The sequence below is a fragment of the Lathyrus oleraceus genome, chromosome 3 (assembly GCF_024323335.1).
Source record: "Lathyrus oleraceus cultivar Zhongwan6 chromosome 3, CAAS_Psat_ZW6_1.0, whole genome shotgun sequence".
NCBI classification, from domain to species: domain Eukaryota; kingdom Viridiplantae; phylum Streptophyta; class Magnoliopsida; order Fabales; family Fabaceae; genus Lathyrus; species Lathyrus oleraceus.
This window is the reverse complement of record NC_066581.1, coordinates 297,603,687-297,675,775: the sequence shown is the minus strand read 5'-3', so window position 1 is coordinate 297,675,775 and position 72,089 is coordinate 297,603,687. Positions and strand designations below refer to the sequence as shown.

The window sequence follows — 72,089 nt, the reverse complement described above, 5'->3', positions numbered from 1 at the left end:
CTTTTGTTGACCTTAGTCAACCCATTGGTTGAAGTTGGTTATTTCATGTTTTGTTGATATGAAACAACTTATTGGTTGAGGATAATCTTTTGTTTTTGTCAACTTTCGTCAACCCAATGGTTGGAGTCAGTCATTTACCTTTTGGTAACCTGAATCAACCCATTGGTTGAGGACAACTATTTTGTTGTTGACCTTCGTCAACCCATTGGTTGAAGTTGGTTGTTTCCTGCATGTCAGCCTTCGTCAACCCACTGGTTGAGGAGAGTTACTCAAGTCCATTAACCTATCGATATAAGAGGTTGTTTATCCAATGTGATTTCTGAATGTTTTTTGTTCTGATGTGATTGCCATGACTTATTTCTTTTTTATCCGATGTGATTTCTATTTGGTTTTCGTTCTGATGTGATTTATAAAACTTGTTTCCTTTTCTATCAAATGTGATTTCCGAATGTGTCTTTTTATTCTGATGTGATTTCTAGAACATACCTTTTTTTCCTAGTGGACCCGATCACCTTATCTCATTTTAATCCCTAATGAATTCACCTGCATTTTTTGTCCCCATTAAAAGCACTTCATCTAGACTTATTGCATTCCATTTCATATCTTAAACATCACATTTACATTAAAATGACAAAGTTTGGATCCTTCGTATCTAATTATCTTTCACCATAATTATATAAAGACTGCTGTCATTCATACTCTATAATAAAGGTAATTAAGTATGGGCATCTGTCGTACCCTAATTTTGTCCAAATGTTTTTAAAAAATTTCTTGCATTTAGAATTTTTTAAACAAATAGTTGTCAATTTTATTTCATTAGTCATTTGGTTAATTTAATTTCTTCTCTTTTGTTCATTAAACATAAAAAATGTGTTATAATTTAATTTTCAAATCTCTCTCTCTCTCTCTCTCTCTAATAACACAAATTTATTTCTTAATGGTAAATTTCGACCCCTAATTTTTTCGGTCATTAAGCTACTTTTATTTCACTTAATACGTCGCTTAATTACTATTTTTTTCTTTCCAATGCACCAATTACACTGTTATTTGTCTCTCTATCTTCAAAAAAATTGGAAATCTCAATAGTTGATCTTCCATAACTCATTCATATTGTATCTTATTGCAAGTATTCTTAACCTTTTCATTTTTCATATACGTTTATCCCTCTTCAACAAAACTATCTTATGGTCATTCCTCTCCCTTCTTTCATTCTCTGTTCGTTCTCTTTTTATTTTATCCTTCTCCATTCTAACTTCTATACCATTGGAGACAAACCATTTAAAAAGTCACATCATTCAAATTATTGTTATTGGTTTTTCCTGTGACCTGAGACAATAGACAATGTTTGACTACATATCTACCTTTTTTTCTTCAAAATATATCAATTTTTACAAATGTATGGTATGCTTTCCTCTCTTTTTTCTATTTGTAGCCATTTCATTTTTTTTCATCTTAGATTAAAAAAAATCCCTTTATTCATTCTTATTTTGATGTTTCATTGACGGTGTTCGTGCCCTTGATCTTACACTGCATCGATTATGTCACTGTCATCACTTTTTTGAGTTTGTAATTTTTATTGAGTTTTAATTACTGTGTAAAATTCTTAATTTGATTGATGTCTAATATGAATTCGCCGTGATTGGTAATTTTACAAGGAGATTTTGATGTTCTAACCATTTCTCCAGTATATATTTAGAGAAGGGAGAGTATCTTGAACTGATCTGACTTGGCAGAGTCGTCTTCGAGTGATGGGAAGCAAAGATGGTGACCGCAATGACATGAAATGACACCGGCCTTGCTACTAATGAGGTAGTATTTTTTACATTTTACATTTTTTTCTCGCCTCTTCTTTTTCTTAGGATTTTGAGTGTTTTATCAAAGGTGTTTCAGTGAAGTGTTTTAGTAAGGATGAACAATAGTAGTATATTTCTTATTTCCACTCAGTTTGTATGGATTATTTTTACAACAATAGAAAAATTGCTGACAATTGTGAGATTTTATAGCAACATTTGCAATGAAAAATAACTAATTTTGGAATTGTGGTTTTATGCTGCAACTTAAAATTACTTTGAGCTCTTTCCTTTATCAAACAATTTCAAAATTAAGGCTCTTTTCTAATTCATTCTAGAATTGAAACACATGTCATTTTTCTCCAAACAAGAAGTGGAAGGTTTCATGTATATTATGAAATTGATGAGAAATACTTAATTTTAGATAGTGGAGATTATATGTTACGCTCCGAACCTTGAATATTTTAGCTTCTATAAGTCTATCACATTTGTAATTCACCAACATGAATTCAATGAAGAACCTATTTTTGTTAATTAGATATATTTTTTTAGCTATATGAATTTGTAATATTTAATATTTTTTCTCTCATGTCTTCTTCTATGAGCTGAAAATATTAAGATAAGTCTAAGAAATGAGATTAAAGATTAATTTTTCTGTCTTTTTTATTATATTGTTGTGATATTTAAAGTCTTCTCTAAAATCCTATATTTGTGGATCAAGAGTCAAACCATTTGAGCTTAAAAATCAGATGTACAATTAAAATTGAATGGAGAATTTCAAAAAATTGATTTCTATTGTTGTACTCTCTCAATAATATCTAACAACTACTCATAAATTTCTTATAATAAAGAGAAATGATTCCTCGCATAATTTATTTTAACATAATATTTGCATTTTATATAATTTTTCATACGAAGTATTACATAAAATTTTCTTTAGTGATATCATATTTGATTAAAATAACATATTGTATTGCCCTTTTATCTATTTATTCGGTCTAAATTCTTATTTTTGCATCATATTGTCAAAATAAATGCAAAATAATATACATAAAAAATATGTTTGATTTTTTCAAAATATAAATATTATGAACTTAATGTTTTTATTATAGATCTTATGAACGTAATTTAATTTTTTAAGTCTATATCTTTAAATATAAGTAAATACGGTATCTTATTTTTAGTTGATAATTTATATGGGTGATCATTTTTTATTTTATAATTTATACGAGGGTCTATATATGTTTCGTTTGAAGGCCAATGTTGTTGTGCATATTTTATGAGTATAAATTCTTAAAATATTTTTTCTTTTTGTAACTTTTATGTAATTCTACTTTAATTAATATATTAATACAAATTTTATTTATATTTTTGTTACCTACAAATCTATCATTATTAAAAATTATTATATATTATTGAGGAATCAAAATACTATTAAGAGTTGTTAAGAATTCTTATTTTTATAATCAAAATTTTGTAATCTTTTAATAATACCTTGTAATTATTATATAATTTTTTTTAATACATTTTAATAGTAAAAGAAATCCTAATTAATTATAATTTATAGAAATATTCATTCAAAAATCACAATTTTTTTTGTATTCAAATACAGTAATATCCATTTATATTTATAAATTATTTAGATGGACTTCAAAACTCATAAATCTTTTATGTATGAATGGAAATGGAAGCCGCCATTGTTATATATCTTATTATATGTGTTGTTAAATAGGAAATTATTATTTAAAAAATTTGTAGACTCAATCTATATCACAATCCGCAAAGAGTGTTATTGCAAGTGAAAAAAATATTAATCTATTGGTTGTGACTCAACAAATTTACGTAAACTCAATTGTTTAGTATCAAAAGATATCAAATATATGTTTTGTATGATATTAATATTAATTAAAGATTGGTTCATTGCTTGATAAAAAGTATAATATATGATATTAATATCCCTAGTCTTTCCCTCACTTAAATTGAACGATATTAGGTATCTCATATTTAATGAATTATCAAATACTATAAAAATTTAACAAACATTATATAATTAATCCATCAATTCTAATCATATTTTTACCAATTTTTTTAAATCAGATTTTTTTACCTCCTAACTAAGTAACTCTATTTCTTTTTAACTAAGTGATCTTATTTTTTATGGAAAAAATTCTATTTTTGATACAAATATTTTTATAAATGAAAGCTAAAACAAAATTAATTTTATATAGGTAAAAGAATTTATTGTTTAATATAAATATTTTTATAAAAATGAAAGAAAGTATATTATTAATAAACGATGTTATTTTTATAAACGAAAAAAGTGTATTATTGATAAATGATGTTATTTTTATAAACGAAAAAAAGTGTATTGTTGATACAAATATTTTTATAATAACGAAAGAAAGTATATTATTAATACAAATATTTTTATAAATGAAAAAAAGTGTATTATTAATACTAATATTTTTATAAATAAAAAAAAAAGACTACTGTTGATAAAGAAAATATAAATGGAAAGAAGTGTATGGTTGATAAATAATATTATGGTCAAAATCACAAATTCATAAAACTATATTTAACTATCTAAATATGTATCTTTATATATTTTTTATTTTTTTTATGTACTACTATTAATCTTCTTATTACTCGACTCGAGAGAATTTACATGTCTTTTAAGATTAATAAAAATATCGTCTTAAGAGTCTCATCAACTTTTTCACATATCTTTTACATAAAATAAATGATTATTTTTTCACCAAATTTTTATAACTTATTATAATATAATAAGTTACTCATTAATTATTTTAAACAAATAAATAATTAGATGTGGTACAGATGTATGCCATATTAAAAATACAATTTTTTTAAAATTATAATTACAATTTAAAATTTATATTATCTACTAAATAAATACCAAAAATTATGAAAAAATATTAAATATAAAATAAATCATCTTAAAATAAGGTAAGTGAAATTAGGTATACCGTTGTCATTCTGCTGTGTGGATTGATATAAATATCATTTATTGGATTTCTAAAATATGGGGTGTTTTGTTGATTTGGGATACAAAGAGGACTTCCATCATTTTGCATAAAATTAGAGCATGTGTTATGTTGATTGAGGTTCATTTTCAAATGAAATGTGTACACAAAAAAATTAAAATTAAATAAAATAAATTGGTCAAATTTAGACTAGATGTGAGTGAAAAATGTGATAAAATAAATTACCTATTTATACTACTAAAAAATATTACCGTTATAAGATTACTAAAATAAATTACCAAATTTGAATAATATAATATTAATTTTTTTGAAATCTAACAAATTTATTTCATTCCCCTATAAGATTACTAAAATACAATTTTAAATTAATTCCAGGTACAATATTCTGTTTGGATTCATATATATTTTTTTTAAAAAAATCATTATGTAATTGCAATTTTTATAAATTCATTCTGTATATTGACAATATTTTTTCTTAATACTGTTTTTTTCTTACATTGACAATATTTTTTCTTACCTATTTATACTACTAAAAAATATTACCGTTATTTTATTGTTGTTGCAATCTTATCATTCCAAAACGAAATCAATATCCTGAAATCAAATTAATTATTATTGTAGTTTTTTTTGCCAAATATTATCGTTGCTTGATTTTCTTTAAATGACAAAATGAATTTTTTTAATAATAAATATTACCGTTATTTTATTGTTGTTGCAATCTTATCATTCCAAAATGAAATCAATATCTTGAAATCAAATTAATTATTATTGTATTTTTTTTGCCAAATATTATCATTGTTTGATTTTCTTTAAATGACAAATTGAATTTTTTTAATAATAAATATGAACCACTTAAATTGTAGGAGCGTGTGTTTCTTTATGGACATTGCAAATGAGAGAACGTTGGAAAATCTCAAATATCCAAATGCTTCTGACACAGCAACATCGGTAAATGTGTAGGAACTTGGAAAAACTATAGATAAACATGCTCTAATGAAATCCCTTTAGGTTTTACGGCTATATTAATACATAGGCTGATGAAAAACTTTTCATTTCCCTATATTATACATATCCACATGTTACGTAATTGCCAATTTTTTTGGAGGGAACAGACGAATTTTCGTATCAAATATATATATATATATATATATATATATATATATATATATATATATATATATATATATATATATATATATATATATATATATATATATATAAAATGGAAATGATACATTCTTAACATGTACCTTATATATTATATATTAGCATTTCAAGTATTATTCCAAATTCAAGAAATGAACTTATCATGTTGAATGAGCAAAAGCTGTAAGAAAACTTTATTCAAATAAAGCCATGGCAATGTAAGTTATGTTTTTTATCAGGTGAACATTTGATATTTTTATTCACTATAAAATTATATATCTTTTGTTTTATTTATAATGATGAAGATATATAATATCTGTTATATATGTGTAATTTTTTCAGATGTATGATCAAGTATGATCATTTTGAATTATAGAGCCTGAGTGAGTACTATAATAGAAAATATTCAAAATGGTAGATGAAGAATTACATTTTAAAACTGTTTTGAGGAGGAAGAATGCTGCAAATGAAGAGTTGTATAATTTGGTTAAAACTCACATGATTCATGGCCCGTGTAGATTTGCAAATCGATCTTCGCCGTGCATGAAAGATGGAAAATGTTCTAAATATTTTCCAAAACAGTTTCAGCCCGAAACAATTGTTGATCAAGATGGGTTTCCGGTATATAGAAGAAGGGACAATGGACATACAGTTCTTAAGAATGGAATTCAAGTCGATAACCGGAATGTTGTTCCATACAATGCAAAGTTGTTGACAAAGTACCAAGCTCACATAAACATGGAATGGTGCAATCAAAGGACATCGATTAAGTACTTATTCAAGTACATCAACAAAGGTTACGACAGAATTACCGCTGCCATTGTACCGAATGATGATGGAACTTCCAACCAGCCGCAGAATATTGATGAGATCAAACAGTATATTGATTGTAGGTACGTTTCTAATATATCACTTGAAATATGATGTCATGCAATTTATCTATTTCAACTAAAAGTGTGCAATTTTTCTTTACATGCATGGTGTAGAAAATTTTATATGTACACTATTTTGACTATATGTGTTATAATAAAATTTATATATTCTGTCTACAATAATCATTCTATTAATTTTAAATCCATTGTCTTTCATTATATTATTTGTAGGTACGTTTCTCCGAGTGAAGCATTTTGGAGGATATTCTCCTTTCCATGACAAGGATCAAAAGCAAAAAAGGGCTTAAGATATTAATCCATGACAAGGATAACCATCCATTGAATTCCACAACAAACGTCGTGTTCAAAGAAGTTTTTGAAAACTTATAGAACGTAAGTTTTTCATTAGTTATATTATATCAACAAATATCGTTATTTATTATTAGAATTTTATTGAATGAGTTGTATAAAATATACATTATGTTTTAACATTTGTTTATATGGATGTAATTGTTTTTTATAGGATAATGAATCATCACTTCCTAAAAGGTTGCGGGCAGGTTTTGTATAAACCTAGTTTTTTAAGGACCAAAGAATTGTACGAAGTTAAATCATTTTTGTTGCTGGACTTATTTCTCACAATTTTAACTAAAATTGTGAACCTTTTGTTTCAATATCTTTTGTTGCATTAAACCTTACTGTATCAATTGCAATTAATTTCAACATTTGGTAGTATTCATTACTATATTTTAAAACAAACGAGGTTCTGGTATTTCTTTTACATGGTTTATGTATTTTGGTTAAATAATCATTTATTATGAAGGTTAATATTTGCGCTTTTATACCTCAAATTAGTAACAGATTGGAAAATTTCATCCATTACTAAATAAATATATTTTTATTTCTTATGTCCAAAATCACAATGATAAATGGAATGTTTATTCATAACATTAACAATGGAATGTTTATTATATATCAATATACCAATAAATTATAAAAATATTTTTGTATTATATTTTTTGATTATTTCCTTAATATAGTATACAAAAAAATTAAGCAAATTATATTACTATAAATTAATAATGTTTTACTTTATTATGTCCCAAACTGGAAAAAGTTATTTTTGGAAATTTTTTGAACCCATTTATTGATCATTTAACATCCATTACATTAAAAAAAACTCTTATGCAATAAATTTGTGTACGTTGATCCAACCATATATATATATATATATATATATATATATATATATATATATTATATATATATATATATATTATATATATATATATATATATTATATATATATATAAACAAAAAATATATTATATTTTAATTTTTTTAAAATAAATTATTCCACTTGCGCGACCCGTGCGAACGCACGGGTCCTTTACTAGTTTAGTATCAAAAGATATCAAATATATGTTTTGTATGATATTAATATTAATTAAAGAATGGTTCATTGCTTGATAAAAAGTATAATATATGATATTAATATCCCTAGTCTTTCCCTCACTTAAATTGAACGATATTAGGTATCACATATTTAATGAATTATGAAATACTATAAAAATTTAACAAACATTATATAATTATTCCATCAATTCTAATCATATTTTTACCAATTTTTTTAAATCAGATTTTTTTACCTCCTAACTAAGTAACTCTATTTCTTTTTAACTAAGTGATCTTATTTTTTATGGAAAAAATTCTATTTTTGATACAAATATTTTTATAAATGAAAGCTAAAACAAAATTAATTTTATATAGGTAAAAGAATTTATTGTTTAATATAAATATTTTTATAAAAACGAAAGAAAGTATATTATTAATAAACGATGTTATTTTTATAAACGAAAAAAGTGTATTGTTGATAAATGATGTTATTTTTATAAACGAAAAAAGTGTATTGTTGATACAAATATTTTTATAATAACGAAAGAAAGTATATTATTAATACAAATATTTTTATAAATGAAAAAAAAATGTATTATTAATACTAATATTTTTATAAATAAAAAAAAAGACTACTGTTGATAAAGAAAATATAAATGGAAAGAAGTGTATGGTTGATAAATAATATTATGGTCAAAATCACAAATTCATAAAACTATATTTAACTATCTAAATATGTATCTTTATATATTTTTTTATTTTTTTTAATGTACTACTATTAATCTTCATATTACTCGACTCGAGAGAATTTACATGTCTTTTAAGATTAATAAAAATATCGTCTTAAGAGTCTCATCAACTTTTTCACATATCTTTTACATAAAATAAATGATTATTTTTTCACCAAATTTTTATAACTTATTATAATATAATAAGTTACTCATTAATTATTTTAAACAAATAAATAATTAGATGTGGTACAGATGTATGCCATATTAAAAATACAATTTTTTTTAAATTATAATTACAATTTAAAATTATTTATTCCATTTTTAATATTATGGTTATCTTTATAATTAATGCATACTAAAATATATATATCTAATTACCATATTTCATGTTACATATCGATCTAATTTTTTAAGGACATGTTTATTTGAATTAACATATTTTTTTTGTAAAACTTAATAAAACAATTTTACATTATACAATATGAATTAGGGGTCGAAATTCTTAAGGTCACATTATGGCGCATCGGTTAATCAGGGGCATACTGCTCCAATGTTCAAGCCATCTTAAGGTCACATTATGGCGCAATTGCTTTCTAACTCCTTTTGAGGCAAAATTCTTCAAATACCCAACAAACTAGGTGTCATACCCTAAATATTACCCTGAGTCTTTTTCATTTGCATTAGCATGACATGATCATTCCATTTGATCATACATTTCATCATTCATTTCATTACATTATTATGAGACCCAAATGGATGAAGAGTCGAGAGTACTTAATTTCCTTTGTGTCTTCTAAAAGCATCATTGTCATTTATGATTGAGAATTAGAGGTAAATAGTCAAATAGTTTACTATTTGCAGTTGGTTCTCCATTCATGAATTCCTCTGCATCATCTGTCATTCATGCATAAGAATTAAAAGAAGGGGTCAAAAGGTTGGTTTTTTTCCTGGTCTTTCATTCACTATTTCATCACTTTTGAAAGTTTGCATACTTAGCTTCAGTGTTAACTCCCTCTAGTACAAAGTTTCCATTTGCATGTCTTTCCCCATAAAAATCACACCTTAGTGTCCGAACCTGACTCATATTTGTTTGACCAAGTGCAGATGCAACTAACTATTTTGAAATTACCTCAAGTTGAGCTAACACTGATATATATTTGAATCAACTTCAAGAACACCCTTAGGTTTCACTGTTTGTTCACTTGAGCGATACTCATTTTGTTTGTTCACTTGAGATATATATATATATATATATATATATATATATATATATATATATATATATATATATATATATATATATATATATATATATATATATATATATATATATATATATATATATATATATATATATATATATATATATATATATATATATATATATATATATATATATATATATATATATATATATATATATTAATAATTATGGATCTTGCAAACAAAATGAGTATCGCTCAAGTGAACAAACAGTGAAACCTAAGGGTGTTCTTGAAGTTGATTCAAATATATATCAGTGTTAGCTCAACTTGAGGTAATTTCAAAATAGTTAGTTGCATTTGCACTTGGTCAAGCAAATATGAGTCAGGTTCGGACACTAAGGTGTGATTTTTATGGGGAAAGACATGCAAATGGAAACTTTGTACTAGAGGGAGTTAACACTGAAGCTAAGTATGCAAACTTTCAAAAGTGATGAAATAGTGAATGAAAGACCAGGAAAAAAAACCAACCTTTTGACCCCTTCTTTTAATTCTTATGCATGAATGACAGATGATGCAGAGGAATTCATGAATGGAGAACCAACTGCAAATAGTAAACTATTTGACTATTTACCTCTAATTCTCAATCATAAATGACAATGATGCTTTTCGAAGACACAAAGGAAATTAAGTACTCTCGACTCTTCATCCATTTGAGTCTCATAATAATGTAATGAAATGAATGATGAAATGTATGATCAAATGGAATGATCATGTCATGCTAATGCAAATGAAAAAGACTCAGGGTAATATTTAGGGTATGACACCTAGTTTGTTGGGTATTTGAAGAATTTTGCCTCAAAAGGAGTTAGAAAGCAGTTGCGCCATAATGTGACCTTAAGATGGCTTGAACATTGGAGCAGTATGCCCCTGATTAACCGATGTGCCATAATGTGACCTTAAGAATTTCGACCCCTAATTCATATTGTATCTCACTGCAACTATTCTTAACCTTTTCATTTTCCATTTACGTTTATCCCTCTTCAGAAAATCTCTCTTATGGTCATTCCTCTCCCTTCTTTCCTTCTCTGTTGTTCTCTTTTTATTTTATCCTTCTCCATTCTAACTTCTATACCATTGGAGACATACCATTTAAAAAGTCACACCATTCAAATTGTTGTTATTGGCTTTTCCTGATCTGAGGCAATAGACAATGTTTGACTACATGTCTACTTTTTCTTTTCCAAAATATATCAATTTTTACAAATATATGGTATATTTTCCTCTTTTTTTTATTTGTAGCCATTTCCTTTATTTTCATCTTAGATTAAAAAAAATCCCTTTATTCATTCTTATTTTGATGTTTCATTGACGGTGTTCGTGAGCTTGATCTTACACTACATCAATTATGTCACTGTCATCGCTTTTTTGAGTTTGTAATTTTTATTGAGTTTCAATTACTGTGTAAAATTCTTAATTTGTTTGATGTCTGATATGAATTTTTCGTGGTTGGTAATTTCTCAGGGAGATTTTGAGGTTCTGGCAGTTTCTCCGGTATAGATTTAGAGAAGGGATAGTATCTTGAATTGATCCGGCTTGGCAGAGTCTTCTTCGAGTGATGGGAAGCAAAGATGGTGACCACAATGACTTGGAAATTTACTGCAAAAAAATGACACTGGCCTTGCTACTAATGAGGTAGTATTTTTTACATTTTCCATTTTTTTCTTGCCTGTTCTTTTTCTTAGGATTTTGAGTTGGTATTTTTACTAAAGGTGTTTTAGTGAAGTGTTTTAGTAAGGATGAACAATAGTAGTATGCTTCTTATTTCCGGTCAGTTTGTATGGAATATTTATACAACAATAGAAAAATTGCTGACAATTGTGAGATTTTATAGCAACATTTGCAATGAAAAATAACTAATTTCGGAATTGTGGTTTTATGCTGCAACTTAAAATTACTTTGAGCTCTTTCCTTTACCAAACAATTTCAAAATTAAGGCTCTTTTCTGATTCATTCTAGAATTGAAACACGTGTCATTTTTCTTCAAACAAGAAGTGGAAGGTTTCACCTATATTATGAAATTGATGAGAAATACTTAATTTTAGATAGTGGAGATTATATGTTATGCTACAAACCTTGAATATTTTAGCTTCTATAGGCCTGTCATATTTGTAATTCACTAACATGAATTCTATGAAGAACCTATTTTTGTTAATTAATTAGTTTTTTTTGTTAGCTATATGAATTTGTAATATTTAATAATTTTTTCTCTCATATCTTCTTCTATGAGATGAAAATATCAAGATAAGTTTAAGAAATGAGATTAAAGATTAATTTTTCTGTCTTTTTTATTATATTGTTGTGATATTTAAAGTCTTCTCTAGAATCATATACTTGTGGATCAAGAGTCAAACCATATGGGCTTAAAAATCAGATGTACAATTAAAATTGAATGGAGAATTTCAAAAAATTGATTTCTATTGTTGTACTCTCTCAATAATGTCTAACAACTACTAATAAATTTCTTATAATCAAGAGATATGATTCCTCGCATAATTTATTTTAACATAATATTTGTAATTTATACAATTTTTCATACGAAGTATTACATAAAATTTTCTTTAGTGACATCATATTTGATTAAAATAATATATTGTATTGCCCTTTTATATATTTATTCGGTCTAAATTCTTATTTTTGCATCATATTGTCAAAATAAACACAAAATAATATACATAAAAAATATGTTTGGTTTTTTCAAAATATAAATATTATGAACTTAATGTTTTTATTATAGATCTTATGAACGTAATTTAACTCTTTAAGTCTATATCTTTAAGTATAAGTAAATACGATATCTTATTTTTAGTTGATAATTTATATGGGTGACCATTTTTTATGATTTTTTTTTGAAAATAACCATTTTTTTCAATTTTTTTTTAAAATAACCAATTATTCAAAAAAATACCAAAATAATCAAGTTTGGTAGAGGATGCGCCAGATGAATTGGCGCATCCCCGATGATTAAAGAGGAGGCGCCAATAGCATTAGCGCATGCATTAGGCTCCTCATGAGGAGGCGCTAATACTAGTGGCGCCTGCATTGGGCCTCACGAGGAGACGCCAATGATAGTGGCGCCTTAGTCTGTTTTGGTTGGTGGGCACCAATTCATCTGGCGCCTGCATGTGATGGTCATGTGGGCGCCAATCCCTCAGGCGCCCACAAGTTTTGTACAATAGATGTTCCGTCTCTATAAATACCACGCCTTGGATACAATATTTTTCACTCAAACTCATCTCCTAATACCATAATTTGTCTACTTCAACCATCAATTTCAATTCTTTCTGTTTCAACAATGTCTGCATACATTCAGAAATGAAACGCTGATGTAATACTTTCTGTCGTTGCGGCTCTGATACAGGTTTGACTTTCGAACACAGATACGTTTGAACGTCTTAATCGGACGTTGTACAGTTGGTTAGAGGGAGAAATTGGAGAGGGTGAACGGATTAGAAGAATACAATGGCTTGTGTCCATGTTCAACCAACATAGAGAAGTGCGCGAATCAGTGGATATTAAGACCGACCAAGACGCTCGTAGGATGATGCATTACATGTTCAAAATTGTTTTGATGGTTATAATTGCATAGTTTTTGTATTGTATTTGTTACAATTATCTGTGTTACTGTTTATGTAATGGTACTTTCGTCACAGACGTCTAATATGAAATAAATTTAGTTTTTCATATATTGCAATAGAGGTACATGTAAATTTATCTGGTTGCGCTCGTTCCAACACTATGACATTTATTACGATTGTGACATGGTTGACGGCATGAACTACATAGTCTAACCATTTTGTTCGCCGTATCCATTTTGGTTCGAATCCGGGTGCTGTTAGGGCGGCCCTTTTTCTTCCTTCGCATAACTTCGTTGTGCCAGACGATGTCCCCTTGATATTCTGGCCAATAATCCTCTTTTTTCACTAATTTTATAAACATTTGAAAGGCTGACGACTTTGTAAACTTCAGATAGCAAGTAGGATGGATCCCTTCGAACCTCTGAGCATGCCGCAATGACATGGGAGCAGGGGGTACGAAAGGCTTGGAACTTTCCGCAGTCGCACCAACCTCTATCTAGTTCGACTCTGTATTGTTCCATCGGCATGCCCTAATTGTGATCCATGGACTCAGAAACACTAAACCAACCTTTAGTTCGGTCAAATACCGTAACCACGTGTGTGTTTGCTTTGGCAGCTTCATGTCTGATGAATTTCATTGAAGCATCACTGAACAATTGTCTAGATTGCAACACTGAACTCCATTTTAAGCGTTTTGTTTCACACAACACCCCTAGCCTGAAATATGTAGCTTGCAGCAAAGCGGTTATTGGTAGGTTACAAATGCCTTTGAAGACAGAGTTCATTGATTCCACAAGATTTGTGTCATGTGGCCCCAACACTGACCGTTGTCGTATGCCCTAGTCCACTTCTCCAACAGAATACTATCGATCCACCATACCACATCTTCGTTTGATAATCTTATTTCCTCGCGGTAGTGTTTGAAAGAAGGTTCTGATAATGCGTAACCTGTATTGACAACCTTCTTCCGCAACGTCTTATCTTTGATTTCCCGCATAAAATTCTGAGCAATATGTCTAATACATAACACATGCGTCGAAGGAGGATTTTGCCAACCATTATCAATGTTGTTATATGCACTGATGATTGAGGGGTGTCTGTTGGAGATCAAACACAAGTTAGGCTGAGGTGCAACGTGCAATCAGAGATTTCTTAGGAAAAAACTCCATCCTTCAGCAGTTTCCCCTTCAACTAGGGCAAAGGCGATTGGAAAAATATTGTTGTTCCCATCTTGTGTCACTGCCATCAGTAACGTTCCTTTTTATTTTCCGTACAACCATGTACCACCAATTTGTATAATTGGTTTACAGAAAGAAAAACCTATGATACATGGTTGATACGCCCAGAATAGACGGTGAAATATTCTATTTCCAACAGCACACGTACCATCCGGTGTATAGGCCGACAATGTTTCCATCTTGACAATTGTCCTGGGAGCATATTGTTTTAGAGCCAACAAGTATTTTGGAAGTTGTTTGTAAGACTCCTCCCAATTCCCAAACACTTTTTCTACAGCTTTTGTTCTAGCTATCCATGCCTTCCTATATGATGGAGTGTACTCGTACTCTGCCCTAATATGCGAGATTATTGTACTCACCTTTAACGACGGATTGTCGCCAATGACAGACAATATTTCATCGCATATTAGCTGAGAGCTTAATTTACGATGATCCTGCATTGGGTTTGTCAGCATGCATGTGTGATCTGGACCCATTGATCCAATCTCCCAAGACTCGCTCCTCTTCCAATACGAAGCTGACAACCTAAAAAGGCAGTGCTCATTCGGACAATAAACTTTATACCTCGATGCGTCAGTTCTGTCAACTCTAAAATCAGCTGATAGTTGCATGTGGAATTTCTTAATGGCTTTTACACATTCCTCTTTGGTGCGAAATGTGTCTCCTTGTTTCAGAGATCCTTGCATCTGCACGTAAGGATTGTACCATACATCTGCTGAAGGTTCATCTGAACCCAAATTTAACCTTGTCATATGTTAGGGTGGGCAGTATACATGGCTTGCTGGTATTGTCTCCTCTTCCTCTTCAGCGTTCACCATCGAATCAACCATGATCTCAGGTTCTTCTTCTTCGTCGTCTGGAACATTCACCTCAGCTTGTTCGTCATCAGTCTCACAAAACACTTGTGATTGATCAATGTACTGAGACACCTGTTGTTGATGTGGTAATATATACAACTTTATATCGTTGTAACCGGATTGTTCGTGACTCACAAACATATGCTGAACATCATCATCATCTCAAATCTTCTTCTGATAAAATTTTACCTGGTTTTCTGCAAACCAAACTGGATTTTTATAGATGATCTGACCCACATTACTGCACTGCAATTTCTTTTCTATTCTTTGTTTCAGATGTGAAAAATTTCATCGTCGATTTATTGTAAACCGGGTTACCTATGTGTTTCAAAAACAAAAACCTAACAACTGATGATCAAATATTTCACCTTCGACATGGGCACTGATCATGTAATGTTATGTGGAAGACATTTTCTTGAAATATTAAATATGTGGATAGCTTGAATGGAATTGAATGCATTGCTAAGTTGTTCATCTGCACAACATAAATAGCTCGGTCATTGCTAAGTTGGTCGTTGCATTGATAACTTGGTCATTGTCTGTACAGACTTGACCATGCATGCAGTAGAAAGAATCCAGCATGTAGAGAAAAGAGTGATAAGAACACACATGCGCCCGGGAATCAAAGAATCTCTGAACCCTGAGCCCTAAGATTCCCACCTAGGCGCCCATTCCCTAGGCACCATAAAGTAACTGAGGCGCCAAAGGGTTGAGCGCCTCTTCACAAAAAATGGCCTTATGCGCCACTAGGAAGGGCGCCCCTTCCCATTGCCCTACACTAAGGCGCCTAGAGGAAGGGTGCCTCTTCCTTGCATGTGAGGAATCACATGTAGGCGCCAAGAGGAAGGGCGCCTCTTCCCTTGCATGTGGTTTCTTCACATGCGCCAAGAAGAGATTTTTCACATGCTTTGTCTCACATGCATTCTGAATTTTGTCATTCCCTTGTCTCCTCTTGTCATTCAATGCAACCAATCACATTCATTTTAGGTTGAAAACCTACTCACTCATTCATCTATAAATAGCCTCTCATATCAACAATATCAAATTATCTTCATCAATACTCAATTAAATTCTTCTACCACACTTATTTCATCTACCACACTCAAGCTTTGCAAAATCAAATCATGTATTTGTTGACTATGAGCGATGAACACAAAGGCACACTTGAGAATATCTCGGCATTTGTATGTTATCTCTCTCTTTTTACTTTTTATGTTTTTTGTCTTATACCTTTGTTGTCTCTCTCTTTTTACTTTCTATGTTTTTCTTACTTCTTATAAATGTGTGTTTGTTGAGTATGTATTTCTTCTTCTAATTGTATTTTCTTACTTTTTTGTTATTAGGATCCGAAGCGGTTTAGATGCCGTGTATATGAATATGTATCCCACGATCCTTTAATAGAACCATATATTAGAGGATGTGGATTTGGAAATCTACTAAACATTGTTTCGTACTCAGTGGACTACAAGTTCATTCTGGCTTTGTTGGAGAGGTGGAGACCCGAGACCCACACATTTCACCTTCCGATTGGTGAGTGTACCGTCACACTTGAGGACGTGTACATGTTGTTGGGTCTCCGTATAAACGGAAAGGCAGTGAATGGTCGAGTTAACCAAGACAACAATATCTACAATGAATTATTGGACGCCCCTTTGTTAGACGACGAAACTGAGGGAGACACATCCGGTCAAGCAAGGGGGCAAGGTATAAATTTAAAATACCTAAAACAATATTATGCCAGTATAGTATTGTCCGACGATTCAACTAAATATGAGAAAATAATAAAAGCTCGGTGTTATATTATGATTTTATTTGGTAACTTTTTGTTTCCAGAAAGTACAGGTAATTCTGTGAATATAATGTATTTACCTTTATTACGCAACATTAATAAGGTAAACACTTATAGTTGGGGTTCAGCTGTATTGACCCATCTATATAATGCAATGTGTAGAACTGCAAAAAAGAATACCCGTATTTTTTTTCATATGCGTATTTGCTTCAAGCTTGGGGGTGGTCAAGGATGTCGTCGCTCGCCCCGATAAATGAGCGTCCATTCGTGTTCCCGTTTGCAACCAAGTAAGTCTAATACTTTACCATTCACCATTTAGTTAATTATATTTATTATTATAATTAACATTAAATAATATTTTTCACTTCTTTTTTATCTTAGGTGGTTAGTAAGGGGAATGAACTACAACAGGTGTTCGAAACACGCTATTGTAGTCTATCGAAATCTATTGGACCACATTGGACATGACGATGTAATAATCCTACCGAACTATATTTTAATTTAAAAATACTTCTCAAATTATTTTCCATATAACCATTTCATATTGTTTTACAGTTTGTTTGGAGGCCATATCTGGGTCTGAATCATGATGTGAACCATGACGATGCTGCAGTTTGGACAACGAAGACATCGATTATCCGATTCACTACGGTGGAAATGCACCAGAGTGACCGGGTCAAACTGTAGTTCCGAATGCTACAACAGATTACAGAATCTCCCACATGTTTGGGGAATTGGCATCAAAAAAGGGTTGATACATAGTGGGATTATTCTGACTGGAGAGACTTTGCAAAAGACATGTGTCGTCAATGGAGGAATCGACGACAACACATCTTGAACGAACCAGTCATCCAAGGTGCAAGACCCACTCAACAATATATGGCATGGTTTAGGTCGGTAACAACTCAACAATTTGTATCTGAGCCGCGGTATTTGACGGATCCACGCCAACTTGCTTCGTCATCGTATTCCCCACAACAATTCACCACCTTGAAGGAGAAGAGCGATCCAAAAAGCAGCGGAATTTAAATTTTCTCCTTTAGTGATCCTTACGAATGGGCATGATCAGTGATAAAATCGTTACCTCTTGTGGCAATTGTAACCTTTGATGCAGATCTACGGAGCGATCACGAACGTTGAACGATGACAATGCCTCTACTCAGTCCACACGAACGGATTCCTTCAATCTCAGTACTAGCTGCTACGAATGAAGGCTTTGAGTGAGAGAGAGAGAGAGAGAAACAAAATTGCAACTGCGCAAATGCTTCTACACAAGGGTTCTATTTATAGAACCACTTGTGTGGGCTGCAAGCTAAAAAGCCCACTCAAGTGTATGTGGCCCATATCTTATAATATGCCAAAATCACTTAAGTGCGTGGTACCTTACCATATTTTGTATTCTACTTAAGTACACCGTACCTTACGATGTTCTACAATTCACTTAAGTGCACCATACATTACGGTATTCCTTAGTTACGTTATCTCTCATCAATCCATCCTTTTGTGTGTGACCCTGTAGGTTTTCGCGACATTGGCAATTATATTAAATCACACATTTAACATAATAAACAGTGAGCGGTATCTAGCAACACATCACTGCTACCCAAGACACGAAAATGTGATGTGATCTGACAAATCCTTTTGTGATAATACTTATGTGTACAATTACCCTTTAGCTCTTATGTCTATATTGAACACAAGGCATAGACCGTGTCATCCTTGTCCAGTTCAATATTGGGCCCATAGACATTTATCCTGTTACGCATGATGGGCAAATTTCATCTAGGTCACTCATGTCCCTTAGCATGCTTCGTGGAGTACCCATTAACTGTCTTTATGGTCATCCAGTTACGGACAATGTTTGATCATCAATAAGGCACTCTGTAGCACCTCAAATTTGCACCTCCCATTTGTACATTCATTTCATTTTTAGGTCATTAGCATTGCATAGCATGTTGCATTTCATCAGTCAAAACTGATCAGGAGAATCCATCTGTGCAAGAGAGCAAAAGCATTTCCATGAGACAAAGTCCCTATGGTTGTTCTAGAGATCTTACATGACCCAAGGTTCATTTTGATGCAACTTGACCATTGGTTTGAGGTTCAAAGTCCACAGTGCATGACCAAGTCATCTGAAGCCCATAAAAGTCAACTGCAAGTCAACTGAGGGCTAGGAGAGGGAGAAATGGTTTGAGACATTTCATTCATGTCCCAAAGAAGGGTATTCAACATGTCAAACATCTACCTTGAAGATTTTGAAGCCAGATCAAAAGTTTCCAAAAATGGAAAGTGACCTATAATTGAAAGTTTCCCAAAATGGAAAGTTTTTTATTCAAATTCAACTTGATCTTGCATCATCAAATAAGCTTCAAATGAAATTTTGTCCAACATGAAAGTTGAAGATCTTTCTCTCCCATTTCCAAAAAATCCAAGATCATGAGTATCTGATGAATGGTTGAGGAGATATGACCAAATCATGGCAAAGTGTGCTTGAAACTTCAAATGGCCATATCTTTTGAACCAAGACTCCAAAATGAGTGGCTCTTTTTGCAAAATTCTTCTTATGACATAAACTTTCCAAAAACATTCATCACATTGCATGAAAATTCATCATATGATCATATGCATATTCATGTCCATTTTGGAGGGAAAATCATGAATTCAAAATTGGTGCATCATATGGACTTTTAAACCATTCCAACATGTTCATAGCATGGTTTTAAGTGAAAATGCATGGCCATTGTTACTGTTCACGTAGGCTTGCATGCATGGGGTGAAAAAACCAAATTTTGCATAACACCTCTTTTCTCATTAAAAATCAATTAGCCAAGCCTAAGCATGATTAGAAAATGGATTAACATGTCATATAAATAGTTAATTATAACAGAATTTTCACAATTTCACAATTCTAGATCTAGATCCAAAATTTCCCTCCAAAATTTCTCTTCTTCCAAATTCAAAAATTCTTCAAAGAACACATGATTTTTATTGCATATTTGTGTTCTTGGATCATGATTCAGTAGAGATCAAGCCATTGATTGCAAAATTTGGTGAAGAATTGAGTATATGAAGATCATGAACATGATGATGGAGATTCAAATTTAATCAAGATCTAGTTCATCTCAAGCTTCAATTTCAACTTCAGAGGTGTTAATAAGGTTGATAGAAGGGATTTGGATGCTTTTGGACACTTGAATCCACCACTGCCATTGTTGAAGCTTCAAGAAGGTGCGATTTTCGAACCATTTAATTCTGCAATTTATGTACATATTCTTGTAGGTCTTGCTTCGCTGATCGTTTTGATATAAATTTTGTGAAATTTGGATAAAAGTTGAGTGAGATATGATGATTTCAAGTTTAGATCTAGAAACTTCTTTGCTTCGATTCAGAAAATCCATGGAGATTTAGGCTTAGATAATATGATATTTGAATTCTACATTGAAAGAGCTTTCCAACGATATATAATTTGTAAAATTCTGGACGTTTCTGGAAATTCCGGAAAATTGCGCATGAATGTTCATCATCTTCATCTTCATCTTCATGAAGAAGATGAAGATCTTCATAGCCTGGTGCGCTAGGGTTCTTGTCCAAGAACGCGCCCAGAACTGGCTAGATCCGCGTACCTCACTTCGATTCCTGCTTCAGACGTTTTTTGGAATTTATTTTTCACTTTTGCCATGCTATGCCATTTTTATTTCACATTTTTTCATCAACTTGTAAAAATCATAGAAAATTGAAAAATGATCCAATTCACTCCCAATTTTTTGCAAAATGATCCTTGTTTTGTCTAGTTTTTTATGATCATGAATTTGCAAGTTGTGCCTGGCCGGAAATTTATTTTCTCTAGGTTTATTGAACACATGTGCATTTATGACATTGCTTTACTCTTTCCTTTGTGAAATGCTTGTTTTTAATCCAATGGACTTGAAATTTTACATGCTGATTCTAGACACATTGATGGATGTTTTGGTTTTGGTTTGGTATTTTTCTCATTTACCATTTCTATTTTATGCTTGTGTTAACATGGTGTGACAATTTGTGTCACACATTTGATTGTCCAACTTGTACCATTTAATTTCCATGCCAAAAGATCTTGGATGCTTCTGATTTTTTGTATGTTGATCATGTTAGATGTCTTGAATGTTCATGATTTTTTCCAGAATTATTTGAATCATTTCTATTTTGATTTGAAATTTTCATTCATGATGTCCATATATGAGCCTTGAAATTGCCTTTGACTTCTTTTGATCATGAAATGCCTTTGATGATTGATTTTGATGTGAGCCTTTTTAGGACATGTTAATATGTGTTTGAAGTTGCATTGTGTTGAATTTCAGCTCCTGTTTTAATTTTTTTCTTCATCTTTGACCCTAGGCTTTGACCTAGTGGTTTGTTGCTTACATGTGAGCTTTGAATTTCAGGTTCAAGTATACATCTCCATGATTGATGTTGCTCCCTCATTTGAGCTTGATCATGTGTTATTATTGGCTAACATTAGTTTGTTTTGTAGGCTTTTAGAACAATTCACTTGTGTTTATGGCTCATGTGTTGCATATTGGGTTGTCTGTTGGATATTGACTGTTGTCTGATTGTCTGGATTTTATACTGATTGGTTTAGCTGTTTCCACAGGTACCTAAGTTGCTTTAAGTTCATTTGAACTTTGCTTTGATTGCTTGTGGTTGGCATACCACTGAGGTATAATTCCTTGATCTTCATGTAGTCTGGAAGACCTGTCATGTTATGTTGGCAGGCACCTGTCTGAAGCCCTCCTTAAGAGGCAATGCTTGTGTTTGTTTAATTTTGTGCCAAGCAGGTAAAGTCCTCTTAAGAGGCAATTGGCAGATAAAAGGGATGTGCAATCCATCCCCTGCTATTCAGTTGTGTCATTCACTTTGCTCACACACCATGTGTTGATGCATCTTGAATAAGAACCCAAGATCTTGTTGTGTCAGTCATGTGGAGAAGAGTTCCTTCATTCTGAACTCCCACACTTTCCATTTTGATTCATGCTCTCCCAGGCCAGGGATAAGAGATGTGAGGTCTTACCCTCACTTCCCATTTCATCTGCTTCACCCTAACTCTCAATGTTAGGGTTAAGAGCTAAAAACACCCCATTCCAGTTGGCTTGTTTCTACAGCCTAGCCTTGTGTGAGCCAATTGTTTGCATATAGTGTGCGTGCTTGCTTTATTGTGCTTGTATTTGTTTGATTGTGCTGTTTAGGCTAGCTTGCTTCCTGTGCAAGTTAGGATAGAGACCTCAACATAGGGATCGTATGCATGACAACTTCTAGGCTCGAGTCGTAGTCTCCCTAGTAGCTTGTTATCTCCCTTTGTCTCTGGTTAGGTTAGAAGTTCTTTCCCTGTTAAGGGGAACTACGTCGCCCTGATCCTCATACCAGATAAGGTACGTAGGCAGGAGATGAGCTGATCTCTCCGAGCGCTCTTTTCTTTTTCAACCCCTTTGTGTGTGTTTGGAGTCTGACGTAAGTCCAGCGATTGGAAGTTGGTTTCCTATGTTTGCTTCTTTGTTCGGAGTCTGACGTAAGCCCAACGATTGGCAGTTGGTTTCCTGTGTGTGTTTGTTGGTTCGGAGTCTGATGTAAGTCCAGCGATTGGCATTCGGTTTCCAGGTTTGCTTGTTTGTGTGGAGTCTGACGTAAGTCCAACGATTGGCAGTCGGTTTCCTGTGTGGGTTTTGTTTGGCGTGCGTTAGCCGAGCTACGAGTGCTCTGATTCTTCTCCGATCAGAGAAGATACGTATGCATAGGATGTGACATCCTAGCGAGCACGTTTCCCCTGTTCCCGAACTACGTCGACTCTGATGTCTGTGTCTGACAGACTACGTAGGCCCAGGATGCGATATCCTGCCGAGTCCTGTTTCTTTTGTCTTTTTGTGTCTCCTTCTAGTGTGTGTGCAGTATTTGAGCAGTTTTTTTAGCAACATTTCTTCTATTCTTTTGTGCGTGGATCCCGTCGAGTACGACGGATGCGTAGGGGTGCTAATACCTTCCCTTCGCATAACCGACTCCCGATCCCATCTTTCTCTGGTCGTGAGACCATGTCTTTTCTAGGTTTACTTCGAGCGTTTCCTTTCCCTCCTTTGGGATAAATAACGCACGGTGGTGGCTCTGTTGTTTCGTTTTCCCGCCGGTTTTTCGCGTAATGCGACACACTCGACTCTACATCTAGGGTCCATAGTGGTTTCAGGTCGAAGGGTGGTATACACCATTATCACCATGAGAATAATTTATGACACTTTGCTTAACATTCTATATAGTATTCTCATAGCGGGTCAATCCAGTATAAATATTACTCTTAATATTCATACTTATGTTTGAGACTTGATAACTCATTATCCGTGATCCATGAGATGTGATCATCAGTCTATATACATAATAGTCTTAATGCTTTAATGTTATCCCACTTCACAATAAAGCTCGACTACAGATACTTTAAGGATAATGTCCTTATGTTTAATGTGATCTCATGATTAAGTCACAATTGATACATTAAACAGACTAGCTATTTTAGGGACTTTATTAAACAAACATAACAAAGAAAAAGCCTTTTATTATTAATAAATAATTCGATACAAGTACCAAAAGTATTGGCCTCTAGGGCTTACACCAACAATCTCCCACAAGCACTAGAGCCAATCAGGCATACCCCTAATGCCCATAGATCTAGTATGGCCATCATGCTTCTACTGCGCAAGAGGCTTTGTCAGTGGGTCATCAATATTGTCAAGTGTAGGCACTCTACATATTTTCACATCTCCTCTATATATTATCTTCTCTCGAATGAGGTGATAACGCCTAAGTATGTGTTTGGATCGTTGGTGAGATCTAGGCTCCTTAGCTTGTGCGATAGCACTATTGTTATCACAATAGAGACCAATGAGATCCACAATGATAGGAACTATGCCAAGTTCACCAATGAACTTTTTGATCCAAACAACTTCCTTTGCTGCACTTGAGGCAGCAATATACTTGGCCTCGGTTTTAGAATCAGCAACTGTATCTTGCTTTGAACTTTTCCAGCTCACAGCGCCACCGTTTAAGCAAAACACATAACCAGATTGCGATCTAAAGTCATCCTTATCTGTCTGGAAGCTAGCATCGGTGTATCCAATTACAGCCAGCTCTTCCTGACCTCCATATATCAAGAATGAGTCCTTAGTCCTTCTCAAATACTTAAGGATATTCTTGACAGCTACCCAATAAGCATCACCAGGATCAGATTCGTACCTACTCGTTGCACTTAAAGCATACGAGACATTTGGTCGAGTACATAACATATGATCGGTAAAATAGCAAGTGTACTATTCGCACCAATGTAGTAATAAAATGGGAGTTTTCCCGAGTATCGATCTCGAGGACTGTGTAGTAAGTACCAATATTTATAATAATTCAATTTAACAAAATATCATATGGGGTTTGATGAGTGTTTTCAAAAATAATAAGAACGGAAATATAAATATTAAGTGTATAAAAACTGTTTAACCGATATGAGAAAGCATGCTAGGGCCAGATGTATGAATTTCTTTGTAATACACTTCTTTCATATCATATAACATCTATGTTGTAATAATTTAAAACCGTTTCTCAAGAATTGTTTTCTCTAATTCCTTAGCCGAAAACCATTAACAGTCAATTTCAATCTTAATTCCTTAGTTATTCAAATTTTTGTTATGAAATATGTAATTGATCAAGAATTAACGGTTACTACGGTTTGATCCTCATTCCTAAGTGATTAAACCTGGGTTTTATTATACAACAAACGATAAGGCGGTTTGTCCGACCTAAACCTTAACCAGAGATCAGAATTTCATTTGTCCAATAAAATAAAGCATTAAGAACGTTGTATAATAATTTGAATTAAGAAAACATCGATGATTATAAGAACATAGACAAAGTATTCATACAGTAGCAATTCAGGGACACCCCCTAGCATTGGGGGGTTTAGATTCTTATCCTCTAAACACTCTGCAAGGTCGTTTCTTCTTTCTGTCTCTTTTCTTCTACGATCCAAAAAGTGTCTTTCTCTCTGCCAAAATTCAGACTAAATAGCTTCCAAACAACTAAAAACATTGTGAAATACCCAAACTGCTCTCCGGACGTACAAAGGGGTAAATACATGAAAAATCAACAAATGGGGCGAAATAGCCAACACGGGCCGTGTCAGGTGACACGGTTGCCCGTGTTGGCCTTACTGTAAGTCCAAATTCCAACCCTTGCTGACACGGGCACCCGTGTCAGCCCCCTGTTTTCTGGGTTCCCTTAACTTGGTTCTGCACATGCTGACACGGGCACCCGTGTCAGCCCCCTTTTTTCGTCTATTTTTCGCTTTGCATTATGTCTTTGACCTCCATTCTTCCGGTACACATCTTTCAGACTTGTTATTTGACCTGGAAACCAAACAGTACTACACAGAAACACATAAAAATGCGACAAAAAGAGAAGAACTACTAATGCAACATAAAACAAGCGGAAATTCATAAAATGCAATAAACTAAAGAAATCACTAAAATAAAGAGCAAAATGTTACCGATTCTTGAAGATTCAATGTTGGATGAATGATGAAAACTAAGTGTAAATGGTGACCGATCACAACCCCAAACTTATCTCATTGCTTGTTCTCAAGTGATGTAAGAGACAACGCGGAGGTCAACAATGGATTCTATTCTTTCCACAACACAGTTGATGTTATTCACAACTTATCTTTCTCCTTTCCGGTTAAGCTTCTGGTTTACCCATTCGAACTTATCCACTGCCTTATCATTTCAGAGTGTTCTTTTACCTGCAAACTTCTTCACACTACTCACCAAATCTCCCGGGGTTAAGGTGTTTAGCACTCTAAATATCAAGGTATGCAATATCAACTCTTACTTTTTGAATAGATTCTAAGTTAATTACACAAACACAACTCACACACTTTAAGAGGTCTTCTGGGTTGTAACGGGGCTTAGGTACGGTGGGAGAGTAGACAAAAAAATGGATGACAAAAGGTTTTATAACTCGGCATTCATGTTGTTGTTTTTCTTTGTGCAAGAATTATTTTATGGGGTGTCGTCCAATCTTGACTCTTTTTCACTCGAATTTTTCTTTAGAGTATCACATTAATGCATGAGTCTATTGCCTAGGCAAGTGATTATACTTCATTTCTCTATTTTTTTCATTTCTTTTTCTCTTTTTTTTTTCCGGTAGAAGCGGATGTTTCTACACAGTTTTTCTTTTTCTTTTTCTTGCACTTGCCCTTTTTCCAACATTTCTTCTAAGGATTACCACCCCAAACTTATCTTTTTGCACAAATTTTACACTACAATAGTCATGCCTAGCGAGGGTAGGAAGTGTTTGGCTTATGGTTAACATGACGGTTTACACAAACAAGGGGGTACAGGCTCAACGGGGTTAGCAACAGATGAATACAACATTATGGATGGCTAGAAAGGCTAAAAGGGTGAAAACAAACAACGTGCCTCAGTGTGCGTTTTTGTATTGTGTTGTATCAGTAGAACTTACGCAAAATTAGAGACATAAAGTCATACCTGAATATGCTCTTTTGTGTTTGGTTAAGTTGAAATCTCACCATGTTGGATAAGCTTGCAGGCTCCAAACCACTCTTTATGACAGACAACTTCTTTTTCATCTTAGGTTTACATTCTCCTCTTTCGGTCTAGAGTTTCCAAGTTGTGTCCAACATTTTGTTTCTCAGCTGTATCACCTTCCAGGTTGCCTCGGGAGCAAATCCGGGGTTACGTCTTTCCCTCACTGTTCACTAGTCTATCATTTCTCCAACATGATCCACTTTCATCTATAACTTAAAAAACTAAAACAGCCACACAACGACAAACAAAGTAACACAACATACACAACTAAATATAAAATATAAAGCAATTAAAAACCCCCCACACTTGAACAAAACATTGTCCGCAATGTCTAATGCCAAGATAAGAGGGGTACTTATAGTGTTTACTGTGGAGGTGGTGGCGGGTACGGATAATGCAACATCGTGCGTTGCATCATCGCATTCATCTCATCCAAAACCGTCCCTTGATGGCGTTGTTCGACTTCGAACCTGGTGAGCTCTTCACTTTGTCTAGATTGCTCTGTGCGAAGGTGACCGATCTCATCCTGAATCCAACCCTATTGGTCTTGTGGCATGGAGTAAGACCCTGAAGCTTGAGTCGGTTCTTGCGGTTGCTGGTAAAAAGGCTCATCGATGCTCGGTGCACCTTCCATAGGTTCATCTGCAGGCAAAGAGTCAAAAAAATCTTCGTCCCCCTCATCCAGGTCGGGACAGTCATAGAGTCAGTTGGCTCTGTTAGTAATACTGATGAAATCGTAAGTAGGTAAAGCAAGGACATGGACTTTTTGGCAAATAAGAGAATAATAATCTTGTTTTACCGCAATCATGCCTTGTTGGATCAAGGCGGCCATGTCCAATTTGTTTTTACCTGGCACCTGTGGAGAGTCAGCCAGTGCAGCACCAAATCCAAAATGATCGGCAATCTGTGTAATCATGCCGCCAATAGAAATGTCGCCTGAAGTAGCACGACCAACTCTTCCTAAGTAGTCAGCTGCAAATGCTGCTACGTTGATTAGAGTCTGTGATGCCCTACTGTACAGAAAGAACAACTCCCTTTGGGTGGTGACACTGGTGCTATCGTCGCGACCAAACATGGTGTATGCCAACGCCTTCTGTGTGTACCTGAAACACGGGTTATGGATACCTGATGTCTTTTCCCCTTTGGAAACATATTTAGTGTTACCTGTTATGGCGGTCCAAAATTCCGCCGGGACAAACGTATCGGGCACCGCTCTAGGGCCTACGATTGGGAGTTTTAAGATACTCCCTAACTCATCCACAGACAATTCCATATCAGTATTAAATAATCGAAATTGCAACGTACCATAGTATTCTTTTTCCGTTCCATTCCACCTATTTTTCAGCTTAAATTCAATGGTGCTCAGGAATTCAAGCGTAATGCGCGCGAAAGTATGCGCTTCCAGCTGCATGAATTCTAACATCCCTAAAGTGTGGAACATACGGTGAACCTCAGCTTGTAATCCCAATTCCTACAGAGTGCCATTACACATGTACCTCGTGGGGGTTAATTTTCTTTTAAGATGAACCGCATACCTCTTCTGGTGCTCCAGGTTCTCGAACACAATGTCGTGCTCATTCGGGGTTCTTCTCGCCCTTTGTCGTGGACGGGATGATTCTGCCACATTTTTTATTTTTCTACTCGGTGAGACATATTCGTACCTGCACACAACAAAGAAATAAGAAATTGAAAAGAGAGATTAGGTGAAAATATTACCGTAGGAAGGTCGAGGATGGAGAATGGTAGAACTTTTGTGAAGACGGATGGAGAAATGATGGAGATATGAGGTGAAAGTAGAGAGCTTTAAGTGAGAAAGATGGAGGTTTTTAGGTATTTTTGAGAGAAAGAGAGATGGGGGTGAGAGAATATGAAGGAGATGAGGTAAATGAGGAGAGAATGGATGATAAAATGAATTTATTTGGTGAAATTTGGAGGTGGGCCCATGCTCCAACGGTCAATTTTTTTTAAAAAAAATTTCACACTGCACTGGCTGACACGGGCGACCGTGTCAGCGCACGCACCACAAGGACACGGGCCGTGTCCGCATGAGAAACACTTTTTTCAGCTTATTCCACGCAGGGGCTGACACGGGCCATGTCACCTGACACAGGCACCCGTGTCAGGCCCCTGGAAACCCAATTCTTTGACTCCTCCTTGGCACATCCTGACACAGGCCGTGTCAGCTGACACGTGCGCCCGTGTCAAGCCTCTGATTTCTCATTTTCCTTCTTTTCCTTTCTTTAGTTGTGCCTGGCTTCTGCTTCCAAATTTTCAGAGACTTTTTGCGACTGATATCTTTAACTCCTCTAGAAAACACTGTTCACACCTACAAGTAAATAACACACAACTAAACAAAGAGAATAATTAGATACAAAAGCGTGGGTTGCCTCCCAAGTAGCGCTTCGTTTAACGTCGCTTGGCTCGACGGTTGCGCATCTTATCAGACAAGATGAACAACATCAATTTGGCCCACTTCTTGCTCCATATTGTAAGGCTTCAATCTTTGGCCATTCACTTTAAAAATGTCCCCATTGGATGGATTTTTTATTTTGACTGCTCCATGGGGATATACCTTGTGTACCATAAACGGACCCGACCATTTCGATCTCAGTTTTCCAGAGAACGACTTCATCCTTGAATTAAACAATAGTGCCATTTATCCTTCCTAGGATTCCTTCCTTTGGATTCTTCTATCATGCCATTTGTTAGTTTGATCTTTGTAGATTTTTGCATTTTCATATGCCCGGTTCCTAAATTCTTCTAACTCATGGAGTTAAAGGATTCGGGATTCTCCCGCTTTCACAAGATCCAAGTTAAGGAATTTTGAAGCCCACAAAGCTTTGTGTTCAAGTTCCAAAGGTAGGTGACATGCCTTACCATATACCAATTGATACGGGGACATGCCAATCGGTGTTTTGAAAGAAGTTTGGTATGCCCAAAGTGCATCATCAATCTTACTCGCCCAATCCCTGCGAGAAGCATTAACCGTCTTTTCCAGGATTTGTTTCAGTTGCCTATTTGACACTTCAACTTGACCACTTGTTTGCGGGTGGTACATAGTGGTTATCCAATGTTTTACATTATACTTCAAGAGTAGCTTCTCCATTAGGTGATTTAAGAAGTGAGTTCCTTCATCACTTATTAGAGCTCTTGGCACTCCAAACCTGACAAATATGTTTTCTTTCAGAAACTTGACCACCACTTTTGCATCATTTGTTGGTAGAGCAACTACTTCTACCAACTTGGATACATAATCCACCGCCACCAAAATGTAATTCTTTCCAAATGAAGGAGGAAACGGTCCCATAAAGTCAATACCCCAAACATCGAAGAGTTCAACTTCCAGCATGGGGTTTTGCTGAGCATCTTTGAAAAGTGTCGGTCAGTATAAGCCTGACTGGAGGACTTTGGCAGTGGTTCTATCACCACTAAAGTGTCCACCATAGTCAGAATCATGACAAGCTTTCAGAATATCCCTCTGTTCTTATTCGGGAACACATCTTCTGACCAACCTGTCTACTCCTTTCTTGTACAAGAATGGGTCATCCCACAAATAGAACCTGCAATCATGAACAGACTTTTTCTTTTGGTTAGAGTCAAATTCACTAGGGATCACCCCGCCTACTATATAGTCCGCGTAGTCTACGAACCAAGGCATTCCAATAACAGCAAGGATGTGTTCGTCAGCAAGCTCATCCTTTATTGGACACTTTTCCTCATTCTCCTCTATAGGGGACATCCGGGAGAGGTGATCTACCATAGTATATTCACACCCTCTTTTGTCACGAATTTCCACATCAAACTCTTGGAGGAGCAGGATCCATCGCAACAGTCTTGGCTTAGAGTCCTACTTAGCAAATAAATACTTCAAAGCAGCATGGTCAGTATAAACAATGACTCTAGAACCCAACAGATATTTCCTAAATTTATCAAAGGCATAAACAACAACTAGCAACTCCTTTTCGATAGTCGCGTAATTCATCTATGCAGGGTTCAACACATGACTAGCATAATATATGACATGCAACAGTTTATCTCTACGTTGCCCAAGAACTGCTCCTACTGCAATTTCACTCGCATCACACATGATCTCAAAAGGTAGAGACCAATCAGGAGCAATGACAATAGGTGCCGTCACCAATTTATTTTTTATAGTTTCAAAAGCAACGACACACTCTTTATTAAAAATGAAAGCCTTGTCCTTAACCAACAGGGTAGTTAAGGGTTTAGCTATCTTGGAAAAATCTCTTATGAACCTGCGGTAGAAACCCGCATGCCCTAAGAAACTTCTTATACCTTTTTCATTCATAGGAGGGGGTAGCTTTTCTATTACCTCAATCTTGGCTTGGTCCACTTCTATCCCTTTGTGAGAGATTTTGTGACCCAAAACTATTCCTTCTCGCACCATGAAGTGACACTTCTCCCAGTTGAGAATCATATTGGTCTGTTGGCATCTTTCTAACACAAGGGAAAGGTTAGTTAAACAATTATCAAAAGAAAAACCAAATACCTAGAAGTCATCCATGAAGACCTCCATATGCTTTTCGAGCATGTCCGCAAAAATGGAGGTCATGCATCTTTGAAATGTGGTTGGTGCATTACATAACCCGAATGGCATTCTTCTGTAAGCAAAAATACCATAGGGGCAAGTAAAAGTTGTCTTCTCTTGATCTTCCGGTGCAACCGCTATCTGATTGTATCCAGAGTATCCATCAAGGAAACAATAGTACTCATGACCTGCCAACCTTTCCAACATCTGATCAATGAATGGTAACGGAAAATGATCCTTTCTGGTCGCCAAATTCAACCTCCTGTAGTCGATGCACACACGCCACCCCGTGACCGTCCTTGTAGGGAGTAACTCATTTTTCTCATTCCTTATAACTGTAGTCCCTCCTTTCTTCGGGACCACATGAACAAGACTCACCCAAGAGCTATCGGATATGGGATAAATTAGCCCAGCATCTAATAGTTTAACAATCTCTTTCCTAACCACTTCCTTCATTACGAGATTTAGTCTTCTTTGTGGTTGCACCACTGGTTTGTGACCATCCTCCATGAGAATTTTATGTATACACACCGTAGGGCTAATTCCCTTCAAGTCTTCTATCGCCCATCCCATTTCACTTTTGTGCTTCTTCAAAACCTTGACAAGCTTGTCTTCTTGAGAAACCTCTAGATTAGAGCTTATAATAGCCGAGCATTTCCTTTCGGGATCTAGAAAAACATACTTGAGATTTTCAGGCAATTGTTTCAGCTCATCCACTTTCTTGGTCTCATCTTTCTTTTCCTCAACTTGGGGTTCCCTTAAGTTTATCCATCGGAGTGATCGGGATCCCTTAAAGGGCGGTTGTGTTGCCATCATAGTTAACACTTCCATTTCCTTTTCATCAACTTCTTGAGTGTCTTCAGAGATTGATAGACTTAGAACTCTCTCCAAGGGCAATTTTTGTTCACTTAGAGGATTTTCTTTCAGAACCATTTGATAAATCACCTCTATGTGTTGACTGGTGGCCACATCATCTTTGTATTTCATGGTGTTACACACATCAATTTTTAACTCTTCGTCATAAACTTTTAGAGCCATGGTGCCCTCTTCTATATCTATCAAACATCTCCCGGTCTCCAAAAAGGGTCTACCAAGAATGAGCGGTATCTCTTCATCTTCCGGCATTTCTACGATCACAAAGTCTACCGGAAATACAAACATATCAATCTTCACAAGAACATCTTCCACCACTCCATAAGGTCTCTTCACAGAGTGGTCAACAAATTGAAGTGTCATTCTGGTATCTTGCATTTTTCCAATCCCCAACCTCTTGTAGATGGATAACGGCATGAGACTCACACTTGCCCCCAAGTCTATAAGGGCCTTTTTGAAAGATCTATCCTCGATAGTGCAAGGGATAGTTATCAAGCCTCGATCTTTTTTCTTTATCGGAATCTTCATACCCTACAAAATAGCACTACAAGTTTCGGTTAGTACAATAGAGTCAGTCTCAGTGCTCCTCCTTTTTGAAATAATATCCTTCATGAATTTAGCATAAGAGGGCATTTGCTCAAGTGCCTCCAAGAACGGAATGTTAATCTCAAGCTTTTTGAACATCTCCAAGAATTTCTCGAAGTTCTTCTCATGTTGTTCTTTCTTCTTATTTCTTGTGGGGAAAGGGAGTTTGACAACCGGCTTTGATTCACTAACTTTTTCTTTAACCACTAGTTTAGATACCGTCACCTCTTCACTAACAACCTCATTTTCTTTTATCTCCAAATCAACTTCAAGCAATTGGTCTTCTTGGTCATCATCTTTTTCAGGGACTTCTTTTGCCTTACCACTCCTTGTGGTTACCGCACTCACATTATTATGCTCTCATGGATTTGTAACTGTAGCACTCGGTAATGCACCTGGTGTTTGCGAACCCATGAGTTGTTGAGCAATCTTACTCATTTGCACTTCCAGATTTTTTATTGAAGCACCAGTGTTTCTCATATTACTTCTAGTCTCCTCTTGAAATTGTGAACTTTGAGCTGCCATTTTTTCAATGGCAATTTCCCAATCTGCTTTTCTTTGAACCTGTTGTTGAAATTGCTGTTGGGATTGGTGAAACTGTTGCTGGTAAGGTTGTTGTTGTTGTGGTTGGCTTTGATACTGGGTGGGCACTTGCTTCTGAGCATTTCCTTGTTGGTCCTTCCAGGAAAAATTTGGATGATTTGTCCATCCAGGATTATATGTGTTGGAGTAAGGATTGTTCTGCTTCAGAAAATTAATCTCTTCTACCTATTGCGCAGTTGCCACACAATGCATGGCGAAGTGAGGCCCTCCACAAATTTCACAACTAACAGCTTGAATATGTTGGACCGGTTGCACTTGTGCCACCGTTTGAGTGTCAAGAGTCATTTTCTTGAGTCTTCTCTCTACTTCAGCTGTTATTTGATCTTCCATCTTCACAACTTGATTTGCTAGCTTGAGATCAATGATGCCTTCAGGTTGACTTACACTGCGGTTATAGAGTTCCAGATGCTCATTTGCTGCAATGGCTTCAATGATTTTCTTTATTCCAGTGGCTATTGTAAAATTTGTTGAGCCACCGGCAACTGTGTCTATGAGTTGCTTAGTCTTCATTCTGAGCCCATTCACAAAATTTTGCATTTGTTCAGTTGCGTCCATGTTATGAGTAGGACATTCAACCAACAATCGCTTGAACCTCTTGTAAGCATCTCCGAGTGACTCTCCTTCCTTCTGTTTGAAATTTACAATATCATATCTCTTGCGGATATACACAGAAGTAGGGAAGTACTCATTCAAAAATGTTGTCTCCATTTGTTGCCAAGTTGTTATGCTTCCCGCGGGTAAAGAGTAAAACCACTATTCGGCATCTTCCGATAGTGTAAATGGAAACATCACCAACTTTTTTGCTTCCTCTGAGTGTCCCTCAATTTTTAACGATGTCGTCATGGTCAGAAATCTTTGTAAATGCTTGTTGGCATCTTCGTTGATTTTTCCGGAGAACGGTCTCCTTTCGAGTTGACAAATCGTTGAAGGGTGTAGCTGAAAATGATCAACATTTACCGGTTGGTTCACAATTGTTAACCTTCCAGTAGGAGCATTTGCACCTCCATAATCACCCAGAAGTCTTTCCGTATGAGGTGGTGGAGCTTCAGCCATTGGTTCAGAAACGGCTTCGGAGTCTTCCGAATGAACTGAAACAACTTCTTCTTTTTCAGACTCAGAAATAATAGGGGTTGCTTCTGAAAGTTCCGGCCTAGCTTTTCGTCGTCTTGCACGCAATAATCTTTCTGGTTCTGCGTCAAAAAGAAATTCAGCTGAGGCCTTACCTCGCATACACGGATTAGACAATTATTAGAATAAACAATAATACATAAATTTTTTGGCTGCAGAGCAACAAGATTCCAATTGAATTATTTTTCAACTTATACTTTGGCAGTCCCCGGCAACGGCGCCAAAAACTTGATCGGTAAAATAGCAAGTGTACTATTTGCACCAATATAGTAATAAAATTGGAGTTTTCCCGAGTATCGATCTCGAGGACTGCGTAGTAAGTACCAATATTTATAATAATTCAATTTAACAAAAGATCATATGGGGTTTGATGAGTGTTTTCAAAAATAATAAGAACGAAAATATAAATATTAAACGTATAAAAACTGTTTAACCGATATGAGAAAGCATGTTAGGGCTAGATGTATGAATTGCTTTGTAATACACTTCTTCCATATCATATAACATCTATGTTCTAATAATTCAAAACCGTTTCTCAAGAATTGTTTTCTCTATTTCCTTAGCCGAAAACCATTAACAGTCAACTTCAATCTTAATTCCTTAGTTATTCAAATTGCTGTTATGAAAATATGTAATTGATCAAGAATTAACGGTTACTACGGTTTGATCCTCATTCCTAAGTGATTAAACCTGGGTTTTTTATACAACAAGCGATAAGGCGGTTTGTCCGACCTAAACCTTAACCAGAGATCAGAATTTCATTTGTCCGATAAAATAAAGCATTAAGAACGTTGTATAATAATTTGAATTAAGAAAACATCGATGATTATAAGAACATAGACAAAGTATTCATACAGTAGCAATTCAGGGACACCCCCTAGCATTGGGGGGTTTATCTTCTCATAATATTCAAAGACAATAAATTACAAATTAGAGACATTACAATTTGTTGTTGATGAAAGTTGATCTTCAATCTCTTCCGATATTGAAGATCTCTTATCCTCTAAACACTTTGCAAGGTCGCTTCTTCTTTCTGTCTCTTTTCTTCTACGATCCAAAAAGTGTCTTTCTCTCTGCCAAAATTCAGACTAAATAGCTTCCAAACAACTAAAAACATTGCGAAATACCCAAACTGCCCTCCGGATGTACAAAGGGGTCAATACATAAAAAATCAGCAAATGAGGCGAAATAGCCAACATGGGCCGTGTCTGGTGACATGGCTGCCCATGTTGGCCTTACTGTAAGTCCAAATTCCAACCCTTGCTGACACGGGCCGTGCCAGCTGACACGGGCACCCGTGTCGGCCCCCTGTTTTCTGGGTTCCCTTAACTTGGTTCTGCACATGCTGACACGGGTCGTGTCAGCTGACACGGGCACCCGTGTCAACCCCCTGTTTTCGTTTATTTTTAGCTTTGCATTATGTCTTTGACATTCATTCTTCCGGTACGCATCTTTCAGACTTGTTATTTGACCTGGAAACCAAACAGTACTACACAGAAACGCATAAAATGCGACAAAAAGAGAAGAACTACTAATGCAACATAAAACAAGCGGAAATTCATAAAATGCAATAAACTAAAGAAATCACTAAAATAAAGAGCAAAATGTTACCGATTCTTGAAGATTCAATGCTGGATGAATGATGAAAACTAAGTGTAAATGGTGACCGATCAGCATACATGATAGATCCTATTGCAGATGCATATGGAATCTTATTCATGCGATCCCTTTCTTCCTTAGTTGAAGGGGATTGTGTTTTTGATAGATAAACGCCATGTTCCATAGGTATGAATCCTTTCTTGGAATCATGCATATTAAAGCGTCTCAACACTTTGTCTATGTATGTACTCTGACTTAGACCAAGCAGTTTTTGTGATCTATCTTTATAGATTCTGATTCCTAATATATAGGATGCTTCACCTAGGTCCTTCATAGAAAAGCATTTCCCCAACCAAGACTTTACTTGTTGCAGGGTAGGGACATCGTTTCCAATGAGTAATATGTCATCTACATATAATACCAGGAAAACGATTATGCTCCCATTAACCTTCTTGAAGACACAAGGCTCATCTTTGTTCTTGATGAATCCATATTGTTTTACTGTTTCATCAAAACGAAGATTCCAGCTTCTGGAAGCTTGCTTCAATCCATAGATTGATCTTTGTAACTTACATATCTTTAGGGCTTCTTCAGGTATGTCAAATCCTTCAGGCTGTGTCATGTACACATCCTCAAGAAGATTCCCATTAAGGAAAGAAGTTTTGACATTCATCTACCATATTTCATAATCATGATATGCAGCGATAGCAAGTAAAATCCAAACAGATTTAAGCATTGCAACTGGTGAAAAGGTTTCATCATAGTCAACCCCATGAATTTGTTTATATCCTTTTGCAACCAGTCTTGCCTTATAGGTATGTACCTTACCATCCATGTCAGTCTTCTTTTTGAAGACCCACTTTCATCCTACAGGGTTAACTCCTACCGGAGGCTCTACCAAGGTCCAAACTTGGTTTGTGTACATGGAATCCATTTCAGATTTCATGGCTTCTAGCCACTTCTCAGACTCAGGACCAGTTATGGCCTCTTGGTAGGTCACAGTCTCATCTTGATCCATGAGTAATACATCACCTTGATCATTTATGAGATATCCATATCTCTCAGGTATGTGATGTATCCTGCTTGACCTACGTTTGTCTTGTTCTACTTAAGCAGGCTGCTCTTCCACAACTACTTGTGTTTCCTGCTCTAATTCCTCCATAGGTGTATCAATGCTTTGTGATTCTTGAATTTCTTTAAGCTCTACTTTCCTCCCACTGATTCCTTTAGAAATAAAATCCTTTTCTAGGAAAACTCCATTTCGAGCAACAAACATTTTGCCCTCAGAAGGATTGTAGAAGTAATACCCTCTTGTTTCTTTAGGATACCCCACAAATAAGCATTTGTCAGATTTGGGCTCAAGCTTAGTTGAAATTTGTCGTTTCACATAAACTTCGCAACCCCAAATCTTCATGTAAGACATATGTGGTTTCTTACCACTCCATATCTCATATGGTGTCTTCTCGACCTTTTTGGATGGAACACGGTTAAGTGTGTAAGCTGTTGTCAATAGTGCATGTCCCCAAAAGGAGTTTGGAAGATAGGCGTAACTCATCATGGATCGGACCATGTCTAACAGGGCTCAATTTCTTCTCTCAGATACACCATTCCATTGGGGTGTTCCAGGAGGAGTAAGTTGGGATAGGATCCCACACTCTTTCAGATGGTCATCAAACTCTAGGCTTAAATACTCACCACCTCAATCTGATCGAAGAGTTTTAGTATTCTTACCTAGTTGGTTTTGTACTTCCTTCTTGAATTCCTTGAACTTTTCAAAGGACTCTGATTTGTGTTTCATTAAATACACATAACCATATCTACTGAAATCATCAGTAAATGTGATGAAGTACTGAAAACCTCCTCTTGCTGGTATGTTTAGCGGTCCACATACATCAATATGAATGAGGGCCAAAAGATCATTAGCTCTTTCACCTTTTCATGTGAATGGAGACTTTGTCATCTTTCCGATTAAACAAGATCTGCATGTCTCATATGATTCATAATCAAAAGAGTCCAAGAGTCCATCTTTATGGAGTTTAGAAATGTGTTTCTCATTTATGTGGCCTAATCGACAATGCCAAAGGTAAGTTGGATTTAACTCATTAGGTTTCATCCTTTTAGTATTAATGTTATAAATAGGAATTTCAAGATCAAGGACATATAATCCATTATTCATTTGTGCGGTAGCATAGAATATATCATTCAAATAAATTGAGCAACAATTGTTCTTTATTATAAATGAAAAACCAAACTTGTCCAAACAAGAAACGGAAATAATATTCCTGCTAATTACAGGTACATAATAACAGTTCTCTAACTGAATTATTAAACCACTAGGTAAAGTCAATACATAAGTTCCTATGTTTAAAGCAGCAACCTTTGCTCCATTGCCAACTCGTAGGTCAACTTCACCTTTTGCCAAATCTCTACTCCTTTTTAGCCTCTGCACATTGGTACAAATGTGAGAACCGCATCCAGTATCTAATGCCCATGATGCAGAAGTAGATAAATTAATTTCAATAACAAAAATACCTGAAGTTGAAGTCTCTACCCCATTCTTCTTATCTTCCAGGTACTTTGGGCAGTTTCTCTTCCAGTGTCCGGTCTTACCGCAATGGAAGCAGGTGCCTTCCTTTGCTATGCCTCCACTAGGCTTCAAAGCAGCAACAATGGGTTTGGGTTTGGCAACTTCCTTGCCTTTCCCTTTATCACCCTGCTTGGTGGGTCTTTTGTTCTGTCTCTTTCCATTTTCGATCATCAGAGTGGACTTCCCTTTTGACTTCAGATTCTGCTCAGCAGTTCTTAACATGGCTAGCAGTTCAGGAAGAGATTTGTCCATATCATTCATATTGAAATTTAGGACAAATTGACTGAATCTATTTGGCAACGATTGCAAGATCAAATCAGTCGCAAGTTCCTTCCCGAGGGGAAAACCCAGCCTCTCAAGGTTTTCCACATACCCAATCATCTTAAGTACATGGGGACCTACAGGGGCTCCCTCAGCTAACTTGCCTTGAAAAAGGGCTTTTGAAACTTCAAACCTTTCATGCCTTGCTTGCTCTTGATAGAGCATCTTCAGGTGTTCGATCATATCGAACGCTGCCATGTTCTCATGTTGCTTTTGCAACTCTGAGTTCATGGTAGCTAGCATGAGACAAGCAGTTTCATTGGCATCATCGACATGCTTCTTATAAGCATCTCTTTCTGCCTTAGGTGCAGAACTAGGAGGTTCCTCTTCAGGAACAGGTTTCTCCAAGACATACAGCTTTCTATCATGTTTGAGGATAATCCTCAGATTTCGGTGCCAATCCAGAAAATTTGTCCAATACAATTTTTCCTTGTCAAGGATTGATCGCAAAATGTTGTTAGAGGTGTTTGTTGTCATGGTATAATGAAAATATAAGTATCAATAACATATTCAATTAGGCCTTTAATTAAATATGCTCCCACTATTTTACTTAAAACAAATGACCCTCATCATTTGATTCGGAAAATCTCGTTGAAAGATTTTCTAGTGGGTCGAGATCCACATTTCACTTTGTTTTAAGTCCGCGTAGGCGGATTACACAAAACTAGGTTATTTAGGTAGGAACTCCTTCCAATTGTATCTAATACAACTCTCGAATATTTTAGTTAGGTGAATAACTCCTTATTCCAATCTATCACATGAATCATTTCCAACTCTTGCTTCTAAACATATATAATCTTATTATAATTTGTTTATTTAAGTTTGACCCATTGTTTTAGCAATTGGATATTACAATTATCCCATCGCGCCTTACTAATATAGAACATTCACCTCGCGTAGGCGGAACCTACATTATCCGATACTAGTCTTGATGAGTGCTAAAACTTGGAAAGCATAAATTTAATATTTAATTTGAGGGAATTTGCAATTATTCTGATCTCACCGGCTTATTTATCATATAAATCGTCTCTCACATGCATCAACATACATTCACATGCATCAACATACATAATGAAACAGTTATGGCCCCTAGCACAATTGTTCTCCCAAGCCAATGAGAGAACCTAAGCTAATCTAATAACGATCTAAGATTCTCCAAGCAAGATCTTAAAGGTTGTCCTCCTTTGATATTGAATTCTTCTCTTTCTTCATAATATTACATTACATAAAAGAAGCTCGTTTTACATACGAGGGAGTGAGATGAGAAAAGAAGTTACATTATGAGATTAAAAGAGAGGCACGACATGCAGGTCGTATTTTAAAAACCCAAAACAAAATAAAGGAAAACTAAGGCCATAACCGATCACCACAAGACAATAATAATAAACACATTATTATTATTAATTTTAATTCTTTTAATTAATTAAAACCAAATTAAATTTCGGCGACCGATCACACTACGCAGAGTTAGTCGGGGGTCCGCTGCCCGGTCAGCAGGAACGGGGGTCTGCTGCCCGGTCATTTGAAATCGACGTCGTTTTTCACATCAACACTTGATACTTTAAAGCACAACCCTTGTGCCGTCATTAACCCTAATGCACCAATTTCAGACCGTCAAACACACCTCGATTGTTGATTCAGTATGATTGATCAACACGTCATTACTTCACCATACTAATGTCGGATCAAGAAGCAAACGTACATTGATCGCTCAAAGGAAAATAACCATTAAGTGTTTGAATGAACGAAACAGAAACAGTATATCATATATACCGTATTTTGCATCAGGATTATTTATATCATATATATAACTTGATCGATCTCAATTGCATAACCTATGGACGATCGATGTATCGTTGCTTCACCATACTAATGTCGGATTCCGAAGCATAGTCAACATCAATCATCCAAATCATACACACATGATGCCAAATTTAATTACTCGTTTATTCTTTGATTCATTTTGTCTTTTAATCGTATTAATACAGAAAATACAGAAAATAAACAACTATCAGATGCATGGTTTCGTAAGTGGCTCTGATACCACTGAAGGAGAAGAGCGATCCAAAATGCAGCGGAATTTAAAATTTCTCCTTTAGTGATCCTTATGAATGAGCATGATTAGTGATAGAATCGTTACCTCTTGTGGCGATTGTAACCTTTGATGCAGACCTACGGAGCGATCACGAACGTTGAACAATGGCAACGCCTCTACTCAGTCCACACTAACGAATTCCTTCAATCTCAGTGCTAGCTGCTACGAATGAAGGCTTTGAGTGAGTGAGAGAGAGAGAGAAACGAAATTGCAACTGCACAAATGCTTCTACACAAGGGTTCTATTTATAGAACCACTTGTGTGGACTGCAAGCTAAAAAGCCCACTCAAGTGTATGTGGCCCATATCTTATAATATGCCAAAATCACTTAAGCGTGTGGTACCTTACCATATTTCGTATTCTACTTAAGTACACTGTATCTTATGATGTTCTACAATTCACTTAAGTGCACCGTACATTACGGTATTCCTTAGTTACTCTATATCTCATCAATCTGTCCTTTTGTGTGTGACCCTGTAGGTTTTCGCGGCATTGACAATTATATTAAATCACGCATTTAACATAATAAACAGTGAGTGGTATCTAGCAACACATCACTGCTACCCAAGACACGAAAATGTCATGTGATCTGACAAATCCTTTTGTGATAATACTTATGTGTACAATTACCCTTTTGCCCTTATGTCTATATTGAACACAAGACATAGACCGTGTCATCCTTGTCCAGTTCAATATTGGGCTCATAGATATTTATCCTGTTACGCAGGATGGGCAAATTCCATATAGGTCACTCATGTCCCTTAGCATGCTTCGTGGAGTACCCATCAACTGTCTTTATGGTCATCCAGTTACGGACAATGTTTGATCAACAATAAGGCACTCGACTCTACATCTAGGGTCCATAATAGTTTCAGGTCGAAGGGTGGTATACACCATTATCACCATGAGAATAACTTATGACACTTTGCATAACATTCTATATAGTATTCTCATAGCGGGTCAATCCAGTATAAATATTACTCTTAATATTCATACCTATGTTTAAGACTTGATAACTCCTTATCCATGATCCATGAGATGTGATCATCAGTCTATATACATAATAGTCTTAATGCTTTAATGTTATCCCACTTCACAATAAAGCTCGACTACAGATACTTTAAGGATAATGTCCTTATGTTTAATGAGATTTCATGATTAAGTCACACTTGATACATTAAACGGACTAGCTATTCTAGGGACTTTATTAAACAAACATAATAAAGAAAAAGCCTTTTATTATTAATAAATAATTCGATACAAGTACCAAATGTATTGACCTCTAGGGCTTACACCAACACACCCAACACTAATGTGAACCCACCCAAACCCAACAACCAACCACACAACATCAACCGACCACATAGACACAACAACCAAACACCCAACATCGCAACCCGTTCATGCCAACCACCGAACAACCAACCATCCAATGTCGCACCCCGTTCATACCACCCACCCAAACACAAAACCAAGAATCAAACCCCGCATCCACAACCGTCTACAACCCAAATAATTCACATGGGTCACTTCATTGTAGCCCCCCACCGATGAACATCCAACCATTATTTAACTATAGTATGCCCCAGGAACCATTGCTTAGTTTCCAAAATGACTCAATGGCCTAATTTGGGCAACTATACCGTCCCCAATTCACCCAACCCCAACACCCTAACTACGATGACATGGGCACTGAACTCCATTACGGAAGCGTCGTTGGCCAGAGTCCCTCCGGATATTGGGAGCAAATGATGACACATATGTCAAATACCGCTGGAACTTTCGTCGAACCTTCCAACCAGCCATCGCTCGATCAGGTCAGCACCCAAAGACCACAAACACCTCAAGAAAATCGTGGGAGACCTCAGAGACAAACTAACGCACCAGGATGTGGAACCGGGGGACGTTATAATCGGGCCGATCATTAGTTTATTGTCAGTCCAATGTAACCAATTATTACATATTCAATGAATTTATTTTTTTTCATTACTATTTCTTATTTATTAAATAAAAAAAATTAAATATTAAAAATTAAATAATTAAAAAAAAATAGAAGGGGGTGTATGCGCCAGAAGAATTGACGCATACACCAACCAAAACACACTAAGGCGCCACTAGCATTGGCGCTTCCTCATGAGAAGCCCAATGCATGCGTCAATGCTATTGGCGCCTCCTCCTTACGCTTTGGGGATGCGCCAATTCATCTGACGCATCCTCTACCAAACTTGATTATTTTGATTATTTTTTTTGAATAATTGGTTATTTTCGATTTTTTTTGAAAAAATTGATTATTTTGAAAAAAAAATACTCTTTATTTTATAATTTATACGAGGGTCTATATATATTTCGTTTGAAGGCCAATGTTGTTGTGCATATTTTATGAGTATAAATTCTTAAAATGAATTTTCTTTTTGTAACTTTTATGTAATTCTATCATTATTAAAAATTATTATACATTATTAAGGAATCAAAATACTATTAAGAGTTGTTAAGAATTACTACCTCCGTTCCTATTTGTAAGAGACAAATTGTAACTTTCTTTTGGTCCTTTTTATAAGAGACACATTATAAAATTAAATTTTATTAATTGAGAAATCTCATTTATACCCTTAGTAAACAAAATGCAATATTTATTATTCATTGGGCATTAATGTTTTGAAAAGAACGTGCTATGTATATTCCCCATACACATAATGGGTATCTAAAGCCAAACCTATTCAGTTTCCATTAGCATCACTAGAGCAAAGCAATATTTGACATATAGCCTTTCTATCTTCGTTATTCAGGAAACCCCGTTTTTTAGAACTTTCACTTATCACCGACTCTGCAATAAATCATCAAAACGTATAATCAAAACACACAGTGGACTTTCATATATGTGTTGCTCAATCAAATTAATAAAAAACTAAAAGAAAAATGGTAGTGTATAAATATATTAATGGATATCATCATGTATATTACCATGCATATAACTATATATGTTAGCCAAGTATATTAACGTGTCACACAGTAATCAATATATAAAGAGATTGCTCACCATTTTCATCTGTCATGGACTTAATTCTAGTAGATGAAAACTAAATTTCTAGTATGATTGAAATGAAACACCAACTCTCTTTATATAAAAAAGACAAATATACTACCAAAATTGGTGGGAAGATTATTTTGGTTTTTAAAATTTGGTGGGAAGATGTATAAAAAAAATAGAGGGAAATTTAATTTGCATCTAATTTTTCACGATGAGAATGTGGAAAGCCAATTTTTTTGTTGTAATTATTTTTGGATAGAATAAATGCTGACCAATTTTTATTATATCAACATTTGGCTTAATTATAACATTAATACTACTAAATGTTTAACTTAGGGGTATTTTTGGAAGTACAAGTTTATTTTTCAGAAAAACTAATTAAAAGAAATATTCCTTGGTTTGTGTGATTTCTTATGTTTGTCTCTTACAAATAGGAACGGAGGTAGTATTATTTTTATAATCAAAATTTTGTAATCTTTTAATAATACCTTATAATTATTATGTAATTAATGTTAATACATTTTAATAGTAAAAGAAATCCTAATTAATTACAATTTATAGAAATATTCATTCAAAAATCACAAAACATTTTTTTATTCAAATACAATAATAGCCATTTATATTTATAAATTATTTTAATGAACTTCAAAACTCATAAATCTTTTATGTATGAATGAAAATGGAAACCGCCATTGTTATATATCTTATTGTTAGATAATTAATTGATAATCCTGGATAATCTTCGAAGAATCGTGTTCGTTCACTTTCCGAACAAAGTATTTCGACCCTATTTATGCCTGGGTTCACGAAATCTTTGTGGGGATAATTCTTGAAGAGAGAATGTTTCTGGCAAAAGAAAGATTCTGGAACGTAGAATGGTTTTTGTGTGTAACCCCAAACCGAGGCCAGATTTCCCCCTTTTATAGGAGAACGAAAACTGAAAACGAAAAGTCATACCTTTTCAAGAAAAACGGTAATAACGGCTGGGAAGGTTCAAACGTTCAAAAGAAAATTTTCTTCGGGGCGCTGCCCCGCACCCCGCCAGGGGCTTCGCCCCTTGGAACCCCAGCGGGGCGCTGCCCCGCACCCCTGGCCTTGGAACCCCGTTTTCAATTACTTGCAGTCAATTACACGTTGGCTCTACGAGCGTGCACTCCGCACTACTCCTAACTCGTTTCCAAGCTTTAACGCATAATTGCATCGGCCTATAGTAAATCTCATTACTACTAAAATCATGGGTGATACTAAAATCACCAACACTTATTATATGTGTTGTTAAATAGGAAATTATTATTTAAATTTTTTGTAAACTCAATCTATATCACAATCCGCAAAGTTTGTTATTGCAAGTGAATAAAATCTATATCAACAAATTTACGTAAACTCAATTGTTTAGTATCAAAAGATATTAAATATATATTTTGTATGATATTGAATATTAATTAAAGAATGGTTCATTGCTTGATAAAAAGTATAACATATACGCTATCAATTTTAATTAATATATTTTGTTATATAGGGATAAGTCATTGTGATACTTTAATTATAGTTTTTTGAAAATATGATCACACTTTAACTATAGCTTTTTACAAATATGGTCAAACGTGAAATGAGATTAAATCTTCTACTCACAAGCACAATAAAATATAAAATAATGTAGTCAATTATCATTCTTTGTATAATGACTTATAAAACTTAACTGTAATGAATCCATAAATTTACATTACAAAAGAATTTCAAATTTCAAATTTGCAAAAAAATATGTATAGTAAAGGTTTGGAAAAAAAATTAGGTTGCTTTGTTTTATTAATTTAGAATATGAAAATTCAATGCACTAAACCTAACATTTTTTTTTAAAAAAATTCTTAATAAGTGATCGGATACTGGTTAACATGATCCTTTACATTATTATGTTATGATAAAATTGGTGAATTGGATTGAACTGAGTTTGGTCAAACCCGTTACCCAACCCGTTTAACTTTAGTGGGTTGGGTCCGTCGTCCAACCCGTAATTTCATTGTCAAAACTGACCCAAAACGACCCGTTCATTTATGAGTTGGGTTGGGTTTACGGTTTGTATTTTAAGTAAAAATTATTTTTTTAATGATTTATTTCAATATATTTTTTTAACACAATTCAAATTGGAATAAACACATCATATAATATCCAATAAAATTCATCAACACGATATAATACTTGATAATAGTATAAAATTTTACTAGACACGTTATTTTAATAAAATACGTAAGTTGGAAATGACATGTAAAAAAAAAGAAACAATATTTAGTCTTAGATGTACGTAAACTAATTGGTCTAATAATATTATTGTTTGAGAAAAAAAAAATTGGCAAAATTATCGTTAATAGTTAGATATTAATTTTATATTTTTATTTAAAATAATAATAATAAAAAATAAAAAATTACTAATGTTACATCAATGGGTTTGATCAATGAGTCTGCGAGTTGAGAAACTCAAACATGATACTCTAACCAAAACTGTTCGGGTCATTGCGGGATGGATTGGATATACTCGTAAATGAATGAGTTTGAATAATTTATAGGTTGGTTCGGTTTGGGTAAGTGGGTTCGCGGGTCCACCCGCACCCATGAACATCCCTAGTCTTTTCCTCACTTAAATTGAACGATATTAGATATCTCATATTTAATGAATTATGAAATACTATAAAAATTTAACAAACATTATATGATTCAATCCATCAATTCTAATCATATTATTACCAATTTTTTAAATCGAATTTTTTTACCTCCTAACTAAGTAACTCTATTTCTTTTTAACTAAAAGATCTTATTTTTTATGATTTTTATTTTATTTTTGATACAAATATTTTTATAAATAGAAGCTAAAACAAAATTAATTTGTATATAGGTAAAAGAATTTATTATTTAATACAAATATTTTTATAAAAATAAAAGAAAGCATATTATTAATAAACAATGTTATTTTTATAAACGAAAAAAGTGTATTGTTGATAAATGATGTTATTTTTATAAACGAAAAAAATGTATTGTTGATACAAATATTTTTATAAAAATGAAGGAAAGTATATTATTAATACAAATATTTTATAAATGAAAAAATATATATTGTTGATACTAATATTTTTATAAATGAAAAAGAGACTACCGTTGATATATATATATATATATATATATATATATATATATATATATATATATATATATATATATATATATATATATATATATATATATATATATATATATATATATATATATATATATATATATATATATATGGGAAGAAGTGTATGGTTGATAAATAATATTATGGTCACAATCACAAATTCATAAAACTATATTTAACTATTTAAATATGTATCTTTATATATATTTTTTTTTTTATGTATTCCTATTGATCTTCATATTACTCGACTCGTACGAACTTACATGTCTTTTAAGATTAATGAAAATATCGTCTTAAGAGTCTCATCAACTTTTTCGCAGATCTTTTACATAAAATAAATTATTATTTTTTCACCAAGTTTTTATAACTTATTATAATATAATAAGTTACTCATTAATTATTTTAAACAAATAAATAATTAGATGTGGTACAGATGTATGCCATATTAAAAATACAATTTTTTTAAAATTATAATTACCATTTAAAATTATTTATTCAATTTTTTAATATTATGGTTATCTTTTATAATTAATGCATACTAAAATATATATCTAATTATCATATTTCGTGTTGCATATCGATCTAATTTTTTAAGGACATGTTTATTTGCATTAATATAGTTTTTTTTTGTAAAACTTAATAAAACAATTCTACATTATACAATTAATTAATATTCGGATCACAAATACGAATTGACACATTTTTATTTATTTTATTTATTTATTTATTCAATAGTATATTTTTTATTTATATTTCTTAACCATTACTATAACATAATTCAAGTCGGTAGATCAACCTTAAATAAGAATAAATCGTACCATGAAAGAAACGGGGAGTAAAGAAATTTTGAAACTACTTAAAGAATATATTATCTATCTTATTTCTGATAGTTCTTAGATAAATCCAATGCATGTTTTCTCAAATAAGAAAGGTACAATTGTTGTTCAAAATGAAGAGAAAGAGTTGATCCCAATTCGAACAGTTATCAGATGGCGTATGTGTATTGATTATCAAAGGATGAACCAAGCAACTCGAAAAGATCATTTCCATGACTTTTTATGGATCAAATGTTAGAAAGACTAGCATATCAATCTTATTACTATTTCTTGAATGACTATTCAGGATACAATCTAAATTTTGTAGATCCTGCAGATTAAGAGATCAAGATAAGACTGCTTTTACATGCCATTTAGTGTTCGTTTATCGCATAATTTCATTTTGATCATGCAATACTCCCGCAACTAGAGGAATTACCATAACTATTTAAGATATTAAAAGCACACATAGTAAGGTTGTACTGATAGTTGTGATAAGAAAATATATAGAAAATTATTAAACTTTAATTCAACAATGTATTTGATTTTAAAGAATTGGGAGTTTTTAATATTGGATATTAATCACTAAATATGAGCAAGAATTTTTTTTCATGTGTATTATTTTATTTTTAAAAAAAGTATATATATTAATAGTTATGGATCTTGCAAACAAAATGAGTATCGTTCAAGTGAACAAACAGTCAAACCTAAGGGTGTTCTTGAAGTTGATTCAAATACATCAGTGTTAGCTCAACTTGAGGCAATTTCAAAATAGTTAGTTGCATCTGCACTTGGTCAAGCAAATATGAGTCAGGTTCGAACACTAAGGTGTGATTTTTACGGGGAAAGATGTGCAAATGGAAACTTTGTACTAGAGGGAGTTAGCACTGAAGCTAAGTATGCAAACTTTCAAAAGTGATGAAATAGTGAATGAAAGACCAGGAAAAAAAACCAACCTTTTGACCCCTTCTTTTAATTCTTATGCATGAATGACAGATGATGCAGAGGAATTCATGAATGGAGAACTAACTGTAAAAAGTAAACTATTTGACTATTTACCTATAATTCTCAATCATAAATGACAATTATGCTTTTCGAAGACACAAAAGAAATTAAGTACTCTCGACTCTTCATCCATCTAGGCCTCATAATAATGTAATGAAATGAATGATGAAATGTATGATCAAATGGAATGGTCATGCCATGCTAATGCAAATGAAAAAGACTCAGGGTAATATTTAGGATATGACACCTAATTTGTTGGGTCTTTGAAGAATTTTGCCTTAAAAGGAGTTCGAAAGCAGTTGCGCCATAATGTAACCTTAAGATGGCTTGAACATTGGAGCAGTATGCCCCTGATTAACCGATGCGTGAAGCGCTCTGCCGAGCCTTGAAGTGATTTGCCTCAGATTGATTGGTCGTTATAATTATTTATTGCAATATTTGAACCTTGAAGCAGTCTTCCCCTTATTAAACCGACTCTTAGAACAGTTTACCGAGTCTCTAGTTGGATTGTCCCTTGATTGACAGAGTCTCTAGACAGGTTGCCCCTGATCACACAATTGTTGAAATTTCTCGATACTAAATACTAGTTTGCAAATAAGATTGTCCTTTCAAAATGGTAATCCTAATGCAATGCTCATGCAATTTTTGAAATCAAAATTTTATTGAAATGATGGTGCAATGTATAGTGAAGAGATCACCGGGCAGAATGCAGTGATTTAGACACTTTAAAGTGTGGAAAATGTAATGCGGAAGCAATATACCTTTGCAGATGATTAGCAAATATTCTTGGAGTCAGTTTAATACAATTTTACTATAGTAGGCTTTCACAGTAAACTTAACTTCAATTAAATCTTTTGAAGGTTGTAACGTGGCATGATTCATGGTGTATGAATAAAAGGATTATAAGGCTCAAAATTCAATTTTAACCCTCCCTCATTCTCCTTCTGATTATATGCATTCCTAAGTTTAATTAATTCAACGAATGCATTCAGTTTTCAAGAAAATTTTGCGGTTGTAAAAATGAACTCATTAAACTTTATCTTCATTCCTAAGTTCAATTAATTTAACACATACATAGTAAGGTTGTATTGATAATTAATATAAAAATATATATTGAAAATCGTTAAACTTTAATTCAACAATGTATTTGATTTTAAAAAATAGAGAGTTTTTAATATTGAATATTAATCATTAAATATGAGCAAGAAATCTTATATATGTGTATTGTTTTATTTTAAAAAAAAGTATATATATTAATAATTATGGATCTTGCAAAGAAAGTTAAAAAAATTAAGAAAATATAAATTTAATATTGAAAATAAAAAAATAAAATATAAGTTGAATTAGCAATCGAAAATAAAGATAAAAAGAAAAACGTAAATTTGGTTAGTTTGAATATAAGTTGAATTAGAGTTAGATTATTTTTCAATGTTTGGTGATAGGAGTAGTAACATAGATTAATTAAATAATTACAACATGTATGTATATTACAAAAGTATGAATGGGTTACAGAAAAGCAAAAGCATGTGAGTCTGTATGTATTTGGCATGATGGACTGGAAACAAAACGAATGAAAAAAATATCAAACAATGGCTTCGCCCAGGCTCGAACTGGGGACCTTCAGTGTGTTAGACTGACGTGATAACCAACTACACCACGAAACCACATGTTTATGATTTCTCAGTTACTCTTTTACAATGCTTAATAACTAAATCAAGTAATATCTCATAAACCTTTCACCAGGGGTGCAGCTACTTTAATTTGAATTCAGTTTTCTCTCTCTCATACTTATTATTTCTCCTTCACTAATATTCTTTTTCTATCCCAATTCACCTTATTTTATTTATTACAATTAATACACTTATTTTATTAAATCTACAAAATTTAACTTTTTATATCAAACATTCTTATTTTTTTATATATAAATTATAATTATTTATTTTAATTTTTGAGTTACCTAAATTCAAGAGACGTGTATGTGTATTCTAATATTTTCCTTTTATTTTTATTTAGCATTGTTTTTGTCTTATATTTGTCACTTTTAAATCTCATTGTATTTTTTATTACATATATTGACATGTGATGACATATAAAATAATCATTATCTTGTTTTAGATGCTTTTGACTAGATTTCACGCAAATCATGAAAATGTCTAATAGAGTCAATTCATATGCAAATAATAAAATAATTATAATTAATTAAGATTTGTGCCAACTTTTCAACGTCATTCCTCCTCACACTCTTATGGTTATAAATAGTAGTCATATAAAACTAGTTTTCATGCAAAACAAACATGTTTGGCCCAAAAAATATAATAGAAGATTAGATGATCACCGGGACGAGTTAGATGGTGCAAGCCATGTATAACTACCACATCTCATTGGGATACTTCTTACAACCACCTCAATAACCATTACATTTGAGATTTTTATACTCATTTTTCCTACTTTTAATTTACATCCATAATAGACAATATATGATTTAAGTATGGGGATGGTACAATCTCTTTTGTTTCTTATTTTATATACTTTCTAGTTTAACATTTTTAAATGATTCATCATTATTCTCCTACTTATACCTATGCTTATAATCTTTTCCTTAAAAATTTAAAGGACTTTCTTGCCTTGCACTAGAGGACTTAAGAAATTACAAAGATGTTTGTTTACAACAATAATTCACACAGAGTGATAAACTAAATAAAGCTCACTTACACGTAGGGATGAGAATATGGTAGGCAGGCCTACATGAGCCTATAGTTTTACCTATTTAAATAAAAAGACTGGGCCTAGACTTTTTCAAAAGCCTATTTATTTAAATATGTCTAACTTAGGCTTTTAAAAAAACCTATGAAGTCTTATAGGTCGGGCTATATATAAATATATATTAGAAAATAGGCTAAATAGTATATGAAAGGCTTTGTTATCTATGTAAAAAAAAAGGTAAAGTGGACTATTTGAAAACCTTAATGTGAAACTCACTTTTAAATAGGCTTCAGGACAGGCTAGACTTTTAAAAATGTCAAACCAGGCCAAGAAAAAAGTCTATAATAGACCATATATTATTTTTCTTAATTATATTTTGTCATCAAAATTCCATAATTAGAGGTTATTTTTCTTCAAACCACTGTTGGTTCAATATAGTTTTGTTGCATTGATTAAAAATTTTAAAATGTGTTCCTTTGACTATTTAGAATGTTGTTGAGTAGTATTTAAAGACACACGAGTTACTATAATAATTTTTGTCACAAGTTGTTGAGCCTTCTATTGAAAAGTGAGATTTTTAATTCAGTTTTTGAACATACTTTTCTACAAAAAAAAAATGAATCGTGTGAAACTTTGAGCATGGACAATGATCTATTATGGAACCAGAAATGGAGTAAAGATCAGAAACGATTGTGGATCTGAGCTCCGACGTGGTGGATAGGGGCATGGCTTTCAAGGTCAATATGTGAGAGAGAAAAGTATATTTAAATTGAGTTTGAAACTTGTCACCTGAATTTGGATCCTTTTTTATATATAGTAGATATGAAATAACAAACTCATTATTTGTTAGGAGTAAAATGCAGAGAGTTGTTGGATGTGAATGCAATTGAGATCCTTTGTGATCACCAGGAGGAAAGTTCTCGTGTACTGGGAAGATTTTGGAAGGACTATGAATCGTTCAGGATGGTCGGTCGGGGTCGCTATGGCTGGCCCAAAATAGTTTCCCCCAAAACTCGTGTCTATGCATAGAAAGGCAATGGTTTATTACAGCATCCTCGATTGCCGACCACTCTCCCATTTACATTTGGAAGAGAAAAATGGAGGTCTTCTTGTTCTTGGGGATTCACGTATTTAATTCCTCATACTCCAATTTTATTTTGGGAGGTGTGGTCATTACGACTCTTGGAAATTGGAACACTTGAGTGGTGCGTACGAGTGATTTAACATGTTAGATAAAGTTTATTTCCTTTTGGATGCAAAAGTATAGTTCTTGAAGAGTCAACACCATTTTTCTTTGAGACATTTTCCCAATTTAGCAGTTATCTCCTCTTTTTTTAAGAATTCTCTTTCATGCATCTGAAAAGTTAGTGCATTATGGGTAAAAAATCATAGAAAAATGTTCACAAATCCTAGAATAATGCTCAATCTTTTTGGATGGATTATGTTTACTCTTTCATCATTTATGCTTTCCCCATAAATGGTAGTCTTAATGGAGCCTTTCATGAAGTTTTCCCATCATCGAATTGAGGTGCCTTGACTCCAACTGAGGATGAAAGGATATGTAGTAAATATGGAGATCATGTCATTCCTTTTTATGAATGCACCTTCTCTGTTCTAGGTCTTCGCCTGTCTTTCATTACCTTTGAGATATAAGTTCTTAAATATCTGGTGATGGCTCCTTCACAACTTTATTCAACAAGCTGAGTGTATGTGAATGTCTATATGTATTGGTGTGAATAATTAAAATGAAATCCTTATGTGACCCTTTTCTTTCATCTCTTTCGATATTGTTGTGGCCCTGTGACTCGGATGCAGAGTAGAGGGTTAATTTATTTGGACTCGATCGTCAGAGGCTTTGGTCCTCTTCCTGAGTTGCAACTTTTTGAAGACCGGTTGTTTCTAGTTCATGATGTATTTGTTTTTACAATGATTGTGTGAAGATTGGATGAAGGATGAAGTACAAGTCTGGCTTATAAAATGGGTAACATGGTTGGCATGGAGTGACATTGCTTTGAATACTCTTCTGAGGTTCCAAAGTGTGCCTGGTTATCCAGCCAGTTCGTTGATGATATGATGAGACTCACTCTCCTCCAAGGACCTTCAGACTCCTCCTTCAAAAGAGTATTCCTCGTATCTGGTCAATCTGTTTGGGATTGCCCTGAAGGAAGAATTGGCGACTTTGGCTTGGTATACCCAGCGTGTGTATACCACTTTGTCCCTTAATGAAGTTGGTCGTTTGGAAGCTCTTTGGTCTGATCAGCAATGTATTAAGAAGCAGCGTCTGGAAGAGAGTGTTAAAAATATAAGTCTTAAGTGGGATAAATACTTATAGGAAATACATGCAACTTTTACTTCTCTTACTAAGATAAAAGATGATTTGGCCCCATTAAACTCCTTGGCTCTCTGGCTGGTCATGAGACTCGTCTGGTGAGGATCATGATTAGGAAGAAGCAAGCTCTAGTTATTGCTCAATGTAATTTATCATATGCTCAAGCATCTCTTTCGGTAACTCGTAGGGGGATGAAGTCTCTACACCTTGAGAACCCTTCTCTAACTCAAAGTTTGGCTGACTGTGTGGCCCCCCGTGTTGGGACAACATCTCAATATTTTGAGAATGCTTTGCACTCAGTGGATCATTTTCACTATCTTCTGCTTATCTCGAGGGAGCAGGTTTTTTACTGGATCACATGCTCATAGATGGGGAGGTCGTCTTTTTTTTGGAGTAGCCATGTCATCCCATTTTTTGTGTGTAATGTATGTATATTATTGTTTTAATGAAATAATATATGAATATATATTTTCTTATTTAGAATGAATTCTTTTTTCACTTGTATAAGATGTGTCTATGTGAGTGAGTGCATAACTCGAAATATTTGTGAGAACTTACAAGGTTTTCCCTAGAAGTTCATTGTGTTAGAACAAAATTTAGTTATTTATTTATACCTTGAGTTTTGATGATAACAATGTTGTATTTGTGTGAGAAGAATTTTGGTACCCTAATGGTTTGTTATTGTGTAGCTTTAGCAACCAGTTCTAATTCTTAGTCCCGCTTATGCTAATCACTCATGAGAAGCTCTGAAAGATGTAAAGTTGTTGCTACAATGTTCTTTCTGCTTCTATACTGATTCACTCATGAGAAATTCCAAAAAGATGATATGTTGTTGCTGCAATATTCTCTCCACTTCTACTTCTGGATGTGACTCTAATTGTCAATTTTCTGAAGAATGGAAAGCTTCTGAAGTTTTGTTACTTAGCTGAAGATTATGAAGATCTCAAGCCAAATGTTGAGGTTATCAAGGTTCTGACCGAAGAGTCTGAAGATCTCAAGCCAGATTGATGACTCTGTCAAGGTTTTAACTGAAGATTATGAAGTTTCTGAATCTAGCTATATGTTTCTTCGTTTCATGCTTCATCATTTTTTATCAGAAGCCATTGAATTTGAAGATAAGATCAAAATGGATACGTGATCAAATAGTACATGGTACAAATCAAATATGATTTCCACTACTTGAGATCGTGGGCAAATGACAATAGTATTTTTCACACCTGTCACTAATCCATTAGTGGACAACTACATTTTGATTATTTCGGATTCGCCCTTAAACAGTTCCTTTTTCATGGTATATAAAGAGGTCTTGGAGACTTGAAGAAAAGACTACTGTAACAATTTTACAAGACTGTTTTCTACGTGAAAAATCTCTAAACATTGTGCATACTTTTCTTTAAGTGATTGTATTTCGTTTGTGTAAAATCTGCTTGTGTAGAAGCAACTTGTAAACACAAAACCTTTATTCAAACTTATTGTTTTTTATTCCTTAAGGAGACTAGGGTATAGTCGGATCCTTAAGAAGACAAAGAAGGTTATTCTTTGTGATATTTGGAATTAGTTGATTATAGTGGATTAAGTCCTTGTGTATAAGGCAAAATTACCTTGGCGGGTGGACTGGAGTAGCTTTGAGTTTCAAGCAAACCAGGATAAAAATAATTGTGTTTTTATCTCTTTATTCTTATTATTTGTATGGTGTTCTTAAGTTGGTAAAAAAATTGTTTTTAAAACCCAATTCAAACCCCTCTTTCTTGTGTTTTCACACCTTCAATTGGCTTCAGAGCTCCGGTTTTGATTGTGATGAAGTTTTTATCAACACTTAGTCGTGTTCAGTACCGATCTAGTTTGTGTGAGAAACCTTGGTCGATGCTAACAACAATGCTGTCACTACTAACAACAATGAGAGAGATCACTACATTGTTAAACCACTAATGTTTGATGGTGAAAAGTTTGTCTACTAGAAAGATATAATCAAAAGTTTCTTTCTTGGATATGATGTTGATCTCTGGGATCTTATATTCGATGGCTACGTTCACCCAGTAATGCTGAAGGAAACAATATAGCAATAAGTGTTATGACAGATCAACAAAAGAATAATTTCAAAAATCATCATAAGGATAGAACGATATTGCTCAATGTTATCTCTTATGCTGAGTATGATAAGATAACTAACAAAGATTCTGCTAAGTCTATTTTTGATTCCTTGAGAATGAATCATGAGGGGCATTCTCAAGTAAAGGAGACAAAGGTTATGGACTTAATCTAAAAGCACGAAGAATTCATAATGGAAGATGATGAAGCACAGGTAGAACAAGGAAAGTTCAGAGGAGTAGGATGACTGCTGGTCATTCTGATTCTTTGTCTGGACAAAAGAAGCAAGGTTTTGGTAAAGAGGTTATCTGCTTTGAATGCAAGGAGCCAGACCACTACAAGAATGAGCTTCCTAAGCTAAAAAAGGATAGAAGGCCTAAGAAGAAATTTTCTAAAGGCAAAAAGGGGTTGATGACTACATGGGATGACGCAGAATCAGAAGAAGAAGATTCTGACGAGGAACAAGATAATGTTGCATTGATGTAAACTACAGTTGCTCTAGAAGGTTTTGAAGAATCAGAAGACAAGATGTTATCAGAATCAGACTCCGATTTTGAAGAGGTATTTCTGAACTATCTCATTCTAATTTAGAGTCATGTCTCTCTGAAATATTGGAAAAGTACCAGAGTTTTCAGAGTAGGTACAAGGACCTTAAACAAGTACAAGTAGTTGCTTCTGAAACTCGTAGTGAGCTTGAGAAAGATATTTCTTCCCTAAATGAAAAAATATTTTCTTTAGAAAGTAACAACTCTGCTTTGAAACGTAAAATTTCAAAACTAGAGGAATAAATAGTCTCAGAAGCGTCTGGTACTGATTGCGTCATTATATTTGACAAAGCATTTCAGTACTTTCTGGTTAAACGCATAGATAGAAGCAAAATGGCTCCCTTGATCTGTGGAGTTAGCAGAAATGGTAAGAAAGGTTTAGGTTGTATAGAATATGGAAAACCTGACGAAATTCATAAGGTAAAACCAAAACCTCTCTATGAGCATTTCGTGCCTGCTGGAACTGAGTTTGACTGTTGTGCGTAGATACGGAAACATGCACTTATACGGAAGAAGAACTCAGTTCTGAAACCTAAGTATCATGCAAAAATTTCACTTGATTATCCTTCTGCACAAAGACCCAATGTTGTAAAAAACTCCATGACAACTAACAAAAGAGGACCCAGAAAATGGGTACCTAAGGATAAGATGATTTATGTTGCAGACATCCTTAGCAGCTCAGTTGAAACACCAGTCATGGTACCTCGACAGTGGATGCTCGCGACATATGACGGGCAAAAGGCCTATGTTCCAAATTTTGGAACTTAAGCCTGTAGGCTTCGTTGGTTTCGGAGGAAACTAGAAAGGAAAGATCATTGGCTTTGGAAATGTTGGTAATGGTAAGCTTCATTCTATTACTAATGTTCTTTTGGTTAATGGTTTGATCCCTAAATTATTGTTTATTAGTTAACTTAGTGACAATGGTTATAATATAATTTTTAATCAAAACTCATGTAAGACTGTTAGTCAGAAAGATGGTACAGTCCTTTTTACCGGAAAGAGAAAGAACAACATTTATAAAATTAGACTTTCTGATCTTGAGGATCAAAATGTAAAATGCTAAATGTCTGTTAATAAGGAGTAATGGGTATGTCATTGATCTTTGGGCCATGTTAGCATGAGAAGGATTTCTAAGCTAAATAAGCTTGGTTTAGTCATAGGCTTACCCAACCTGAAGTTTGCTTCAGATGCTCTTTGTGAAGCATGTCAGAAAGACAAGTTTTCTAAAACATCTTTCAAAGCAAAAACTGTTGTTTCTAGCTCTCTTCTGCATATTGTTTTGTTTGGGCCAGTGAAAACTGCCTTTATCAGTGGTAAGAAGTATGGATTGGTCATTGTTGATGTCTATAATCGTTGGACATGGGTAAAGTTCTTGAAACACAAGGATGGGTCACATTTTGTATTCTCTACCTTCTGCTCACAAGTGAAAATAGAAATGAATTAGAAAATAGTCAGAGTCAGAAGTGATCATGGTGGCGAATTTGAAAATAAACATTTTGAAAATATTTTTGAAGCAAATGGAATTTCCCATGATTTCTCATGTCCTAGAACTCCACAGCAAAATGGCGTTGTAGAAAGGAAGAATATGAGTTTGCAAGAAATGGCCCGCACTGTGATCCCAGAAAATAATATGTCTAAGCATTTATGGGCAGAAGCAGTTAACACAACATGTTATATTCAGAACAAGATTTCTATTAGACCTATTTTAGGTAAAACTCCCTGTGAATAGTGGAAGAACATAAAGCCCAATATTTCTTATTTACATCCTTTTGGCTGTGATTGTTTTATGTTGAACACTAAAGAGAATCTTGGCAAGTTTTATTCTAAGGCACATAAGTGCTTATTGCTAGGATATTATGAACGCTTAAAAGGCTACAAAGTTTTTAACACTGATACACGAATTGTCAAAAAATCAATTCATCTTAGATTCAATGATAAGCTTGAACCTGAAAAGTCAAAGCTAGTTGAGAAATTTGCAGATATGAAGATTAATTTCTCAGAATCTGAAGATAAATACTCAAAAGGAAAAGCTAAAGAATCTGAAGCAAAAGAGTCAGAAACGACTCAACCAGAAGTTGTCGTTGGTCCAACTCATCAAAAGAATAGTAAACTAAGAACTTCTCATTCTGAAGAATTGATTCTAGGAGATAAAGACGCATCAATTAGAACTCAATCTTCATTTAAACCTTCTGAAGAAACTCTTATGGGTTTGGTATCTCTGATAGAGTCTGCATCTATTGATGAATCTCTTCTGCATAATGAATGGAATCTGACTATGCAAGATGAGCTGAATCAATTCACCAAAGATGACATTTGGGATCTTGTTCAGAAACCAAAGGGTTTCCATGTCATTGGAACCAGATGAGTTTTCATAAGCAAGCTCAATGAGAAAGGCAAATTCACCAGAAACAAGGCTCGACTAGTAGCACAAGGTTATAGTCAGTAAGAAGGTATAAACTATATAGAAACCTTTGCTCTAGTTCCCAGGTTAGAGTCTATTCGTCTTTTAATTTTGTTTGTAGTAAATCATAACATCGTTCTTTATCATATGGATGTTAAGAGTGCATTCTTAAATGGATGTATTTCTAAAGAAGTGTATGTGCACCAACCCCCTGGTTTTGAAAGTTCTCAAAACCCTGATTTTATTTTCAAACTGAAACAGTCGTTATATGATCTGAAACAAGCTCCTAGAGCTTGGTATGATAGACTAAGTAACTTCCTTTTGGAAAATGATTTTACCAGAGGAAAAATGGACACAACTCTCTTTTTCAAAACCTTTAAGAATGATAGTTTGGTTGTGCAAATTTATGTTGATGATATTATTTTTGGTTATGCTAATGCTTCATTGTGCAAGGATTTTGTTAAGTCAATGCAGGAAGAATTTGAAATGAGTCTGATGGGAGAACTCAAGTTCTTTATGGGAATTCAAATTGATCAACATTCATAAGGAACGTACATTCATCAAAGCAAGTATACAAGAGAACTTCTGAAGAAGTTTAACTTGTCAGGATGCAAGCCAGCAAAAACTCTAATGCATCCTACATGAACTTTGGAGAAGGAATAGGTAAGTAGTAAGGTAATTCAAAAGCTTTTTAGAGGTATGATAGGCTTTCTCCTTTATCTAATCCCTTATAGACCTGATATTTTATTTAGTGTATGTTTGTGTGCTCGCTTCTAATCAGATCCTAGGGAGACTCATTTAACTGTTGTTAAGAGAATCTTTAGGTATCTGAAAGGTACTACTGACCTTAGCTTGTTTTATAGAAAATCAAGTGACTTCAAGTTAGTAGGTTATTGTGACGGTGACTATGTTGGAGAAAAAATAGAAAGGAAACTTACTTAGGGAAGTTGTTAATTTCTGGGAGACAATATGATCTCTTGGTCTAGCAAAAGACAACCAATAATTGCGCTTTCAACAGTAGAAGCTGAGTATATTACAACTTCTGGATGCATCATTCTGATACTTTGGATGAAGAGTCAGCTAGAAGATTATTAGATATTTGAGAGTAATATTCCTATTCCCTATGATAATACTTATGCTATTTGTTTACCCAAGAATCCTATCTTGCATTCTAGGGATAAACATATTGAAATTAAACATCACTTTTTACGTGACTATGTTCAAAAGGGTATTTTTCATTTAAAATTTGTTGATACAAACCATCAATGAGTTGATATCTTTACAAAGCCCCTTGCTGAAGATAGATTCGTTTTAATTCTAAAAACTTATTTATGGACTCTTGTCCAGAATGAAAAGATGAACTTCATAATGTTAAGGTTCCATAACTCTTGATTAGGTTCTGAGAATTTATTTGTTGGTTATGAGATATGAGCTTTTTGAAGTAAGGAAGTTTTACGAATTAAAAAGGTTCTGATCAGAAGCAATATTATCGATTTGTCTTCTTGATTTTGAACATTTGTTGCATTAAATGCTTATCATTTCGTGTGATATCATGTGATTCTTAGTGGTGACAGTTGTCCCACTTTCTGAGCATGCGTGACGTTGGCGTGACACATTGGGTTTCACATTTCTTGGAATTAGGTTAAACTCTCTTACGCTTCCCCCCATGTCTGCATATTTGTTAGATTTTAATCATTGCAAATTTTTTCTTTATACAAACTCACTTCACTCACATTTCCATACTACCCTCACAATTACTATCACATTTTTCTCTCTTTCACACCTTCAATCACCTTCTCTGCAACTATTCTTATTCATCTTTAACATTCTTCAATGGTTGATAAATAACAACAATAGCAACAACCTCAATCTCCTCCTCATTCAGTCGTTGATAAGAACTCTCCTATCTCCAAGGAAGAAATATGTGGTAGTAGAATCCCATCGGAAAACTATCCTATATTCACCAAGATTGATCCTCCGGAATTCTTGGCGTACAACATGGAAAATTGCCTTAAGGATAACATTGATCCTTTGGTGGATCCCTTCAATCTACCTGATGACTACCCAGATGTTTCGCCGCCTCCTCCATCACAAAACCCTTATTTTTTTCAAAATAGTCTATGCACTTTTGTGTTCTTATTTTGTTTTTGTGTTTTTATGTTTTCTATTTTTTAACATGCTTACACTATTTCTGCCTTCTGGCACAATTCAATGAAATCATGTTTGTCTCTTTACATTACTTTTGTCTATTTCTTTTTTATCGATGACAAAGGGGGAGAAACATATTTAGGGGGAGAAACAGAATTAATTTTGATATACCTATATTCGCGAATCAGAACCCAAACATTTTTTAATGTTTCTGATAACAACTACTTCGAAGAATAGTTTGTTAATTATCTTTCAGGGAAAAGTCAAAAACATCAGAAGCTCTTGAAGTTTTTCAGATCAAAACTTAAGTTATCAGCTTCTGAAGAAATGGTATACTCTTTGAGTCTGAAGCTTTAACTTTGTTGTTTGAGAAAGATTTCAACGAGGAATCATAACCAGGCATCAAGTTATGAGGAATTTTGAATTCCATGTTAATCATAATTACCAGGTCCTAAGGTTTATAACAAGGCTCCAAAGCCTTTAAGAAGAATCCGTAACTAGACTCTAAAGCTTCATCAAAAAATTTCAACCAAGCTTCTAAAGTGAAGTTCATCAGAATGTTAATTTTGACAACCATTGTTCTAGATAAGTTCAAGTAACTTCTGAAGACAAACCAGATTCTGATGGAAGATCATTCTTGTACTTCAAAAAGGTTAATCAAGGAAGTGATATTTCATACGAATTTTATCTTTTTAGGATTATACATCTCATGGGGAGCTTTGTGCTTCTGTAAGATGTATCTTTCTATGATTACCCTATACAAAATTATTCATCAAAATATATGTTTTTGTCATCATAAAAAAGGGGGAGATTGTTAGAACAAGATTTGGTTATGCATTTATACCTTGAGTTTTGATGATAACAATGTTGTATTTGTGTGCGAACAATTTTGATACCCTAATGGTTTGTTATTGTGTAGCTTTAACAACCAGTTCTGATTCTGAGTATATTGTTGGTGTAAGCCCTAGAGGCCAATACTTTTGGTACTTGTATCGAATTATTTATTAATAATAAAAGGCTTTTTCTTTATTACGTTTGTTTAATAAAGTCCCTAGAATAGCTAGTCTGTTTAATGTATCAAGTATGACTTAATCATGAGATCACATTAAACATAAGGACATTATTCTTAAAGTATCCGTAGTCGAGCTTTATTGTGAGATGGGATGACATTAAAGCATTAAGACTATTATGTATATAGACTGATGATCACATCTCATGGGTCATGGATAAGGAGTTATCAAGTCTTAAACATAGGTATGAATATTAAGAGTAATATTTATACCGGATTGACTCACTATGAGAATACTATATAGAAAGTTATGCAAAGTGTCATAAGTTATTCTCATGGTGATAATGGTGTATACCACTCTTCGACCTGAAACCACTATGGACCCTAGATGTAGAGTCGAGTGCTTTATTTCTGATCAAACATTGTCCGTAACTGGATAACCATAAAGACAGTTGATGGGTACTCCACGAAGCATGCTGAGGGACATGAGTGACCTAGATGGAATTTTCCCATCCTGCATAACAGGATAAATGTCTATGGGTCCAATATTGAACTGGACAAGGATGACACGGTCTATGCCTTGTGTTCAATATAGACAAAAGGGCAAAACGATAATTATACACATAAGTATTATCACAGAAGGAATTGTCAAATCACATGACATTTTCGTGTCTTGGGTAGCAGTGATGTGTTGCTAGATACCGCTCACTGTTTATTATGTTAAATACATGATTTAATATAATTGTCAATGCCGCGAAAATCTACAGGGTCACACACAAAGGACGGATTGATGAGAGATAGAGTAACTAAGGAACGCCGTAAGGTACGGTGCCCTTAAGTGAATTGTAGAACATCGTAAATGTACGGTGTACTTAAGTAGAATACGAAATATGGTAAGGTACCATGAGCTTAAGTGATTTTGGGCATATTATAAGATATGGGCCAAAATACACTTAAGTGGGCTTTTTAGCTTGAAGCCCACACAAGTGGTTCTATAAATAGAACCCTTGTGCAGAAGCATTCATTGCGTTTGCATTATTTTCGTTTTCTCTCTCTCTCACTCAAAGCCTTCATTCATACTAGCTAGCACTGAGATTGAAGGAATCCGTTCGTGTGGACTGAGTAGAGACGTTGTCATCGTTCAACGTTCGTGATCGCTCCGTGGATCTGCATCAAAGGTTTCAATAATCACAAGAGGTAAATATTCTATCACTGATCATGACCATTCGTAAGGATCTCTAAAGGAGAAAATTTTAATTTCCGTTGCGTTTTGGATCGCAATTCTCCTTCATATATGACGTGCAACGTCATCAGTTTCTGAACATTTGTTTTGAATTCCGATTTTGCGCTAATCACTCATGAGAAGTTCTGAAAGATGTAAAGTTAATGTTGCAGTGTTCTTTCTGCTTCTGTACTAATTCACTCTTGAGAAGTTCTGGAAAGATGCTATGTTGTTGCTGCAATGTTCTCTCTGCTTCTGCTTCTGGATGTGACTCTGATTGTCAAGCTTCTGAAGAATGGAAAGCTTTTTAAGTTTTGTTACATAGCTGAAGATTCTGAAGATCTCAAGCAGGCGTTGAGGTTATCAAGGTTCTGACTGAAGAGTCTGAAGATTATGAAGATCTCAAGCCAGATTGCTGACATTGTCAAGGTTCTGACTGAAAATTTTGAAGTTTATGAATCTAGCTGCATGTTTCTTCATTTCACGCTTCATCATTTTTCATCATAAGCCAATGAATTTGAAGATAAGATCAAAATGGATACGTTTGCAAATAGTACATGGTACAAATCAAATATTCCTTCCACTACCTGATATTGTGGGCAAATGACAGTACTATTCTTCACACATGTGACTAATCTGTTAGTAGACAACTACGTTTTAATTATTCCAGATTTTCCCTCCAACGGTTCCTTTTGCATGCTATATAAAGAGGACTTAGAGACTTATAGAAAATATTACTGCAACAATTTTACAAGATTGTTTTCTACATGAAAAAGCTCTAAACTTTGTGCATACTTTTATTTTAGTGTTTACATTTCATTTGTGTAAAATCTACGTATGTAAAAGCATCTTGTAAACACAAAACCTTTATTTAAACTTGTTATTGGTGAATCCTTATGGCGACAAGGGTATAGTATGATCCTTAAGAAGACAAATAAGGTTATTCTTTGTGATTTTTGTAATAAGTTGTTTATAATGGATTAAGTCCTTGTGTATAAGGAAAAATCACCTTGGCGGGTGGACTTCGCAGTTCTGGGTCATCACCTTTCTTTCACTGCCTTTGAGATAGAAGTTATTAAGCATTTGGTGATGGCTCATTCAAAACTTCATCCAGTAAGCTGATTATATGTGAAGGTTTATATTTATTGGTGTGAATACTTGAAATGAAATCCTTATGTGACCCTTTTCTTTCATATCTTTTGATATTGTTATGGCTTTGTGACTCGGAACCGGAGTAGAGGTTAATTTATCTAGAGTCGATCGTCCAAGCCTTTGGGCCTCTTCCTGAGTTGCAACTTTTCAAATACCGATTCTTTCTAGTTCATGATGTATTTATTTTTACAATGATTGTGTGACTATTGGATGAAGGATGAAGTACAACTCTGGCTTATAAAATGGGTAATATGGCTGGCAGGGAGTAACACTGCTTTGAATACTCTTCTGAGGTTCTAAAGTGTGCTTGGTCTTCCAGCCCGTCCATTGATGATATGGTGAGACTCATTTTCCTCCAAGGACCTTCAGACTTCTTCTTCAAAGGATGATTACTCGTATCTGGACAATTTGTCTAGGACTGCCCTGAAGGAACAATTGGCGACTATGGCTTGGTATACCCAGCGTGCGTATACCACTTTGGCCCTGAATGGAGTTGTTTATTAGGAAGCTCTTTGGTCTGATCAACAATGTATTGAGAAGCGGTGGATGGAAGATAGTGTTAAAAGACGCTTTGGCCCCCTTAAACTCCCTAGATCTCTGGTCGGTCAAGAGACTTATATGGTGAGGACCGTGACTAGGAAGAACCAATCTCCACATGCTGCTCAATGTAATTTATCATATGCTCAAGCATCTCTTTTGACAACTCGGGGGGTGGGGGTGGGGGTGGGGATGGAGTCTTTGCAACTTGATAATGCTTATGGTGTCAATTAATATTTGGGAGACGTTGAATTTCCCGACAATGGTTGTGATTACTAAAGGGAAAATTTTGTTTGGATACCGCCCACCTTCTCTAAGTCCTAAATCCCAACATAGGTCAGTCTGGAATCTTCTCTGATGTGCTTCCATCGTTTTAGTGGTCGGCTAACTGTAGCGGGGTTTTCGTTACCTTTAGGTTTATTGACTAAAACAAAAGTAAACATACAATTTGAGTCGCCACCGCACTTTTATTTGTCCAAAGGAAAGGCTAAAAAGCGAACAAAAGCCAAGTAAGAAGTTTTATCAAATCAAAAACTAATAAAAATGTCAAAGATCTAGGTAAGGGGGTTGGTTATGAAATGGGAAGGTTTTACGCATCCAAAACATCCTTAGTACTCTAAGGGAACCCTTTTTGCAAACACGTGTTGTAGGTTGGTATTTGTGAAAAGATTTGTACAAAAGACTGACATGGATGGTAAGATACATACCTATAAGGCAAGACTGGTTGCAAAAGGATATAAACAAATTCATGGGGTTGACTATGATGAAACCTTTTCACCAGTTGCAATGCTTAAATCTATTCGGATTTTACTTGCTATCGTTGCATATCATGATTACGAAATATAGAAGATGGATGTCAAAACTGCTTTCCTTAATGAGAATCTTCTTGAGGATGTGTACATGACACAACCTGAAGGATTTGACATACCTGAAGAAGCCCTAAAGATATGTAAGTTACAAAGATCAATCTATGGATTGAAGCAAGCTTCCAAAAGCTGGAATCTTTGTTTTGATGAAACAGTAAAACAATATAGATTCATCAAGAACGAAGATGAGCCTTGTGTCTACAAGAAGGTTAGTGGGAGCATGATTGTTTTCCTGGTATTATATGTATATGACATATTACTCATTGGAAACGATGTCCCTACCCTACAACAAGTAAAGTCTTGGTTGGGGAAATGCTTTTCTATGAAGGACCTAGGTGAAGCAGCCTATATATTAGGAATCAAAATCTATAGAGATAGATCATAAAAACTGCTTGGCCTAAGTCAAAGTACATACATAGACAAAGTGATAAGACACTTTAATATGCATGATTCCAGGAAAGGATTCATACCTATGCAACATGGTCTGTGTCTATCAAAAACACAATCCCCTTCAACTAAGGAAGAAAGGGATCACATGAATAAGATTCCATATGCATCTACAATAGGATCTATCATGTATGCCATGTTATGTACTCGACCAGATGTCTCGTATGCTTTAAGTGCAACAAGTAGGTACCAATCTGATCCTGGTGATGCTCATTGGGTAGCTGTCAAGAATATCCTTAAGTATTTGAGAAGGACTAAGGACTCATTCTTGATATATGGAGGTCAGGAAGAGCTAGTTGTAATTGGATATACCGATGCTAGCTTCCATACAGATAAGGATGACTTTAGATCGCAATCTGGTTATGTGTTTTGCTTAAACAGTGGCGCTGTGAGTTGGAAAAGTTCAAAGCAAGATACAATTGTTGATTCTACAACCGAGGCCAAGTATATTGCTGCCTCAAGTGCAGCACAGGAAGCTGTTTGGATCAAAAAGTTCATTAGTGAACTTGGCATGGTTCCTAGCATTGTAGATCCCATTGGTCTCTATTGTGATAACAATGGTCCTATCGCACAAGCTAAGGAGCCTAGATCTCACCAACGATCCAAACACATACTTAGGCGTTATCACCTCATTCGAGAGATAATAGATAGAGAAGATGTGAAAATATGCAGAGTACCTACACTTGACAATATTGTTGACCCACTGACAAAGCCTCTTGCGCAGCAGAAGCATGATGGCCATACTAGATCTATGGGCATTAGGGGTATGCCTGATTGGCTCTAGTGCTAGTGGGAGATTGTTGGTGTAAACCCTAGAGGCCAATACTTTTGGTACTTGTATCAAATTATTTATTAATAATAAAAGGCTTTTTCTTTATTATGTTTGTTTAATAAAGTCCCTAGAATAGCTAGTCCGTTTAATGTATCAAGTGTGACTTAATCATGAGATCAAATTAAACATAAGGACACTATTCTTAAAGTAACCGTAGTCGAGCTTTATTATGAAGTGGGATAACATTAAAGCATAAAGACTACTATGTATATAGACTGATGATCACATCTCATGGATCATGGATAAGGAGTTATCAAGTCTTAAACATAGGTATGAATATTAAGAGTAATATTTATACTGGATTGACCCGCTATGAGAATACTATATAGAATGTTATGCAAAGTGTCATAAGTTATTCTCATGGTGATAATGGTGTATACCACCCTTCGACATGAAACCACTATGGATCCTAGATGTAGAGTCGAGTGCCTTATTGCTGATCAAACATTGTCTGTAACTGGATGACCATAAAGACAGTTGATGGGTACTCCACGAAGCATGCTAAGGGACATGAGTGACCTAGATGGAATTTTCCCATCCCGCATAACAGGATAAATGTCTATGGCCCCAATATTGAGCTGGACAAGGATGACATGGTCTATGCCTTGTGTTCAATATAGACATAAGGGGAAAAGGGTAATTATACACGTAAATATTATCACAGAAGGATTTGTCAGATCACATGACATTTTCGTGTCTTGGGTAGCAGTGATGTGTTGCTAGATACCGCTCACTATTTATTATGTTAAATACGTGATTTAATATAATTGCCAATGCCGCGAAAACCTACAGGGTCACACACAAAAGGACAAATTGATGAGAGATAAAGTAACTAAGGAACACCGTAAGGTACAGTGCACTTAAGTGAATTGTAGAACATCGTAAGGTACGGTGTTCTTAAGTAGAATACGAAATATGGTAAGGTACCACACGCTCAAGTGATTTTGGCATACTATAAAGTATGGACCACATACACTTAAGTGGGATTTTTAGCTTGTAGCCCACACAAGTGGTTCTATAAATAGAACCCTTGTGTTGAAGAATTTTGTGCAGTTGCAATTTCGTTTCTCTCTCTCTCACTCAAAGCCTTCATTCATAGCAGCTAGCACCGAGATTGAAGGAATCTGTTCGTGTGGACTGAGTAGAGGCGTTGTCATCGTTCGACGTTCGTGATCGCTCCGTAGATCTGCATCAAAGGTTTCAATCATCACAAGAGGTAACGATTCTATCACTGATCATGCCCATTCGTAAGGATCACTAAAGGAGAAAATTTTAAATTCCGCTGCGTTTTGGATCGCTATTCTCCTTCAGATATGACCCTAACGCTTGTTGTGAATTACCTGAAGGAGCACTAGGGCATACACTGGATGGTTTCTTTAAGCTAAAGACCAAAGTTCAAGACATGATTAATAACAAAATCTTGTCCTTCAGAAAGGCAGGGCCAAATGTTAAGAATAACCATTTTCCTATACATGGGGGTCCAACAATTGATGCTATTGAGGAAGCCTTTGGCAATCAATTGATTCGAGATGTCATAAAAGTAAAAGCTTCGTTGGCACCATTTCATGCACGATTGGTGGAATCTGGCTCAGTAATGGAAAATCACGATGGATGTGTTGTGTGTAGTTCACATCAGGAAGGATGCAGACTGTGAAAAATGATATCCAAAAGTTAATGGATTGTAGCATTTTAAAAAGCAGTCGTGCTAAAGATCAATGAAGCATGAACTAAGCATGAGGAAAATTAATGAATGGTAAAATCACTTTTGCATTTCTCATTTGTAATTTCCTTGTTTTTGTTAAGTACTTAGTTGCTTTTAAACTTGTTTGTTCTGAATGGTAAAATTAATGAAATGATCATGCATCTTTTGAATTAATCCTTTTGTGTTCAATCGTTTTTTCCTATTTATCGCAACAACAAAAAATGAATATTTTTCCACTTTACTTTCCTTTATCAAACTATTGTTTAAGCAAAGAGCAGATGGAGGATGATGTAAGAAAAATACCCAAATTTGCTATGGTATACTTTTGAATAAAACTCTGTTGACGATGTAAGGCATTATTTAAATTCCCAAAACACTAAGGGGTTAAAGAGTTAATCCTTAGTCAACCCATTTGAGACTAGAATTTGGTGTTTATTTATATGCTAAAAAAATCCTCGATCTTAACTTGGGGCAGGGTAGTTTTTAGTTAATTTGACTATACATTCAAATTCAGACAAAAGCATATCGTCTGAGGTTCAACTTCATCCTCTCATCGCACACATCATACAACATGGAAGAAGTACTAGAAATCTAAAAGCTTGCAGATGTTATTTCTCTTGAACCATTAAAACATGACATTCACAACCCTTTCAACTCTTTCAAATCAAATGAACAAATGTCATACAGGTTGTTCCAAAAATAAAATAAATATAAAATATAAAAAAAATCCGCTAATTCGAAAACTTGAAAAGGTGACTTATGCAAAAATTAAGGGCATCCCAGTGGAATGTAAACTCAAAAGAAGCAGTCCAGGTAAAAATTAGGGATAGATTAAAAAAAGTGTCACCAAAATCCTTAGTAAAAAAAACAACAAGAGGATGTGACCACCTTGTCCAAGAAAATAGTACAAACAAAAATGAGGGTTACTACTATCACAAAAAATCTCATTGGTTCTTGAACCATCTTTGAAATCTTCTTGGAAGTTGAATGTGTGTGTCGAATTAACTGAGGATTATCAAAGGAGAATCAGTGGGTTAAAATTAAATTTTGTAAGCCTTATATGCTTTTATTACAATAACTGTGAACCAAGCCATGTTACAATCTTCAAAAGTCCTAATTGAAGCGAGGTTTATTTTGAAAGCATACTACAAAAATATTGTGTTAAGCTGAGTCCAAAGATATTTGTTAATCATCCATATTGGCATCTTTCTCTCGCATCATCTTTCACACTTTGAATGTCTAAATAAACATTGAATTTTGACCAGTGATTCATTCACTGAATGTCACAACATCATAATAACTTTGATTTCAAAATTTGCATGAGCATTGCCTTAAAATTACCATGTAGAAGGAACAATTTTATTTGCAAGTAAGCACTTATCATCAAAGAAGTTCCAACAATGTACGGTCACTTAAGGAACTTGATCATCTATAAGTGGTCCCATCAAGGGAAAATTTCCTGAAGATCTTGTTGATATATGGAAAAACTCTTCAAGACGTGGTAAATTGTTCCAAGAGTTGTTTTATCAGAGGCAATTTGTTTCAAGATTCCAAGTAGTGGGCCAAGCCATCTCAAGATCATGTTAAAATAATGAGTTTCTTCCAAACTCCTGTTGAAACAAATTTCTTCGAGGACTCATCAATCCGGGACAAGACAAGCTACATAGGGGCAAGACCTCTTCATACCTTCAAGATGCTCGAGCAAACCCTGTCATACATCAGCAACTAATGAGTTCATAATGGGTGTCGCGAGATCATGCTTGCATAATATCCTATCAAAGGACCCTTTCCCATTGATAAAAGATTTATGGTAAAAGAATCCTTCTTAGTTTTAACCGTCCATGGCATGTCGCAAGAGCACGCTCAAATCATTATCCTCAATCATATTTGCATATATCATGCATTAATCATAGTTTGTATCATGTATGTTTGCATTGCCTTAGCATAAAACCATGCATATCATCTCATTCATTGGGCATATTCCCATAACATCTACAATACAAAATCCCAACCTCGCTCGACCCTTTTCCAATGAAAAATCAAGCCTTGTCTGACATACTTACCCCAAAGTCCAATATTTGTTGGCACACATTCAATAACTTGTTACATGCATCATTTCATGGATATTGTATCCATACATATGGTCATTACACTCAAACATCAATATCCATCTCATGCATCAGCATAAAGCATGCATGCATATCATAAGCCATGATTCGGTGACCGCTCATGGAAGCCTGTAGTAATCCTTATAGAGCCAATTTCCAACATTCACTTCTCCCGATCTTCATCAACCCATTGGTTGAAGTTGTTCATTTGCTTTCTTGTCGACTAGAATCAATCTATTGGTTGAGGACATTCTTTTTCTTTCTTATGGACCTTCGTCAACCCATTGGTTAAAGTTGGTTATTTCATGTTGATATGAATTAACCCATTGGTTAAAGACGGTATTTCATTGAACTTAGTCACGCCATTGATTAAAGCTG

General features: G+C 34.4%; 1 protein-coding gene and 1 non-coding gene across 2 annotated transcripts; one reads left to right on the top strand and one right to left on the bottom strand.

Moving 5' to 3' along the window:
- Window positions 1-6,349: 6,349 nt before the first annotated feature.
- Window positions 6,350-6,862, top strand: LOC127130945 (uncharacterized). Its single transcript, XM_051059895.1, has one exon. The coding sequence runs from the start codon at window positions 6,350-6,352 to the stop codon at window positions 6,860-6,862; it is 513 nt and encodes a 170-aa protein (XP_050915852.1).
- A 44,350-nt stretch (window positions 6,863-51,212) lies between these two features.
- On the bottom strand, window positions 51,213-51,286 carry TRNAV-AAC (transfer RNA valine (anticodon AAC)). Its single transcript has one exon. It is a non-coding gene; the product is annotated as a tRNA-Val (tRNA).
- Between the last annotated feature and the right edge of the window lie 20,803 nt (window positions 51,287-72,089).

What these genes read in the sequence shown, in the direction of transcription:
- LOC127130945 (XM_051059895.1), top strand. Translation starts at nt 6,350, where the DNA reads ATGGTAGATGAAGAATTACATTTTAAAACTGTTTTGAGGAGGAAGAAT.